The sequence below is a fragment of the Acomys minous genome (assembly GCF_964271855.1).
Source record: "Acomys minous genome assembly, chromosome: 7".
In the NCBI taxonomy this organism is placed as follows: Eukaryota; Metazoa; Chordata; class Mammalia; order Rodentia; family Muridae; genus Acomys; species Acomys minous.
The window spans coordinates 108,192,253-108,262,400 of NC_140488.1; the positions used below are offsets into that span (position 1 = coordinate 108,192,253).

Consider the following 70,148-nt stretch of genomic DNA (forward strand, 5'->3'; position numbering starts at 1 on the left):
ATTTCCCCAGCTCCACGTAGTGTTTGGCTATGGGCCTCTACATCTGCTCCCATCAGTTGCAGGATGAAGCCTCTCTGATGGGCTAGGTACCAATCTATAAATATATCAGAATATCAGTAGGAATTATTTCATTGACTTTTTTTTTTTGCCACCTGTGTTTGGATCTACCATGGGTCTCTTGGCCTGGAGTTCTGTGTTTAATCACCCTTTCAGGGTTGGAGAGCTGGTTCAGGGGTTAAGAGTACTTCTTGCTCTTGTAGAAGACCAGGGTTCAAGTCCCAAACCCCACATGGTGCTTCGCAACTATCTGTAACTCCAGGTCCAGAGGATCCTATGCCCTCTTCCTCTTCTGGCCTCTGCAGTCACCATGCATGCATGTGGTGCATAGACATGCATGCAGGCAAAACACCTATACAGTTAATTTTTAAAAATTATTTGGTCAGGTTTGGTGGAGCACACCTTTAATCATAGCACTCGGGAGGCACAGGCAGGTGGATCTCTGTGAGTTTGAGGCCAGCCTAGTCTACAGAGTGAGTCCAGGACAGCCAGGGCTGCACAGAGAAACCCTGTCTTGGAAAAAAAAAACAAAAATTTATTTCAAAAATGTAATACATACAGAAAAAGGTTTTGTTGTTGTTGTTATTTGTTTTTTGTTTTAGAGACAGGGTCTCTGTAATAGCCCTGGCTGTCCTGGACTCACTTTGTAGACCAGGTTGTCCTCAAACTCACAGCGCCTTCCTCTGCTTCCTGAGTGCTGGGATTAAAGATGTGCACCACCATGCCCAGCACAAAAAAGATTTTATCTGTTAGACACAGAGGTGTGAAAAAAAAATGGCTACTGAGGTGTGTTAAGATAACACAAAATAAATTGTAATTAGGTTCTGGACTTAGAACAGTCCAACTGCTCCACAGTGGTTAAAGTTCTAATCAGTTAATCAGCCTTGCAGCAGGAACAGGTGCCATTCCTTTTGGGGAATTTTTTAAAAAGATTTATTTGTTTATTATTATATATACAGTGTTCTGCCTGCAATGTACACCTGCAGGCCAGAAGAGGGCATTAGATCAGATTATAGATGGTTGTGAGCCACCATGTGGTTGCTGGGAATTGAACTCAGGACCTCTGGAAGAGCAGACAGTGCTCTTAACCACTGAGCCATCTCCCCAGACCCCAAGACCTTTATTTTTTTGGTTTTTCAAGACAGAGTTTCTCTGTGTAGCCTTGGCTGTCCTGGACTCGCTTTGTAGACCAGGCTGGCTTCAGGCGCACACCACCATGCTCAGCTCATTGAGGGAACTCTTGTCCACAGTTCTGTTAGCATCTGCTAGCCATTATGCTCTAGATCTGATTTTTTTTTAATTTTTAAAGATGTATTTTATTACTTTTAATCATGTGAGTTGTGTGTGTGTGTTCATCAGTGTGTGCTGGTGCCATTGGAGATCCCTTGGAGCTGGTTGTAAGCCACCTGACATGAGTGCTGGGAATTGAACTAGGATCCTCTGCAAGAGCAGTGTGCAGTGCTGCAGAGATTTCTCCGTGATTAAAAACACTGGGTTTGGGCTGGAGAGATGGCTCAGAGATTAAGAGCACTCTGCTCTTCCAGAGGTCCTGAGTTCAATTCCCAGCAACCACATGGTGGCTCACAGCCATCTACAATGTGACATTATGCCCCCTTCTGGCCTGCAGGTGGACACACAGGCAGAGCACTGTATAATAATAATAAATGAATCTTTTATTTAAATAAATATATCTTTAAAAAAATCAGCTGGGCAGTGGTGGCACATGCCTTTAATCCCAGCACTTGGGAGGCAGAGGGGTCTGATCTTTGTTTCTCATCAGTTATTGATATTTGGTACCAAAATAAAATGTAAAGGAATACTATATTGTTATCTAACTTCTTCCATAATGTGGCTTTCCACTTATTTTTCCAAACCAAATCTGGTATAATGCCAATATAATAAAACAGGCCAGTCAGTGTCCACATATAAGACCCATCATAACTTGGATACTGAGGATCTACCTTTCCCAGAATTAGAACTAGCTACTCCACAGACGGTATAGTTATAGAAACACTTAAGAGATTTGTATAAATTGGGCGTGGTGGCGCACACACTTTAATCCCAGCACGCGGGTAGCGGATCGCTGTGAGTTTGAGGCCAGCCTGGTCTACAAAGCGAGTCCAGGACAGCCAAGGCTACACAGGGAAACCCTGTCTCAGAAAAACAAAACAAAATTGAACTCAAGATCTCTGGAAGAGCAGTTAATGCCCTTAACCTCTGAGCTATCTCTCCAGCCCTGCTGTTGTGTTTCTGAATATGATATTTATGTTTGTGATTGTGTCAAGGCTATAAGTTCTCTTATCTGTGTTTGTGTATTCCAGGCCAGGAGGATTGTGCTTGGTATGAACTATTACAGTACTCAGGTTTCTGAGCTGTTGGTATGTGTTATGTCAGGGAGTGGGGGTTAGGGGGGGGTCTGAGGGTCTATAGCCCAGGCATTCAGACCTCTGGTCTGCTCGGGACGGATTCCAGCATGTGGACTATCTGAGTTGTGGTGGGAATTGAACCCAGGGGCTCACACATCCTCAGCAAGTCCTCTATCCCTCCAGGCCTTTATGGACTTCACCTTGGGTGTGTAGATTGTAGCATTTGAGATCTATCTATCTGCAGGTTTCACTGGTTTGTATGGGCTCTGATGTTTTCTGGAGGACATCCTATAAGGTGAGAGCCCTTGTCTGTTAGTTGATGTGGGACTCAGAGTGTAAGGTCCCTGATTTCTTTGTTGGGGAAAATGTCTGTGGACTCTTTGTGGCTGGGATCTGAAGTGGGCCTCCATCCCAAATGGGAACTCTTGGTCTTTGGTGATTAGTGGTGTGAATCTGATAGTTCCTGACATGTTGGAGCGTTCTCCCAGGCCGTGAGTTCTTTGCTCTGCTTCTGAAGCTGTCTCCCAGCTGTCTGTGGGTATGCATCTCAGACTCCAGAACCAGATCTATGACAGTCTAAATATGAAAGAATTTTACACGGGCTCATGTGTTAAATGCTTGGTCTCCAGTTGGAAGGAGCATTTTGAGGGGAAGGAGATGGAGACAGGAGGTGTGTCCTAGCTAGAATTAGTAGGTCACTGAGGGCATATTTTTTTTGTTTATGATTTGGAGTTTATGTTAGGGGGAGGGGTACCCGAGAGAGAAAGAGATAGACAGAGAGCAAGAGAGGAGAAAGGGAAGAGGGAAGACTGAGGGCATGCTTGAAAGGGACAAGTCTCCTTGGGCGTGGTGACGCACGCCTTTAATCCCAGCACTCAGGAGGCAGAGGCAGGCGGATCTCTGTGAGTTCGAGGCCAGCCTGGTCTACAGAGTGAGTCCAGGACAGCCAAGGCTACACTGTGAAACTTTGTCTGGAAAAACAAAACAAGGAAACAAAAACAAAAAGAAACAAAGAAAGAAAATAGAAAAAAAAGAAAGGAACAAGTCTCTGGTCATTTTCTTTCCCTTTGCTTCCTGTCAACCCTTAGCTAAATGCCATGTCATGCCCTCTTCACCATGGAAACCCTGCAAAATTCAATCCAAATAACTTTGGTTTTGTTTTTGTTTTTGTTTTCTAGACAGGGTTTCTCTGTGTAGCCTTGGCTGTCCTAGACTCCCTTGTAGACCAGGCTGGCCTGGAATTCACAGAGATCCACCTGCCTCTGCCTCCCGAGTGAGATTTTCATTTTTACGCTTGCATATGTGACAGTCTGAGAGGATTATTATTTGGTAAGACATGTATATCCAAGTTATGAGATTTTTGAGTTCTCTGTGTGTTTGGGTATCCCAGAATGAAGCCCATGATCTGTCTGCAACTATATTTCTGTGCTGGCTAGTTTTGTGTCAGGTTGACACAAGCAGGAGTCACTGAAGAGGAGGGAGCTCCTGTGAGGAAATGCTTCCAGAAGATCAAAATGTAAGTAACTCTACAGCACATTTTCTTTCTCTCCCTCTCCCTCCGCCCCTCTCCTTCCTTCCTTTTTTTTTTGACACAAGGTTCACAGGATTTCTTTGTTTTAGCCCCAGCTATCCTAGAACTCACTCTGTAGACCAGGCTGACCTCAAACTCAGAGATCTGCCTGCTTCTGCCTCCCGAGTGCTGGGATTAAAGGTGTGAGGCCCCACTCAACTCATTTTATTAATTAGTGGTTGAGGGGAGGGCCCAGCCTATTGTGGGTGGTGCCATCCCTGGGCGGGTGGTCCTGGGTTCTATAAGAAAGCAGGCTGTGCAAGCTGTGAGAAATAAGCCAGTAATCAATATACCTTCGTGGCCTCTGCATCAGCTTCTGCTTCTAGGTTTCTGCCCTGCTTGAGTTCCTGTCCTGACTTCCTTCAAGGATAAACAGTAAGGGCTGGAGACATGGCTCAGAGGTTAAGAGTACTGTCTTTTCTTCCAAAGGTCCTGAGTTCAATTCCCAGAAAGCACAAGGTGGCTCACAACCATCTACAATGAGAGCTGGTGTCCTCTTCTGGTCTGCAGGCATACATGCAGGCAGAACACTGTATATATAATAAATAAATAAAAATTCCTTAAAAAGGATAAACAGTGATATGGAAGTGTAAGCCAAATAACCCTTTCCTCCCCAACTTGCCTTTTTATGGTGTTTTATCACAGCAATAGTAACCTTAACTAAGACAGTATCCCAGGACTGGTGTACTCTTACCTCCTTGTGGGTATATTCCAACATTTTATGTTGCTTTAATTATCCTGTATATATCAAGATGTGAAGCATCTAATATGTTGTGGGAGTTTGCTTATGATAATGAGGTGTGTAATCTATTTGTGCCATAGTACTTGAGGCTTGTTCAACTTTTGGTGCTTTGAATAAAAATGCCCCCCATATCTAGGCGCACACCTTTAATCCCAGCACTCAGGAGGCAGAGGCAGGTGGATCTCTGTGAGTTCAAGGCCAGCCTGGTCTCAAACAACTAAAAAAAGTTGCTGTGGTCATAGTATCTTTTCATAGCAATAGAAACTCTTAGTAAGACAATCCCCAATACTATAAAACAAAACAAAATGTCCCCAGAAGACAAAAGGCCCCTCTGTTTGTTTTCTGAGGGCATGAACTCTGTTCTGTTTGCAGATACATGTCCCATATTGTGAGGCTGCACCTCATGATGCGAATGTGTCTGTTCGCTCTAGATGTACTTTCAGGGGGAAGGTTTCTCCTCCCTTTCTTGCTGGGAGACTCAGGAGAGGACCTGGAGCTCTTTCTGTTATATGTGCAGCATCTTAGGTCTCTGAGTTTTATGGAGGCATATGATATAAGATGCTATTGCGCATATACGTCTCTGCTCTACCAATATAAGGCTCCCTAAAATTGCCTATGTCCTGACTTAGACATTGAACTCAGCGTTGGTCTCTGCTGTTGGCAATTCTGGTGCCCAGCAGCAGCTGTAGCCAGGTCAGCCTTGGTGAATGGAAGTCCATGTTGTTGAGCCCATTATAACCCCCATCTCTGCCACCTTGGCCACTTTGTTCATGGGCCCACTGGGCAATGACAGGAATGGCTGGGGAGGGAGGCTGACTGTCCACAGAATGGGTCATCCTATCTATCTGCTTGATTACTGAACTCCTCCTCTGCTGAAGTCACCTTTTGAGGACCGCTCACACGAGACTCAAATGTCTTCGCATCTTTTGCCCATTTGGAGAGATCTCTCCATGTACTTCTTCCCCAGTTGTCTCTCTCACTAATTTTCCAATCGTGTTCTCTCTAAGTCCCTGACCATCCAGCCAATCCATTGGCTTCAACCTATGAATCAGTGAACCAGTCTTTCCCTGAAAAGTGTAGTAACATGTTCACTGACAAGTTCTGTCCACTGTGGAAACTCCTTTCTTCAGTGTCTAGGGTTGTTCCAGAAAGGGCTGCAATGCTACCTGTCTACTTCTGAGTAATACACGCATACTGCCCTGAAACAAACTTTTTTTTTTTAGTTTTCGAGACAGGGTCTCTGTGTAGCCTTAACGGTCCTGGACTCACTTTGTAGACCAGGCTGGCCTCGAACTCACAGCGATCCGCCTGCCTCTGCCTCCCAAGTGGTGGGATTAAAGGCGTGCGCCACCACCGCCCAGCTCTGAACCAAACTTTTAACAAATTATTTATTTTTCTTTTATGTGTGAGTGCTTGCATGTATGTATGTATGTGTTTGTTTGTTTATCTGTTTTTTTCAAGACAGGGTTTCTCTGTGTGGCCTTGGCTGTCCTGGAACTCTCTTTGTAGACCAGGCTGGCCTCGAACTCACAGCGATCTGCCTGACTCTGCCTCCTGAGTGCTGGGATTAAAGGCGTGCACCACCATGCTTGGCTTGTGTGTGTGTATGAACTAGGCCCAACTGGGCTCCCTGCCTGTCTTGCTGTTTCATGTCCTGTTTCTAGCAGCTTCCATGTCTGTGTTTATCTTGGTTGGCTAGTCGTGTTTACTGCTCTGAGAACGTGCCCCTCCTTTCCTCGAGACTTTTCCTCCTGTGTGCAATCACCTCTTGAGGGATTTCACCTGGGAGGGGGATTCCTGTTTTGCTGCCTATAAGAAGGCTCTTTGGAACTCTGAGAACAAACAAGAATAATAAACCCCTGCCGCGGCTGCTGCTGCGGCTGCTGCTCTCTTAGCACGAAGGACCCGCTGTGTTAGTGTGTGTATATGTGTGTGTGTGCGCGCGTGCGCGTGCACATACGTATGAGTTAAATCCGCAGTCCCTAGCTCTAGACTCAGTACCGCGGTGGCGCGGGCGCCACATGAGTGTATATGTATGTGTACTATGCGTATGTCTGGAGCCCTTTGATGTTAGAACTGGATACCGGGGTGGTTGTGATCTACCATGTGGGGTACTGGGAACTGAAGCCAGGTCCTCTGCAAGAACAGGGAATACTTTTAGCCTTTGAACCATCTCTCTGGCCCCCTTAGGACTAATATTTTTGTTGTTATTGTTTTGGTTTTGGTTTTTGTTTTTCGAGACAAGATTTCTCTGTGTAGCCTTGACTGTCCTGGACTCAAACTCAGAGTTCTGCCTCCCAAATGGTGGGATTAAATACATGCACCACCACTGCAAGGCAGGACTATTCTTTTTTTTTAAGATCTATTTTATTATGTACACAGCACTCTGCCTGCATGTACACTTGCAGGCCAGAAGAGGGCATCATATCACATCATAGATGGTTGTGAGCCACCATGTGGTGGCTGGGAGTTGAACTCAGGACCTCTGGAAAAGCAGACAGTGTTCTTAACCTCTAAGCCATCTCTCCAGCCCCGGCAGGGCTATTCTTAAACCAGGCCTTGGTCTTCTCTTTCTCAGTCAACTAATTTATAGGGCACACTTCATGAGGCCATAGGTACATACTTGAGGACAAAAAACATTATGATATGAGTAGAAACCATACTCATAGCCAGGTGGGTGGCACACACCTTTAATCCCAGTACTCTGAGGCAGATGGATCTCTGTGAGTTCAAGGCCAGCCTGGTCTACAAAGAGAGTTCCAGGACAGACAGCCAGGGCTACACAGAGAAACCCTGTCTTGAAAACACACACACACACACACACACACACACACACACACACACACACACAATCAACAACCCTGATTTGGGCAATTTCTTCATGTAACTTGCTTATGCCCTAGCTTGGGCCTGATCATGTGTTTATCTGTTTAATGATGGATTGCTTCTATAAACTATCCAACTTCATGGATTTGTGGGTCAGGTAATACCCAGTCCATAATGAGCAGCTCAGGTTACATGATATAACCTGGTACCATTGTTAATTTTTTCTTTCTGGTTTTTTTTTTTTGAGACAGGGTTTCTCTGTATAACCTTGGCTGTCCTGGAACTCACTCTGTAGACCAGGCTGGCCTCAAACTCATAGAGATCTGCCTGCCTCAGCCTCCTGGGTGCTGGGATTACAGGTGTGTGCCACCACTGCCTGGCTCATTGTCAAATGCTTAATTTCCACTAAGGCCTAAGAGCAGGCCAAGATCTGTCTCTCAAAGGGACACTCATTGTCTGCAGATGACAATAGGAGCTTGTCCAAAATCCCAAGGGCTTCCACTGTGATTCGCCTATAGATAGATGCCTGCCAGAGGCTCCTGCCATAGTAACTGCCTGTCAGTGGCAACTGATATTTGAAGTACCATGATAGCCCTAGCTCCACAGGTCAGGAAAGCAATGTGGGGATTCTACCAAATGCTAAGTATATCTATCCCAATTATTACTTTTAATACCGGAGAGATAACCACAGGATGAGTTTGGGGGCCCACTAGATGTGCTGTAAGTCACACTTGAGCTAAAACTCCATCACCTAACCGCCATAAACCCCTATTTTATTTATTTATCTATTTAGATTTTTTTTAAGGTAGAGTTTCACTAAATATTCTTGGCTGATCTGAAACTCGCAGAGATCTGCCTGCCTCTACCTCCCAAGTAAGCTTTTATCCCAAGGATTAAAGGTGTGTGCCACCAAGCCTGTGTAGTGGATATAAACATGTTTTTGTCTTGATCCCAAGTATGGGATGGGGAACAGACTTGTGAGAGAACAGGTGATGCTTATGCACTAAAAGACAAACCATCTCATGGGGTGGGGAGGGGGAGGCTTGGTTTTTGCCAGCTGAAGCATATCTTAGTACAGACTCTGATGCACAACAGAAGGCGGGGCTTTTTGAGTCTTCGTATTATTTGGCTGTTCATTGCTCCACTTTGAGACGCTCCTAGAGAGAACTGCTCCAGAGGATCCTTCAGGACTCTGGTTTCCAGCTGCTGTTCCAGGTTCCAGCAGCAGCTTTGGTGGAATTGCTAGTCTGCTGAAATCCTGCCGACTCCGCCAGGGGAATCGCTCCCAGGAACTGAGTCCAAAAAGGTCTGTTTCTCCTGTTCCCATAAACCTCCTTTCTCTCACATCTAGGGCAGGTGGGTTGGAAGGGAGGTATAAGCATTAAAGAACCCCAAATAAAGTAGGTTTGGAAAAGGTCGAAGTCTACAACAGTGCTTTGGGGAATCCCATGGAGTCAAGGTCAGTTCAGAGCCAGTAGCCAGTAGGCCATAGAAGGTCTGGCTAAGCCCAGGCCTTCACCTCGAAGACAATTAGCCTAGTAAAAAGGTCTCTGGGGAAGGACGGGGGAGAGGCTAACACTAAAGCTCTTCAGAAGTATTATAACACGATCCTTTCTCAAGGGGACCTGGCCTTCCCTTCATTCAAGGGGGTCTGAGCCAGGCCCAGTGGCACACACCTGTCATCCAGCACCCAGCACTCAGGAGGCAGAGGCAGGCGGGTCTCTGAGTTTGAGGCCAGGCTAGTCTACAAAGCGAGTTCCAGGACAGGCAAGGCTACACAGAGAAACCTTGTTTTGAAAAAAATAACCTCCCCCCAAAAAAACATTAAAAAACCCTAGAATCTGCTCATATCGATACTCAGCCTGATCCAGTTTAATGTTCTGCCCACCATTACCTATACTCTTGAAATCCCTTCCCACACATACTCCCCAGACTTCTGCTTGAATGAATTAGCATATTGTGTAGTGGTGTAATTAAAGAGAAAGCAGATCTCACTTTCTCTTTCACATCTAGGGGCCTTGCTTATCGTTGAGTCTGGTTAGAGGTCTAGAGGCAGTGGTGGGCAAGCACTGAAGGACACCTGCACTGTTTTCTGCCTTTTCCTGCAGGGAAAGTCACTCCTGGCTCCAGAGACAATTTAGGATTCATCCCTTCAAGCAAATATGGAGAGGGCAATGCTGCAGGGGTAGGAGAGGGGGAGGCCATGCATCCACTGCTACAGGTGGGAAGACTACCTCCTCAGGCTGGATGAATGAATCAATCCATCAGAAGCTGAGAGTTGGAGCCCGGTGAGGTGGTGCACACCTTTAATCCCAGCACTTGAGAGGCAGAGGCAGGGGGATTTCTGTGACTTTGAGGCCAGTCTGGTCTACAAAGTGAGTCCAGGACAGCCAAGTGTACACAGAGAAACCCTGTCTCAAAAGAAAAAAAGAAAGAAGGAAAAAAGAAAAGCTGCTGAGTTGGACGCCCTCTGTAGGGTCGGCATCTCATCCATCTCCATCCACTCTTTTCCTGTCTAGTCTCACTTTAACAGTGGGCACACGCGATTCTAAGGATTAAATTTGCATTGTAAATCAGCCATTCAGGTAGTGTCAGCTTCAGTTTGGTTTTCAGCAATTTGGGCTCTAATGGATGCTGGAGAGATTTTCTTCCAGGACACACTTTAGATTGTTTATGCGCATCTTGAATTGGCTGCTTTTACGGGGGGGGGGGGTGAGCTCATTCTTTTCCTCTGCATTTTATCTAGGGATGCCAGCATCTTTATTTTCTTCGCCTTTCTACAAATGGTCAAAAGCTTTAAAGCCCCCAAAATCCTGGCTCTTAGGACAAGAGGTCCACCTGGAGTATCAGATGCATTTGTTTTGCATAGTCTTTAAATAGTCCTCCCCATGGGGGTCTCAGGGTTCTTCAGTAATGGTTTTTTGAGTTGGAGAAGCAGCTAGAAATACAGGTATATACGCCCACTAGAGAAATTGGTCCTTACAATTCTGGTTCTCCAGAACCACTTCTGGTACTGAACGGGTTTCTCTAGGGAATGGAACCAACAGAATGAATATGTATTTGAAAAGGGATTGTCTTGATGGCTTTAATTGATATGGGAAGATGCTCCCCCAACACATTGGGTGGGGGCAGGGAGAGCAGCACCTTCTAGTGGTGGTAAAATGACTTAGAAGAGAGGCAAGCTTTTTGTGTGTGTTCCTTGACCTTCACTGTTTTTTAAAGAGATGGATTTATTTTTATACAGTATTCTGCCCACATGTGTGGATTCCAGCCAGAAGCGGGCATCAGATGGTTGTGAGCCACCATGTGCTTGCTGGGAATTGAACTCAGGACCCGTGGAAGAAAAGCCAGTGCTCTTAACCTCTGAGCCATCTCTCTGGCCCCTTGACCTTCACTTTTGTTGGATTATATAGCCTGTCTCTGCTGCTGCGGCTGACTGATGACAGTAGAGCCAGCCTTCTCAAGTTTCCTGTGTGGACTGAAGACCAGCAGCTCTCCAGGAATTGTCCAGGCCTCCAGTGCCAGCCTGGGACTGCTGAGACATGGAGCCTTGTGGACTAAGAAACTGCTGGACCCTCTGTCTCCAGTGGGAGACAGCCATTATTGGACCATATCGTAAGTCAATCTAATCTATCTCATTTTTTGTTGTTTTTTGGATAGGGTGTCTATATAGCCCTGGCTGTCCTCCAACTGGCTATGTACACCAGGCTAGCCTAGAACCTATAGAGATCTGCCTGCCTCCAACTCCTGACTAGCCTAATCAATTGTTTTAATGTATACTCATTTTGTTCCTGTAGAGAGCCCTGTGCACTCCATCCTCATGAATGCTATTTGCGGGGGGTGGTGGGTGGGGGGGTGTTCAAGATAGGGTTTTTGTGTGTGAAGTCTGTGGCTGTTTGTGTGTATGCACTTGGTGGTCAGAAAGCGGGACTCCACAGATGCCCACTTTCTAGTCCCTAGAACCAGAAGTTATACAGAATTACCAGGAAAGGAGGGTTTTGCAGGTATCATTAAATTAACCATCCAGGGAAGGGAAAATGATTCTAGATTATCTGGGTGGTCCAACATGAACACAAACGGTATAAGGGGAAGCTGTGAACGTGGGTATCAGGAGGAGGTCTGTGACTGAGTGAAAAAAGTTAAGCAGGGGTCATTGAAACAACTAAAGGTAGATAGAGGGCTGGGCAGTAGTAGTGCACACCTTTAATTCCAGCACTCTTTTTTGTTTTTTTTGGTTTTTTTTGTTTGTTTGTTTTCAAGATAGGGTTTCTCTGTGTAACAGCCCTGGCTGTCCTGGACTCGCTTTATAGACCAGGTTGGCCTCAAACTCAGAGATCCGAGTGCTGGGATTAAAAGCATGTGCCATGACGCCCGGCAATCCCAGCACTCTTGTTTGAGGCCAGCCTGGTCTGTAAAGTGAATCCAGGAGAGCCAAAGCTACACACAGAGAAACCCTGTGTCCCCCCCCTCTCTCTCTCTCACACACACACACACACACACACACACACACACACACACACACACACACACACACACAACACAAACAAACAAACAAAAAAAAACCGGGGGAGCAAAGGGGAAGAAGGGAGAGAAATCCAAAGATAAAGATGAATGTTGCTGTGTTTGAAGATAGACAGAGCCAAGGAATATGCACCTTTCTGAACCAAGAAGGTCAAGGAAAAACCCTCCCAGCAGGCCTTTGGGAGAAAGGAAGCCTGTTGATACTTTGATTTGGGCCCATTTTGCCTTCTGACTGTAGAAAAGTAAGGTAATTGCTGTTGTTCTGATTCTGAGACTGGGGCTTCTTGTTGCAGAAATAGTTTTTTGTTGTTGTTGTTGTTTTTGAGACAGAGTTTCTCTGTGTAGCCCTGGCTGTCCTGGACTCACTTTGTAGACCAGGCTGGCCTCCACAGAGATGCACCTGCCTCTGCCTCCCGAGTGCTGGGATTAAAGGCGTGTGCCACCATGTCTGGCTTCATTATTTTTTTCTCTGGCTATCCTGGACTTGTTCTGTAGACTAGCCTTGGCCTTGCACTCACAGAGTTCTGGGACTAAAGGCACACACCACGACACCCAGCAGAGAACAATTTTTACACAACATTGAGACCGGAGATTCTTCTATAGTAATGACCAAACCAGAATCTGTTAGCATTTAGGTCACTGCCCTTTTGAGCAATTAACAGTTGAATATACACAGCTGGGGTGGTGCATGCCTGTAATCCCACAACTGAGCTAGGCAGAAGCAGGCAGATCTCTGTTAGGAGGTCAGCTGGTCTACAGAGTGGGTTCCAGAACAGTCGGGGCTATACAGAGACACACCTTAATACAATGTGAATGAAGGTCACCTCTCCAGACATGTACATACCAGTATCTTAGAGATCACAAATTCTGGGATACCCACCAAACATTTAAAACCCTCCCACTCTGGTTCAAGTACATGCACCACAGAGCAAAGCTTCACCACTGAGAACATACAGAGGCATCACTGAGTACACATCTGGAGATGTATACTAGCAATCACGTGGAGAAGTTGAAACTTGGAACAGTGTATTCACAGAGAAACCCTGTCTTGAAGAAAAAAAAACCGAAACAAAAGAAAAATTGTTCTCCATCATTCCTTACTGGTTAATAAAGAGCCAAACAGCCAGAGGCTGGAGAGATGGCTCAGTGGTTAAGAGCAAAGACTTCTCTTCCAGAAGTCCTAAATTCAAACCCAGCAGCCACATGATGACTCACAGCCATCTACAGTAAGATCTGGAGCCCTCTTCTGGCTGCTGGTGCATATGCAGGCAAAGCTCTGTATACATAGTAAGAAATAAATAAATTAAAATAAATAGAGCTGAACAGCCTATAGCGGGCAGGAGAGTTAAGGCAGGACTGGCAATCCTAGGAGGAGGTTCTAGGTGGAGCAGAGGGGAGGGGGGGCGTTCACCATGAGGTGGCTGTTGGGACAAAGATGGAGCAGGAGCAGCCAGGACGAGACTAGATGTCAGGCATGTGGCTGGAAAATAGGCCAGGCTAGCATAGTCAGGTTAGAATAGATGAGAATCTGTCCAATTATAGTGCTTAAGGTCTTTGATGTAACAGGGATTAAAAGTGTGCGCCACACTTGCTCCTAAAGTTTTTTCCCCCCTTTGAGACAGGGTTTCTCTGTGTAGCCTTGGCTGTCCTGGACTCACTTTGAGACCAGGCTGGCCTCGAACTCACAGCAATCCACCTGCCTCTGCCTCCCAAGTGCTAGGATTAAAGGTGCGCACCACCACCGCCTGGCTAAGTTTTCCTTTTCAAACGTATCAGACAAATTGAAAACTTTCTAAGAACAGTAAGGGCTCATTTTGGATTTAGCAGCTATCTCCCTTGTATTTACAATTCTTTAGCTAGTTATTTTTATTTGTAGTGATTAGTCAATTTTGTATAAATTTTACAACTGGACTGTTTCTCTAAGTACATTTTAAAAATGGAAGTTAAAAAAAAAGGAAGTATGTAGCAAGTTTACTTTAGACCACCTTATAGGGGGCCCCAAATAGGAAGATTACAGTCAGGTGACTTAGCCTTTTAGGCCACAATCTAGGGCAGCCCCATCTCCTCGCCTCCCATTTCCTAGTTTTCATCAAGACCCCCAATTCTTCATAGCTCAGCTTATTGTCTCAACAATGCATTTATTGATGTGCACTCCAGGCTGGGGAGAGCTGAAGGGTTTACAAGAGAACCAGATTCAATTCATGCCTGAGCCTGGGGAGTATGGGCAGGATACACACACCTGGTATAGTCTTACATGGGCGCGCGCACACACACACACACCTGGTAGCAGGGTGTACACTCCAAATACAGAAATCAGGAAAAGCTTTCCTGGAGAAAATGGGGAGAGTAGGGAGCAAGGCAGCCATCAGAATCTTTGCCTTTTGTACATTTCTAGGCAGTTAAGTTTTGAGACAAGTGGACTCAGGTATAGACTTAGAGCTGGTAAGTAGAAGGGTGCTTGGCTCTCATAGAATATGGCTCTATATTGTAGCAAGTAAGCTCTCCTCAGCCACTTTTGGCCCGGACATTGCCTTCTGCCACACAGGCCTTTTCCTGGGCTCCACTTCTGTAGTTTTCAAGGCTTCCCTGAGACAATAGGTGCTGTGCCCCGTGCCTGGCACCTCATCAGCTTCTACTCAATGCACATTATGTCGTAAGTGTGATCTACAGACTACCTAGATCTTGGTACCAACTTCTAAGTAGTTCCAGTGGTCATCACATGCCAAGGCAGGGTTTCCAGCATATCCAGAACTCTACTCCCTGATGGTAAAACTCAGTCCTAACCCTCCCAAGAGGTATTTACTCCATTCCCATTCTGGTGACATTTGGGCAACTACTTTTCAGACTTCCAAATCTGGGACCTTATGGGTCTTAAGGTTAATACTAGCCAGCATCAAAAGCACAATGAGCAGAACCTGCCTTATCCTCTAGCTCTTTCCTGAGTATAAAGGCTCTGTGGTTGCTGCTCCAGCTTGATGTTACGCTGGTATCTGAGCTGATGTCTTTCTGCCGGGGGGTTGTTTCCTCATACCATTAGAGCAGTAAAGAGGCCTGTAACAGGTCAAACAGGCTCTAAGCAGACACACACACACACACAAAATCTTAGTTGGGTATACACCTATAATCTCAGCATGAACAAAGATCAAACAGGAGGATTAAGAGTCCAACACCAGCAACATAGAGCTGCAGAGATGCTGTCCAAAAAATTCTCTTTTGGGGGCTAAGTTGCTCGCCCCTTGAACCAACCTGACAATTCCAATTCTAGGGAATCCTGATATGAAAAATATGCTTCTGAATGGGTCTGGGAGTTAAGTGCAACGACTAATGGGCCTGGGGCAAGGGAAAGGAACAGAGATGGGGTAGCTAGAGTCAGTCCGCACCGTGGCCTGACCCTGGAACAGGTGGGGACAGGTTGGGACAGGTGAAAACAAGTGGAGGCAGACAAGGCTTTGATGGTCATTCTTGACAAGAGGGCAGCAGTAGAGAAGGTGGCTTCAGGCCCCTTCAGTTAGACTGGCCTCAGACTTCTCAGGACTAGAAGAGGTATTTTCGGCAAGCTGTTGTCCCACATTTGCATTCAATGCGGACCCGTTTCTTGGGGGAGCCGGGGAGGCCAGCCAGGCCAAAGTTGGAGTCCATTCGGGTACTCTCCATGTCCACGGGGTCCACTGTGAAGTCACAGCAGGGAAGGAGGGAGGGGGCATTTGTTAGAAGGCCTGCATGAATTGTCCTGCTACCCATTACTTATATCAGAAGACCCAGGGACCGTGGGGTTAGGAACAGGTCTGGGACTTGAGTTAGGAGAGGATCTTGGGAATGACGGGTTGGGGTTAGAACTTTAGCCCAACACTATAAGGGTTGTTCAGGAGCAGGTTTGAGGTACTTTGCGGGGGAAGAAGGCTAACAGGGAAACAGAAAGGTCATGTTCAGGAAGGGGAGGGCAACCTGGGCATCCAAAAGGCACTTGAACTCTCTTGCCCATTATTTACCAAGTATCTAAGAGATGATTAGTTTATCAAGAAGAGGACTGGCTGGAGACCCCAAGGGTATCCAGAGGCTCAGAACAAGGAAGGTGAAAGAGGAGGGGCAGGGGTAGTTCATTCAAGATGGAAGTGAGTATGCCTTAACTCTCCAGCTAAAAATCCTCTCCCACAAGTCTTGAGAGAAGGTCATATGAGTGTATCGGGTTGGGATTCAGGGAATACAAATATTAGAACCCACAAGCCATGGGCAGGGTCCAGGTAGGAGACTGGGAATTGGGAAGAACACTAAATGACCCATATGCCTTGGGGTGGGGTCCTCACAACCCATGTCACAATGTGCCCCTGCCCCTGGGGCCCTTGCCACCCCCACCTTGCATGTTGTAATCAAAGGTGAGCTCCTCGCCCGCCCAGATGGTTCTTGTGGCAAAGAATGCGATGCGGGGTAGTCGCTCATCAAGGTTGTCTATGAATACGTTGTACACCTGCAGGTTGGGATCACACTGGGCAAGAAAGAACAGTGGGAAGGTGAGGAGGGGCCCTGGCCTGGCCCTCCCAACCCCCTGCCCACTTGCTGGAGGCACCCACACTATGGTTGACAAAATGAGAGATGTTGCCGTAATAAGCGGCATCCACGGTATATACGTCTTCCACGTAGTCCAGGTCAAAGAGGTAGGTGGCGCCCTGGCGGTCGTAGATCTGGCCCCGCCGCTCTGCCTCCTCTGAGGTAATAATCTGAAGAAGGTGGGTAAGAGTGGTCATGAAGGTTCAGGAAAGCCAGCCCCAGCTAGACCCTGACCTGGCCCCTGGGAAGAGAAGAACAGTGAGCAGGAGCGATGCAGGGGGCCTGTCAGCTCTCAGAGGGCTATCCACCACCCACCCCTTCTCCAGTCTCTGGATGGCAGGAGCTGTCTTGCAATGGGGTAAGGGGAGGGGTGGCTGCAAGGTGTAGTTAGTAAAAGGAAGTGAGGACCTCCACTTTCTGTTCCCAGCGAGATGTCCCAGAGCCTCATGTATACTTGGGAGCAGAGCAAGATGGGACAGAGACACAGAGACAAACAGAAAGACCCAGAGAAGAGGCAAGAAAGTGAGCCAGGCGACAAAGAGAAACTGACTGACCCAGGGCAGGACAGCAAGAGACATGCACAAGGCAACAAGGGAGTGAGAACCAGAGCAGGCCATGCAGATGGCAAGGACATGGAGGACGTGGGAAATAAAGAGGCCCTGGACAATGGAGACAAGGGCTTGACAAGAGAGCTAGAGTCAACAACAAACACACAGAATCTTAGTATGAAAGATCCAGGTCAGAGAGAGAAGGCCAAGGCACAGATCCTCAAATCCTGAGATGACCAGAAAGAAGTTGAGGACAAAACCTAGCGATAACATGACACAGATAAAGGGAAAGTAAAAAGAGTATGAGAAAGGAGAGCAAAATTAGGGCCAAGAGAAGGCCCAAACACAACTCTGTGGTCCTAACATCTCAGGCTGGAAACAGTAGGCCACCCCAACCCTAGTAAACATGAAGCTGCCTCACCATCTCAGTTCTAATCTGCTCATGCATCCCAAATGCCATTGATGTTTTTTTTTTCCCCTGAGACAGAGTTTCTCTGTGTAGCCTTGATTGTACTGGACTCACTTTGTTGACCAGGCTGGACTGGAACTCACAGAGATCTGGGTGAGGATCTTACTGTACCTCAGCCCAGGGTACTTTCACTCCTGGGTTTCCTCCATCTGCCTACATTAAGTGCCCAAATAGAGCACAACTCCCAACAGATACATGCTGCTATTTTTCCTTCTTTTCTCTGGCTCAGAAAACCCTCTACCCAAGAGGCAGTCTTCTAGGTAGTTCCAATACCTACCTGTCTTCTTCCTTCCCTCTCTTCCTCAAAGACAATGTCCACATCCCTGATGACATCATACACAAACCTTCCTAGCACCTTATGCAGCTTATATTCTTCTGTGTTTCAAATCTAGCCCCCTCTGGGCAGGACTGCTCTGTGTTATCTAGCAAGGACAGCCTGTTTGCTACTTGCCTCTTCTGCCATCACCTATGTCCTGTGCCAAGTCCTGATCAACAGTTGCATCTATAAAACCTAGATTTACCTCCAGACCACATTTCATACCACCTACTCTAGCTCATCCTGAAGGACCTGGCTTCTCCATCTACAAATTGTTTCTTCATTCATACAGGTGTTTTGGGTGTGCCTGCCCCCCCCCTCCCTTCCTCCCTCTCTCTCCCTTCTCCCTCTCTCTCCCTGTAGCCTTGGCTGTCCTAGACTCCCTTTGTAGACCAGGCAAGCCTCAAACTCACAGCGATCTGCCTGTGAGTTTGCCTGTCTACAAAGCAAGTCCAAGGCTACACAGAAAAACCCTATCTCAAAAAAAGAAAAGAAAAAGAAAAAGAAAACAAAGCAAAACTAAACACAACAGAACACAACCTAAGGACCTGTAACTCAAGCTCAAGGTATCCAATACACCTCTCCTGGACTACATGAGTACCTGCACACACATGCACTTGAGAGCACACACACACTCAGGTAAGGTGAAATAAATCTCAAAAAAGGGGGATGGGGAGAGGGATAGGGGTCATAACAGGGTATTGCCACCATGAACAGTGAGGCAGGGTGCAACAAAAGCCACAAGAATATTCACCTAAGGCAAAATATGCTGAGGTAGGCCTCCCCGAGAACCATGTGAGTGCTTGGAGCCACTGGTTTCCCCTCAGAAGCCAGTCTCTCATTAAAGGCTGGGAACGAAGGAGTAGCCTCTCTACTCCCAGCCACCTTTCTAATTGGAGTCCCTTGAACCAGAAGGAATGCCTACATCCGCCCCCACTTCATCTTTCTGTCTGTTCTGCCCCTACCTGCTGCCCAAGCCTCACAGGGATGAGTCATATCCTCCAGGCCTCAACAGCCCTCCCTGTCTCTCTCCTGTAATGTCCCACTCTGAAAACTCATCCCTGTTTCCACCCTACTCTCTAGTAGTCCTCCTCACTGTCAAGGAAGACAGACAGACCAGGAGCTGGCAGCTTAACAGGCTATTGATTTGGGAAGCAGAGGCAGGCGGATCACTGTGAGTTCGAGGCTAGCCTAATCTATAAAGTGAGTCCAGGACAGCCAGGGCTACACAGAGAAACCCTGTCTTGAAAAACAAAACAAAACAAAAAGGCTATGAAACTGAGTCAGTGGCTACTCAGCCCCCTCCTGAATGTAAAATCCTGAATGTTTATTTCTCTGCGCCTGCTTTCTTGGGGGGGGCAGCAGGCTGCTAGAACAATAATAGCCATTTCCTACCTACCTCACTTTACTAGCTTTGTATGTATGACACCTAGCTTTGTTTGCATGACATCTCTTTGGGATTCTATTTTGTCATCTATAGAATGTGAATGTCAGTAGCAAAACCTCAACATAGATGTTGAAATCTAAGCTTCACCCCCTTTTTTATGTGCCCACTACCCAAGAAAAACTGCTAACAAATGCTCTCATTTAATGAATTAAAACTCACCTGCATTCCATAGATAAAATAAAAAAGAATGCATGTTTCAGTATTCTCTAGTATTTTCTGCCTGGTGAGGCTAGATACAGGAAAATCTGGAATATGGAAAGGTCCAAAGGAGCAGGAACTATTAGTACAAACTGTTAGTGACCCCAAATATTGGCATCTAAGACTGAGGATGATACTCTGAATTAATTACATACCACCTTGCAAGTTAGAATGTGGTTCAGAGCAGGCAAAGTGGCACAGGCCTTTAATCTCAACACTCAGGGAGGCAGAGGCAGGTGGATCTCTGAGAGTTGGAGGCCAGCCTGGTCTACAAAGTGAGTCTAGGACAGCCAAGGCTACACAGAAAGACCCTGTCTCGAAAATAACAGAAAAACAACAACAAAAACAAAACAAAAAAACCCGCCCAATCCTAAATGCCCACTGGGTCTTACTTTAGGTGGTACTTTCTGCTGCACACATGTGCTAGTTGCTCATCTGGACTCCCTTTTGTTTTACACCTAATCACAAAATTAAAGCACACCCCCACACAGATACACCTTCCCTGGCACTGAAGTAAGGCTTGTGACTCACTTCCAACCAATAGTAGATACTGGGCACAAGTAATGTGTATTGTTTCTAGGCCTGACTCATTAGTATCTCCCTCTTCATTCCCCTACTACAAAATGCTGAGAATCTGATGGTGACCCAAGGCCCTAAGACACAAGACAGGGGTAGAAATACTAGGGAGCCAGAGTCACTATATGAACAGGATATCTACTGAAACACCCACATCAGTGTTCACAGACCAGGCAAACCAACTCCTAGAATAGGCATGGTGGCATATGTTTGTAACCCCAGCATTCAGGATGGGGAACCAGGACAAATGTGAGCTCAAAACCAACCTGGGCTTCAAAGAGAGAGTCTGCTTAAAACAATGCAGACTAACTCCTAATGTGTTAAGCCACAAAGATCTCAAGATTGTTGATTACAAAAACTAGCCTGCTTTCCCCTAGCTTTTCCCCAGAATAACTTCAAAGTGTTCTCAAGCTTTCTAATGCTGTGACCCTTTAAAACAGTCCCCCAATCAGGCCGGATGTGGTGGCGCACACCTTTAATCCCAGCACTCGGGAGGCAGAGGCAGGCGGATCGCTGTGAGTTCGAGGCCAGCCTGGTCTACAAAGTGAGTCCAGGACAGCCAGGGTTACACAGAGAAACCCTGTCTCGAAAAACCAAAAAAAAAAAAAAAAAAAAAAAGAAAAAGAAAACAGTCCCCCAATCATAAAACTATTTGGGGGGTTTAAGACAGGGTTTCTCTGTGTCCTGGAACTCTATAGACCAAGGTAGCCTTGAACTCAGAGATCCACCTGCCTCGGCCTCCCCTCCTGAATGCTGGGATTAAAGGTGTACACCAACCCACCCAGCCATAAAAATTTTTGTTACTACTTCATAACTGTAATTTTGCTACTGTTATAAATCTTTTCTTAAAAGATTTATTATACATACAGCGCTCTGCCTGCATGTATACCCACAGGCCAGAAGAGAGCAATAGATTGTTGTGAGCCACCATGTGGTTGCTGGGAATTGAATTTAGGACCTTTGGAATATAGCACTTAGTGCGCTCACCTCTGAGCCATCTCTTCAGCCCATTTTGAATCTTAATGTGAATATCTGTGTTTTCCAATGGTCTTGGTCAATCCCTGTGAAAGTGTCATTCTGCCCTCCAAGGGGGTTGAGACCCACAGGTTGAGAACCACAGGCTTAGAGGCTATTGCCCAATGTCTATCCAAGACAAGCCTACATACTACTTTAGACACTCAGTCTGGCACACGCCTTTAATCCCAGCACTTGGGGGGCAGAGGCAGGTGGATCTCTGAGTTCAAGGCTACCTTGGTCTACAGAGTTCCAGGACAGAGTTCAAGGCCAGCCTGGTGTATCAAGAGAGTCCAGGACAGCCAGGGCTGTTACCCAGAGAAACCTGTCTTGAAAATAAAACATAAAAATATTTACTAGGCATAGTGGTGCATGCCTTTAATCCCAGCACTTGGGAGGCAGAGGCAGGTGGATCTCTGTAAGTTCGAGGCCAGCCTGGTCTAAAAAGCAAGTCCAGGACAGGCAAGGCTGTCTCAAAACAAAAACAAAACACTAGCACTCCCTACAATATTCAGACCAACAGCTTAGGCAGGAAAGCAAAAGAGTTTTAGGTACATGGTTTGGGGAACACATACTACAAACAGTGGGGAAAGCTGCACACATATCCAGACCCATCTCACCTCTCCCACATACTCCATAACAAAGCTATTTTTGCGAATCTTTTCCAGCGTGCGAACACCCCAGCCTCGGCCGTCATTAGTGCGGAAGATGCAGAGGTCATAGCGGATGCCTTTCTGGACCACACGGTTTGGGCAGTCATGGCCACAGCAACAGCGGGAGTTGCACTCATAGATGGGCTGCCCAGCTTTCAGTCGAACCTGGCCTTGGTCATTGTAGGCAAACTTGTGCATGGATGCTCCTGGGCAACAGCCTCCAGTGGGTGCCGACAGACAGTCTTGGCACTCACAGCCAACAGCTACCTGGTTGAGGGTGATGCCCTCACCAACACGATACTCATTGATATAAGCAAAGAACCTTGGAGGGCCATCCAGGTCTACCTCATTCTCTACAGTGATCCGCCCCAGGTGGTTGCGCTTGGCATTGAGCTCTTGTTCCCAGCGCTGTAGTGCACGCCTCTGCTTGGCCTTCTGCACCAGGTAGCTGGCTAAGTTTGCGTCCAGATGCCTGGGTGGCTTTGACCGGCGGTGGCGCCGGACAAGCTCTCTCTCCAAGTCCTTGTGGAACTGCTTAAGAATGCGCACACATTTCAGGTTCTGCCGTGGCTCCCAGGTGTTTTCTGAGTCAGGATACCCACGCCACTTAACCAGGTAATACTCCTGATCCTATTAGGCAAACAGAGACATGAGGGGTACCATGAATGTTGAGGCCGTTGTATAAGGGAGACTATTCACCCGACACCACTCTTTTTCTGAAATGATTCCATGCAGTGCCTCTGGAGTAAGGATTACTATTATTAACTTTCACCCTCCCCTTACTATCTAATGAAATTCCTACTTTTCCTTTTGTTTTTTCGAGACAGGGTTTCTCTGTGTAGCCTTGGCTGTCCTGGACTCACTTTGTAGACCAGGCTGGCCTGGAACTCACAGAGATCCGCCTGCCTCTGTCTTTCTGAGTGCTGGGATTAAAGGTGTGCACCACCACACTCCACACTCGGCTGAAATTCCTACTTTTCAACTCCCCAGACCACTTCCTCCTCTATCTTCCAATGATCTGTTCCCTCTTTCTAGCTGCTTAGGCCCAAACTCCTGTAGCTCTTCTTGGTTCCTCTTTTGCTCACACTCCCGACTAAACACATTAAGAATTTGAACCCTTCACATCAAAACATTGCCAAACTGGGCGCTGTGGCACACACCTTTAATCCCAACATTCAGGAAGGCAGAGGCAGGTGGATCACTGAGCCAGTTTGGTCTACAAGAAGAGTCCAGGACAGCCAAGGCTATATAGGGAAACTCTGCCTCAAAAAAAAAAAAAAATTAAAAAGCCACTATAACCACCCAGGCCTCTGGAAGGTCCTCTGTAGGTAGGTATACCACCCTGCTTCTAGCCTCATTTTCAAGCCGTTTTCTGCACGGGAGGGGGGGGCCTTAATTGCTGGGAGTCAGCTATAGGACAAAGTTTAAAATGTCACTCTCTGTAGCTCCTCGACTATGTTGCTTTAGGAAAGTTACTATAAACTATGCCTTCCCTGCTATCCCATCTGTAAAGAAGAAAATACAAGTGGGGAGAAAGGACCATCACTTAGTAAGCTGAGGCAGGATTCTGAGTTTGGGACCAGCCTTTGCAACACAGCAAGCCTCTGTCTAAAAATAAAGAGGAAAGAAAAAAACCAGCTAACTAGCCGGGCATAGTGGCGCACCCCTGTAATCCCAGATCTCAGAAGGCAGAGTCAGGCAGATATCCGAGTTCGAGGCCAGCCTGGTCTACAAAGTGAGTCCAGGACAGCCAGGGCTGCACAGAGAAACCCTGTCTCAAAAAACCCTAGCATTCACTACTCATCAGGTATTCTGAGCAATTGACACACCCTAGAGCTAATTCTCACAACTGCAGTCCCCAATATTTTCGGATAGGGGAAATGAAGGCTACATTTTAACTAAGCATGCTGCTGTCACTGGGCTCTTGTAACCTGCGACTACTTCTCTAATATTGGTAACTGCTGTCACTTCCTAGTGCATTTTTACAGTTAAAAGAGTTTCTGGTTAGGCCAGGTGTGGTGGCATTCGCCTTTAATCCCAGCACTGGGAGACAGAGGTAGGCAGATCTCTGTGAGTTCGAGGCCAGCCTGGTCTACAAAGCGAGTCCAGGACAGCCAAGGCTGCACAGAGAAATCCTGTCTTGAAAAACCAAGAAGAGTTTCTAGTGGGGATAGTGAGCAACTGCTGCCATCTTTACTTCCAGTCCTAGGTTCGAATCTCAATCTTGTTTTCCAAGACAGGGTTTCTCTGTGTTACCCTGGCTGTCCTAACTCACAGAGATCTGCCTGCCTCGGTCTCCTGACTGCTGGGGAGTCTCCATCTTTCTATGTCTAAACAATGTGTATTTCGGGTGGAAATGGCCATTCACTTGAGGATTCTGTGTTCCTCTTGTTCTCTGAGAAGCCACTTCATTTCTGTACCTGTAAAATGGAAATGAGAGGATAGATTCACCCCATCTCCCCCAGGAAGAATCGGAGGAGAAAACCCTCTTTGCAAACAGGTGTGTGGGGGTTGGGTGGAGAAAGGGTACCCTGTCTGGGTAATCTAACACAAACACACACAACCCCACCAGGCTTACACGAATCTTCTTATAATCACACAGATACTCCACTTCAAAGTCATAAAGATTCTTCTTAGAAATACCAAGGGCAGGACAAGAAAGCTTGGCCAGTCGGCACAGATCCTGTAGCTGATTCCATGAAGATTTGCAGCACACTCTGCATCCTGGAATGAGAAGGCCTAAGAATCACCAAAATTTTAATCTACATGCCTTACCCAAATCGAAGACCCTCCAAAACAGAAGAGCCAGTTCCTAGAACCGTAAGGCTCTATTCCCCGGGCAACTCCTGGAAAGCAGCCTGCCCACCATGAAGAGTTGCCCCACCAGTCTTTCCCTGCACATGTCCTGAGTCCAGTTCTCCTATCGGAGAGGACCCATGCCCTCTTTTGGGGAAATCTACTCCTAACCCTGCCCTCTAACTCTGGAACAGCAAGGCTAAATAAAGTAAAGCTTGTGTCTAAACTTCCTAGTCCTTAAAAGGCCAGCAAAACTTTCCTTAGGTTCAAGACCTAAAGGCTCCTCTTCCCATTTTGCAAAAGAAAGACAAAAACTTTCTATCTCGGTAGGGTGCATTGCCTGAGGTTGGAGTGGGCTAGAATGAAAATCCCCAAGGCACCAAACAGAGGGGTTACTGTAAAGTTCTATCACTTAGGTCAAAGTCCCGGGGCCACATATACTTCAGAATTCTAACATTTGGGAATTTTACAAATGTAATTTTAGACACATTCCCAGCAAGGTCTAGGTCATTTAAGCCATCTATAATCAAACACAGTATCAGCAAACACATCTAATACAAAAGCCGTAATATTCCACAATAAGTATCCTCACTGATCCCAATACGCAGGAGGCAGAGGCAGGTGAATCACTGTGAGTTGGAGGCCAGCCTGGTCTACAAAGCAATTTCAGGACAGGCAAGGCTACAGAGAAACCCTGTTTCCGAAAACAAACCAACAAAAATATCCTCACTAATAATGGCACTTTATAAAAAAAAAAATCTTTTGCCATGATTAGTGACAAATTTAAGAAAAAGATTTCTATTTCCAGAGTTTTTTAAAATTGTGGAATCATAAGGTTGTGGGAAGATGTGACCATTAAGCTTGGCATAGGGGTGATGCCTTTAGATTTAAGAGGCACAGGCAAGCAGACCTTAGATCTGTGAGTTAAGGCCAGCCTGGTTACATACTGAGTTCCAGGACAGCCATAGTAAGACCGGGTGGGGGTGTTACATTACTGGAAGCTTCCTTGACTTAGTCTAAACCACTTTATATACCCAGAGTCTAAATTTCCAGGCTGCATTATCCGTTGCTGTCTCATTCATTCCTTGTTTCTGTGAAAAGTACAACTCCAAAGGGATATGCTCTTAATTCAGGAACACGAACAATCTGTGTGGTAAGTCAAGTCCCTGACACTGACTCTTCAGGGTTTGGTTTGGTTTTTTTTTCTTCAAGACAGGGTTTCTCTGCAGCCTTAGCTGTCCTGTCACAGCGATCCACCTGCCTCGCCTCCCAAGCGCTGGGATTAAAGGCGTGAGCCACCACCGCCCGGCCTGACACTGCCTGTTTAGGGTCCCCAAAACTAAAGCATACACAGCTTTTGCATCAAAGCATAGCCTTCTTTAATAACGTGCTTTAGAAGCCATTTTTTCCCCCATCAAGTCATGTCAGAAAACACTTGCTGCTACGTGTATGTTGGCCGACAACTAATTCCATCTTCTTTTTTTTTTAATGTCCATAAATAATCTCCTATTCCTAGCACCCATCTCAACCCTAAAGCAATAAAATGCCCTAGATGACGGACATACATGCACTTTTCAAAATTACTGCGTGTACACCCATCTTTTTTACTCAAGGCCCCCGCGGAGACTAAGTCCTCCCCTCAGAGGCCTCTCTCCTCTCCCAAAGCCTTTTCTAACCTGCCGCTGAAAGCCCTCCCGAAGCGGCTTCAAATAATATCTCCAGCATCTGGCCGCGCACTGGCCGCCGCTGTACTACCCCGCGGCGCCCGGGGCTCACACTTGTGGAATCTAGTCTGTACTCACCTAGGCGCCCGCGGAACGCGCACAGTCACCTCTCTTTTCCTACACATGGAGGAGTCCTGGCCTCCTATCACCGAGCCGCGCCCCCGCCCCACCCCCACCCCGCCGACTCCCGCTTCTGCCGGGGGGGGGGGAAATCGTCTCCCCTAAACCTTGCTCCCCACACCCCAAGTCTCGGCGAAGACCTCCCCCCCCCCCGTCACTCTCCCACCTAGAGTCGCCAGCTCCCCCATTTTGACAGGGGACTCCGTTCCGGCGTCTCCCGTGAAAAGCGAAAGGTCACTGGGAGCCGCTTTTCCCGCGTGCGGCCGCAACCTTCTCCTCAGGACTCTGTGGCGCGCGTCTCGCCGGCGCGCCAGTCAGTGAGCCGCGCGCGGCCGAGAAACCCCGTGCGCAGCCTGCGCAGCCCCGTGCGCCCCCCGCCCCCCGCGGCCGAAGCACGCGCCCCCTCCCCTCAGCCCCGCCCAGCCCGCGCGACAGGCCCGCGCTCTCCAGCCCCATCTTTACCGCGCTGGCCTACTAGGTCCAGGCTCCGTGGCTCCGGACGCCTGGCCCGGAGCCTTCGACACCTTCCCTCCATTCTACACGGCCCGGCCAGTAGCCTGTTCCTCAAACACCACAGCTTCACCTTTTAAATTTTCCGCCATCTTTCTCCACAGCTAACGATATTCGGGCCTAGCAGGCCTCGCGAGAAGAGAGAGCGCGCGGGCGTGGCCGGGAACGCTCAGCCTATTGGCCGTCCCTCAGTGGCCGCAGCTCCCGCGCGGACCAACCGGCGGTCTGTGACAGGAGCCCCCCTCCCGTCACCACGAGCGGTCTTCCCGAAGCTCTCCCCTCGCTGCTCTTTCCCAGAGTGCGTCTGGGCAGTAAGCCGTGCTTGAAGTTTACTCGAAGCTCCGCCCCTTCAGACACAGCTAGCCAATCACGTTGCCAGCCCTTCATAAAGAGATTTTTTTTTTTTTTCGCCAGGCCCCCAGTTATGTCCGTCTTTTTCTTTTAACCTTAAGCAGGCATTTACTTCCAGGGTGGACGTAGCGCCATATATAGGTGCTTAGTCGGTCACCTGATTCAAATGAATTATCGCCGCAGTCAGATTGCATTCACATCGCTCGCTGCTTCATTCACGCTGTCAATAGAAGCAGCCATCTGTGCCCTCCAGTGCTCTGTGAGTGCGCACGAAGTGCAGCCCTGGTGCTGGTGGGCAGGCAACCTGCCATTCTCTTAAACTGTCGCCGGCACACTGTCAGCTGGTCAGCCTTTTTCTCCATTTATAGTCTACATGGGACCAGTGCGGAGCACTGTGAGTTCGAGGCCAGCCTGGTCTACAAAGTGAGTCCAGGACAGCCAGAGCTACACAGAGAAACCCTGTCTTAAAAAACCAAAAAAAAAAAAAAAAAAAAAGATGGGGCAAGACACAGTGGTGCATGCCTGTAATCCCAGCACTCAGGAGACAGAGGCAGACAGATCTCTGTGAATTCGAGGCCAGTCTGGTCCACAAAGTGAGTTCAGGACAGCCAGGGCTATTACACAGAGATACCCTGTCTCAAAAAAAAGATAATAATAATAATAATAATAACAACAACAAAACAATAAGGAGAAGAAGAAGATGGATGACGATCTTGGAAGATGCTCCACGTTGACCTCTAGCCTACATATGTGTATGCACACACATACACACACCAAATAAATGTAATAAACATTCAAAATAAAGTGGATAGTTAGCCGGGCGGTGGTGGCGCACGCCTTTAATCCCAGCAGAGGCAGGCGGATCACTGTGAGTTCAAGGCCAGCCTGGTCTACAAAGCGAGTCCAGGACAGAGACGCCCTGCCTCAACCTCTAGTCTACATATGTGTATGCACCTGGATACAGCCCACAGTAATATGAACATATACCAGAAGAGTCAGATAAGTCCAAGATTTCTCCAAGGAAAACTTATTACAGACTTACAGACTTAACTGTATCTCTAGCATCAGCAAGACAAGAAAAACTACACTGTACAGCAGGAGGGAAGGGGTTTAAATGCTACACAAAGTTGAGTGTGGCCCATCAATTGTTTTTCTATTTCATTAAATATCAGCTAAAAAAAAAAACCACAACAACAATTTGGCCATCGATAGTTATCATGAAATGCTGATTCAGCTTAGTGACTTTGTTTATCCTATAGGTTTGGACATGTGCTGAGGTCATATGCCTCACCACCAATAAAGTTATGACAAAAATGGCTGTGGTCATGTCAAGCCGGGTTCCGATAAATGAAGTCTATCATTTTCTTTTTCCCACTATGGGTCAAGCAGTCAATATCTTCTGATGATGTGTTGGGTCCCTCAGAGATACTTGGAATCTCTCGGGTCAGTCTGCAACCATATGTGCACGCTAGCAGTCGGGGAGTTTCGCCGACCTAGCTGTTAATCACATGACCTCGGACTCATCTTTGTTCCTCCTTTAATTGTGTTAGCGGATAACCAGGTAGTCAGTCTCAGTAGCCCACTGACCGTACTCCCTGTGAACATCCAGGCAGAATGCTCAGGAACATGGAATCCACCCCAGGTAGACAAGCAGCCACCAGAAAAAACAAAAAAACAAAAACCTGCCTAGCTGGAAGCTCCAAACGTGATGAGCCAGGCTAGAACTGCCAAGTCTCCCAGCGCTGTTAGAGCACCCACATTCATTTACTAGGCACCGGAAAAGGCCAGCAACTCAAAGACAGATTGGGAACAAAGGGGGGGGGGGGGAGAAGTATTTGGAAAGTCAGCAAACAAAGAAGGTAGGAGATTATGACCAACGGGAGACCATTTTGCTTAGGGGTCTGCAAGTTGTAAGGCGACCAAGGGATTTAGGCAAAGTTATCTTTGCAGTTTGAAGAGGCCTGGGAAGGTCATAAATTCCACAGTGGTCGGCTTTTCTGACTCGTAAGCAGTTACTGTCTGAAGGCTGTTTGGTGTTCTGGAGTCTGTACATCTAGAGAAAAGTTACTGATTAGCAAGTTTTCTGACTCATTTCTTTTTTTGTCAGGAAGTTACTTAACCTTATAACTTGAGATACCGATTGGGGCAGGGATCAGGGAGCACAAAGTGAGTTTGGCCAGAGAGCAAATTAAGTGAGTAAGCACCTCAGAGGCCTTAAAGTTAGTGGGAGACTAATAAATTCTTTGCCTGCATGACCTCCAAAAATAGGGATTTTTTTTTTCTGAAGCAAATAACACGGGACCCTTCGTATCGCCGAGTTAGTACCACGTCCAGACATTCTCTCGGGCCGGATGTGCTTCCTAGTAACAGGCAGCCGTCCGCAGCATCTCGCAGCCTGGTCAGCAGCAGGACCATGGATCATCAGTGAATCACACTGTAAAGCTATCCACCCCAACCCAGCACAGGCAGGCCTGTCACACAGTTGCATGGCCACTGCCTCCCCGCATCAGGAAACTGGAGTACCTCTTCCCCACACTCCCTTCTCGATGGCACTCCATGGGTTATAAAGTTCTGATGGGGGGGGCCCAGCAGCTGGGTTAGGATCCCCTGTGAGGGATTTTTTGTTTTCTTAATGAAAACATCTGAAGTAAGAGCCACTTTTAATTTGGGCCACACTGTCTGCTGGCAGACTATATGGAGGGCATGGAAGGAGGAAGGCTCTCTCTCTCTCTCTCTCTCTCTCTCTCTCTCTCTCTCTCTCTCTCTCTGCCTACTTGTTCTCGCTCTCGCTGGCAAGTCCATTTCTTCATCGGCATTAAAGCCTTCTTCTTCAGCATTCTGCCAGACAGTAAAGACCGGCCGAGACATCCAGCCTTGTGGGCTGAATATCTACTGGATTCTTGGATTAGTAGACTCTTACTGTTGGATTGGCAGGACCACCTCCTATAAGTCATTCTAGTAAATTCCATATATATAATGAAATATAGAAATTATAAAAATATATAAATATAAATATATAAATATATAAATTCGGTTTATCCAAACAGCCCTGACCAGTACAGATTTTGGTACCGGAAGTGGTTTTAGAGAAACAGAAGTGTAAGGATGATTGTTAAATGTCTAAAATAAGCTTTCCAATTTGCCAGCTACTCCAGTAACTGAAGCTTCTCCCCGTTACTGAAGCGTCTTGAAGAAGCTTGGAGGCTGCGGAAAGCCCAGAGTGTGAACGGTTTTACGAATGTGAGACAAATTGTGTTTGGTTTTCTTGATTCATCGATTGTGAGAGGCAACGGATTTGGTGACTCTGCATATAACACTTTGGACAATTTGTGGGAAAAAAAATCAGGAAAATGCGCCTGCTGGTCGGTTGCTCCTAGCACATCTGGATAAATTGCCATGGGAAAAGAATGTGCTCTCTGATAAGCATTAACCAGCTTCTAGCATCTCAGAATCCCGTGAAGGAAAACAATGAACTCAGAGATAAAACTGGCTCCAGATGCTCGTAAACAGTCTAAAGGTTTCTGAGTATATTCTGGGAATCTTCTCTCCAGCAGCCACAGAGCTTAAGTTGTGGAAAATCAACCCAAAGCCCTCACAATGAGATTGGCAGAATTACAGCGAAAACTCAAGGCCCAGCCTTGGAAGGTTTCAGCAGTTGAAATAAGGGCGTTAGTTGGTAAAGAACGGGCTTCCGTAACTTGGGATGAGGATGTGCGGGAGGACCCTACTGAAGCTGACAACTTTGAACCCTGGACTGTGCAGAAGTTTATCTTACCTGAGGAAGTAGTCAGCAGATGCTGTCCCCCGACTCACACCCGCTGCGATATGGCCCTCTCTGTGTTTGACTGAGGAAATTAATCCTTCCTTGTTTGCTAAACCAGCAGTGACTTTCTCTGAAGCAGATGCTGGGCAAGACAATACTGATGTCCCTCAGAGCCCACCAACAGGTGCCTCTGTCCCTGTAATCAGACTAAAGGCTGAGCAGGCTCCTAGAGAGGAGGTAGACAGCATAGTCAATGAGGAGTTACGCTCCAGTATTAAAGAGACTAACGAGTTTGCTAATGCATTCAAGCAGAAGTCTGGAGAATCTGTGTGGGGGTAGATTTTATTGGTGTGGGATAAAGGTAGGAGGGACACAAAATTGGATCAGGCTGAGTTTATTGATATGGGCCCACAGAGTGAAGATTCTAGGTCTAATATGACAGCTTACACAGTTAAAAAAAAAAAAAGGTGAGGCCGGGTGTGGTGGTGCACGTCTGTAATCCCAGCACTGAGGAGGCAGAGGCAGGTGGATCTCTGTGAGTTCGAGGCCAGCCTGGTCTACAAAGTGAGTCCAGGATAGCCAAGGCTAACACCGAAAAACCCTGATTCAAAAAAAAAAAAAAGTGTCCCTAGGCTGGTGGTACACACTTGTAATCCCAGCACTCAGGAAAGCAGAGGCAGACTTTGAGGCCAACCTGGTGTACAAAATGAGTCCAGGATAGCCAAGGCTACACAGAGAGACCCTGTCTCAAACTAAAGGAACAAACAAAGAAAACAAAAAAAGCGTGAAAGTTTGTTTGAGTGGCTGACTGAAGCCATAGACAAAGATGGCCTACTGAAAAGGGGTTGGGGCTGCCTGATAACCCATGGCTTGGTGTTGACGAAGGGACTTTAGGGCTCAGGGACATTGCAGTGCTAGACTGAATACGCTGTGTAAACCTAATCCTCCACAGGGGAAGGCCCAGAAGACAGGCCCTACACGAGTCCTGTAAGACACGTGTGGGGCACCAGCACATCTGAAGAGCTTCATTGTCACCTTTTCCTTTGTGTCAGATGCTGAGGTAGGAGACTCTGCTGCTCCATTAGATGAATTAAATGCAGCGGGTTTAATTGGGACCCGAGGTATCAGGAGCCAGTTGGCAGCACTGAATCGCCAAAGGCAGGGTGACTGTGGTTTATCATAGTGAGCAGCACAGACAAGGCAATGCCCATGATGGCCCGACCTGCAACCGGGCAGCATGGGCAAAGTGAATTTCATGGTGGCACAGCTCAACAGAAGCCACTGGAGTTGCATCTGCTGGGGAAAACAGTGAATCAGACAGTATTGTTTCCCTGGAGGAATTGCAGAAATCAGGGCCACCACCGTCAAGGACTTGAAAGATGCAGGGGTGGCATTTTCCACCACATCTCTCTTTACCTCTCCTATCTGGACAGTGCAGAAGACAGATTGGCAATGGGAAATGACAGTTTGCTATCAACAACTCAATCAGAGCCAGTGGGGTGGGGTTGGGGTGCCCACCTTTAATCTCAGCACTCTGAAAGGCAGGGGGCAGGCAGATCTCTGTGAGTTCAAGTCAAGCCTGGTCTACAAAAAGAGTTCCAGGATAGCTAGGGCTAAAGAAAGAAATCCTGTTTTGAAAAGCCAAAAATCCAAGCCGGGTGGTGGTGGTGCACACCTTTAATCCCAGCACTTGGGAGGCAGAGGCAGGTGGAGCTCTGTGAGTTCGAGGCCAGCCTGGTCTACAGAGCAACTCCAGGACAGCCAAGGCTACACAGAGAAACCCTGTCTCGAAAAAACAAAAAAAGAAAGAAAGAAAGAAAGAAAAAGAAAAACCAAAAATCTAGACCTGAGTGGTGGTGGCACATGCCTTTAATCCCAGCACTCTCAAGGCAGAGGCATGCAGATTGCTGAGTTCAAGGCCATCCTGGTCTACAAAGCGAGTCCAGGTCAGCCAAAGCTACATAGAGAGACCCTGTTTCAAAAAAAGAAAGAAAGAAAGAAAGAAAGAAAGAAAGAAAGAAATGAAAAGAAAAAGAAAAACCAAAATCCAGCTGGGCGAGGTGGTGCATACCTGTAATCCCAGCACTCAGGAGGCAGAGGCAGGTGGAGCTCTGTGAGTTCGAGGCCAGCCTGGTCTACAGAGCGAGTCCAGGACAGCCAAGGCTACAAAGAGAAACCCTGTCTCGGAAAAACAAAACAAAAACAAACAAAATTATCCCTGAAATCAACTTACATTTTCAAGTCCTGGTGAACAGTATTTGAAATGACAGCAGTTTTTCTCTCCTTTTCTTAGAGGTACAAAAAATAATGGCATATTTGATAACCAGTGTCAAGTCAACAAAATCTAAACAGCTTGCTTGCTCTCTCTCTCTCTCTCTCTCTCTCTCTCTCTCTCTCTCCCTCTCTCTCTGTTTTTTGTTTTGTTTTGTTTTTGTTTTTGAGAAAGGGTCTCTCTGTGTAGCCTTGACTATCCTGGACTCGCTTTGTAGACCAGGCTGGCCTCGAACTCACAGCGATCCGCCTGCCTCTGCCTCCTGAGTGCTGCGATTCAAGGCGTGCACTGCCACGCCCAGCTTCAACGGCTCTCATTTAGAGGTGTCTGCAAGCACCAGATACTTTGCGTACTTCACGTAATTGATTCCCCTCAAGGCCCCAATTACAAAAGCTGAGGAGGGCTGGAGAGATGGCTCAGAGATTGAGAGTACTGTTCAATTCCCAGAAACCACGTAGTGGCTCACAAATATCTATAATGTGATCTGGTGCCCTCTTCTGGCCTGTGGGTGTACATGCAGGCAGAGCACTGTATACATAATAATAAATAAATTTTTTTTTAAGTTGAGGGAATTGCCAGGCATGGTGGCCCACGTCTTTAATCCCAGCACTCAGGGAGGCAGAGGCAGGCAGATTTCTGAGTTCGAGGCCAGCCTGGTCTACAAAGTGAGTCCGTGGTAGCCAAGGCTACACAGAGAAACCTGTTTCAAAAAACCAAAAGGAAAAAAAAGAAAAGAAAACTGAAAAAACAGGTGAAACAATCTGCTTGGTCAATTTCTCTGTTCTATTTCTCCCCTTATCTTTCTCTTTCTCTGTGCTGACATCAAACTCAGGGCCTCACGCACACTAGACAAGCACTAAGCCACTGAGCTACTAGTTCCTAGATGAATTCTTTCACCCCAAGACTAGTTAGGCTCTCTGGAACTGAAAAACCGAGCTTTGGGAGGTCGGTTCATAGACAAAGCCTGCAGAAGGGGTCCCAACCCATCAGATTCTAAGGTTTGTGTGGACAGCTGAAAGAGGGACTAAGTGATACCGACCTGCATTTTTTAACCCATTGCCTACCTGCCTATCCCAAGACCTACCCAGGGCAAGGCTGAAGGAACATAAAAAAGACTTTAAGCACATGCCGTCTGCTGCCACGCATGCACACGCTTTAATCCCAGCACCCAGGAGACAGAGGCAGGCTGATCTCTGTGTTCGAAGCCAGCCCTGGTTTTCATAGTGGGTTCCAAGATGTGGAGGGCTACACGGAGAAACCATGTCTTAAAAAACAAAACAGCAGCTGGGTGTGGTGGCGCACGCCTATAATCCCGGCACTCGGGAGGCAGAGACAGGTGGGTCGCTGTGAGTTCGAGGCCAGCCTGGTCTACAAAGTGAGTGGAGGGCAGCCAAGGCTGTTACACAGAGAGACCCTGTCTCAAAAACAAACAAACAAACAAACCAAAATCAAACAAACAAACCAAAAACACCCAAGAGATTAGATAGCCCGCAGATTGCCTCTTTCTCCAGCCAGGAGGAGTTTCCCTTCCCCAAGCAGTTTCCTAAGGAGTGAGTTCAGGGCCCCCTCCCTGCGTTTCCCACCACTAGGCCCACTTTGGGTTTGTCTCTCCTGCCTCCCAGGCCTCTTTACCTCGCCTTCCATTCTATTCTTCCACTTCTCTTGCAGATTGACGAAATCTGCCATCTCTGGATTTCTCCTCCCAGCCAAAGTCTTTTACTTTTACTGGAGAAATGGACCGTGAGGAGCTTGGGCTGTGGCGGTGGGGGAGAAAGCTTGGCTAGCTTGGATGGCCTCCTATGTTTAACCTCCAGGCACACACACACAAACTGTTGACTGTGAGCAAGTCCCCTGACCTTTCTGGACTTGTTTTCTCAGCATTATCTTCGGGCCACCTCCTCTCTTCCTCCTTCTCAGGTAGGTAACCGAGATTTTTTTTTTTCCGAGACAGGGTTTCTCTGTGTAGCCTTGGCTGTCCTGGACTCACTTTGTAGACCAGGCTGGCCTCGAACTCACAGTGATCCGCCTGCCTCTGCCTCCCGAGTGCTGGGATTAAAGGCGTGCGCCACCACGCCCGGCTGAGATTTTTTTTTTAAATAATTTGTTTATTTTTATTTTATGTGCACTGGTGTTTAGCCTGCATGTATGTCTGTGTGAGGGTGTCAGCTCTTGGAGCTCCAGACAGTTGTGAGCTGCCATGTGCGTGCTGGGAATTGAACCCGGGTCCTCTAGAAGAGCAGACAGTGCTCTTAACCACTGAGCCATCTCTCCAGCCCCAGTAACCAAGATCTTCACTCTACCAGATTTCAGAAATGAGAAGGGGCAGGGACTTCAGTTCTAGGCTTTAACATGCAAACATCTCTAAGCACTCCGGTAGAAATAGTTTTAAACACTAGGGACCGGTCTGGAGTACAGTTCTGGATTACACTCCCCCCCACACTTTTCTTTATTTACATTTCATTAGTTTAAATCCGGGAAGGGTACAGCATCACACGGATTCTGTGTCCAGTGGCCTTCGCAGGAAGATTGCTTCGGGATTTGGCACGAACCACGCCACTGTTTCCGTGGGCCCGAGTTGCTTTTCCCCAGATCTGGTTTTGTTTGGTTTGCCTCCAGGAGTCACTGTGTTTTTTGGTTTGGTTTGGTTTTGTTTTGTTTTGTTTTTGCTTTATACACATAAGCACATCTCTTGCCTAAGTGGAATTCAGTCTCATTCCGGGCATAAACACCTTCAATTTTAAGAAGAGCTGTGTGCTCTCTTTGGTTCTGGAGACCTCGCTTGTAGCCAGCAAAAATGGCCTTGCACCACAGTCTTCCAGACACAGTTGCATTTTAGAAGTCCAGTTCCCAAGCAGGCCTCCACAGGCGCCAAGATGGCAGAAAGCTATTCTTCTCCTTCTTCTTTTTTTTTTTCTTTTTCTTTTTTTGTTGTTGTTGTTTTGAGACAGTGTTGTTTCACTGTGTAGCCTTGGCTGTCCTGGACTCGCTTTGTAGACCAGGCTGGCCTCGAACTCAAGCTACACTTATTTTCTTAATATTTTTTCGAGACAGAGTTTCTCTGTGTAGCCTTGGCTGTCCTGTCATGGCAATCCACCGGCTTCTGCATCCCGAGAGGCGGGTGTCACCACACCTGCCTACAGTTCTTTTTACTTTCTGGAAAAGGCCTGAAGTGGGGGCCAGTGGGATCTCAGCTGGTAACTTGTAATATTGTTATTTTCTCTCTTTCTTTCTTCTTTTCTTTTTCTTTCTTTCTTTTTTTTTTTCTGAGACAGAGTTTCTCTGTGTACCCTTGGCTGTCCTAGACTCACTTTGTAGACCAAGCTGGTCTTGAACTCACAGAGATCCACCTGCTTCTGCCTCCTGAGTGCTGGGATTAAAGGTGCATGCCACCACACCTGGCTATATTGCTATTTTCAATGCATAGGCTAGGAAGCAAGCTGGGGTGAGGCATTGTGCCTGGACCCTAGGGAAGGTGAAACTTCATGTGTCCTGGCAACTGGGCAGAGGTAAAATTCTCTGACTGAGAGGGTGGTACTGCCAGTCAGACTCAGAATCCTGCTGTGTATGTGTGGGGTGGGGGTGGGGGTGGGGTGGGGGGGTGACAGTACTCGTTGTGCACTTCATCTCATACTGTCATACTGGAAAGTAAAAGCCAGGCATGGTGGCATATACCTCTAATCCTAGCTAGCACTTGAGGCAGGACAATCAAGAGTTCAAGGCTGAAGTCGGGGTGATGGTACACGCCTTTAATCCCAGTACTTGGGAGGCGGAGGCAGGTGGATATCTGTGAGCTGTGAGTTCGAGCCCCAGCCTGGTCTACCAAGAGAGTTCCAGGACAGTCAGGGCTATTACACAGAGAAATACTGTCTCAAAGAACAAAAGGAGGAGGAGGAGGAGGAGAAGGAGGAGGAGGAAGAGGAGAAGAAGAAGAAGAGTTCAAGGCTGAGCTGACCTGTATAGCGAGCCCAAGAAGCTCCAGACCAGGACATGAAACCCTCTCTCAAAACAGCAAGGACATGGATGGGGGAGGGGAGAATTATGAGTATAACTAAAGGACTTTCCTACTCATTAGGCATGCATCCTCATGCCAAGCTTCTTATGGTAGGAGGTAGGACCTTTTTTTTTTTTTTCCTTCCCCTCATTGGCTTTGGTTTCGGTTTTTTTCAAGACAGTGTTTCTCTGTCCTGGGCTCGCTTTGTAGATCAGGCTGGCCTTGCTGGGATTACAGGCAGGCGCCACCATGCCTGGCTGCGTTAAGACTTTTGCTTGAACTGCTCCTCCACTTGGAATGCTTTGTCCCCAAGACACTTGCCCTTATCTTCTCTTCCTTCAGATCTAGCCCATCTGTCACCCGCTGCAAACTGGTCTTCCCATCCTGCAGCAGCAGAATGCTGACTTTTATCTCTGCCTCAGCACTCCACAGCAGGGAGCACTATCAGTAAATATCTTTCTTGTTCCTTGTCTCTCATCTCCTGGGCCTGTAGTCATAGCTGGCCATTAAGGCTTGTTTAAAGAAAAAAGCCAGAAGGAAATAAATACAGGCTAGTGGCTTTGACGGTAAAGGGCTTGCCATACAAACCTGAAGGCCTGACTTGGAGCCAAGCACCCAGGTAAAAAGCCAGGTTCATAATTCCTTGTTTAGAGATGGGGCCCTGTGCAACTACCCCCTTCCATGATACCATGTCTATTGATATTATTGCTATTGTTCAGGTCTTGTTTAGACAGCTAAACAATATTGGTAAAATATCTTTTTTTCTGGGGCTGGAGAGATGGCTCGGTGGTTAAGAGCACTGCCTGCTCTTCCAAAGGACCCGGGTTCAATTCCTAGCACCCACATGGCAGATCACAACTGTCTGTAACCCCAAGATCTGACACCCCTACACCAATGCACATAAACTAAAATTAAATAAAATATTTTAAAATATATATCTTTTTTCTTTTCTTTCTTTCTGGTTTTTTCTTTTTTGTTTGTTGGTTTGTTTTTGTTCTTTGAGATAGGCTTTCCCTGTGTAATAGCCCTGGCTGTCCTAGAACTCTCTTTGTAGACCAGGCTGGACCACAGCCATCAAGAGGACCTTCCATGTAGACTCTCCAGATGAGAGAGAAGAGTGGATGCAGGCTATCCAGATGCTCACCAACAGCCTGAAGCAGCGGAGCCCAGGGGAGGATGCCATGGAGTACAAGTGTGGCTCCCCCAGTGACTCTTCCACATCTGAGTTGATGGAGGTGGCTGTCAACAAGGCACAACCAAAGGGACCATGAACGACTTTGATGATCTCCAACTCCTTGGCAAGGGCACCTTTGGCAAAGTCATCCTGGTGCGGGAGAAGGCCACTGGCCGCTATCATGCCATGAAAATCCTGCAGAAGGAGGTCATCATAGCCAAGGATGAAGTTGTCCACACAGTCACTGAGAGCCGGGTCCTGCAGAATACCGGGCACCCCTTCCTTACTGCACTGAAGTATGCTTTCCAGACCCACGATTGCCTCTGCTTTGTGAGGGAGGATGCCAACGGGGATGAGCTCTTCTTTCACCTCTCCCGGGAGCAGTCTTCACGGAGGATCAGGCACACTTTTATGGCGAAGAGACAGTATTGGCTCTTGAGTATTTGCACTCAAGGGATGTAGTGTACCGTGACATCAAGCTGGAAAACCTTATGCTTGGGCAAAGATGGCCACATCAAGATCATTGACTTTGGCTTGTGCAAAGAAGGCATGAGTGATGGGGCTACCATGAAAACCTTCTGTGGTACCCCGGAATGCTTGGCGCCTGAGGTGCTGGAGGACAATGACTGTGTGTGGTGGACTGGTGGGGGCTGAGTGTGGTCATGTACGAGATGATGTGCAGTCGCCTGCCCTTCTACAACCAAGACCTTTTCAACCTCATCCTCATGGAGGTGATCCGACTCCCACGTTCACTTGGACCACAAGCCAAGTCTCTGCTTGCTGGGCTGCTGAAGATGGACCCTAAGCAGAGGCTCAGAGGAGGTCCCAGAGATGCGAAGGAGGTCATGGAGCACAGGTTCTTCCTCAGCCATCAACTGGCCGGATGTGGTTCAGAAAAAGCTCCTGCCACCCTTCAAACCTCGGGTCACTTCTGAAGCGGACACGAGGTACTTCGATGACGAGTTCACTGCTCAGTCTATCACAATCACACCCCCAGACGGCTATGACATCCTGGCCTCGCTGGAACTGGACCAGCGAACGCACGTCCCCTAGTTCTCCTACTCGGCCAGCATCCAAGAGGGAGCAGCCCTCTGCCACCACGGGACACAAGCATGGCCGTCATGAAAGACAACTTTATTTTGCCTTTTGGTTTGTGTCCCTTTCCCTGTTCCCCTCATCCTGCATCCAGTTTTTTTCAGTTCTTGCCCAGACTTAGGGGTCCTAGCAGCCCTCTCCTGTGGCCTCTCCTCTGTTCCCCGATGAGTGTTGGGAGGACTGAGAGTGAGGTCGTTAAACACCAGCCTCCAAAGAAGGTGAAGTGGAGAGCCATGGAGTCACCTGAATTTGGGAGCAAGTCAGCAGAGGCCACATCTGGAAGAAGTCCCCACCCCACCCCCGGCACCCCAGCTGCCTTCTATAGTGTCATCTGGGCAGTCTGTTTGCTGCCACCCTGCCTAGGACAGAAAAGCAATATTGTCTAGCGACAGGCAGAGGCCTTTGGAAGCTGAGGGAAGCTGCCTGGAGCAGAGGGAAGCCAACGTTGGCTGTTAACACATCTCACACCAAGACAGTATTGGGCCTCTTGGGCTTGACTGGGGTCTGAGAGGGGACAGAGATGGGGACAGGTATCTCTGGTACACATTGGGGTGGGGGCAGCCTCATCTCCAGGCCCCTGTTTTGGAGCCTTAAAGTGAATATGTGAGTGAGGTTTTGTGTCAGTGCTGTGGGTACCAGCATGCACCCTGCTCTAGCAGTGAGCATCTCAGGTTCCTGGGATGCAGGTGCCCATGGCTGTATGTAGCATGTGTGTGAGTGGGCTCAGGACTCAACCCCAGCCTGAGCATTTCATCCCATGGGGTGCAGCGGGTGCAGAGGATGCACCTGCTGCTCTGGCCATGTCTCCCCCTCCACAGTATCTCTGGATGTTTGGAATTCAGTTTTCTGGTTTTACTCTCCCACAGCAACCCCTCAGACTAGGCTAATTTCAGAAAGACAGTAAGGTGAGGTGGTCGGGGATGGTATGGGGTCATCAATCAGTTTTCTTCTTTTTATGTGTCTATGTTTACCTGACAGTTCTCTCCCATCCCTACTGGCCTTTCCTTACTCCTCATATTTGTACGGTACAAGCAATAAAGACAGTCATTTCAGACCGGGGGAAGGGGCGGGGGAAATAAACGAATCCAGATACGGTGGCACTTGGGAGACAGACAGATGTCTGTGAGTTCAAGCCTAGTTGGTCTACATAGCAAGTTCTGGGGCAGCCAGAGCTACATAGAGAGACTGTCTCAAACAAAATAAAAATAAAACAATCTTACAATTGAGCAATTGAGAGATAGAACTGTCTTAATTCAGGTTTCTATTACAGCACCAACAAAACACCATGACCAAAAAGCAACTTGGGGGAAACGGGGTTTATTCAGCTTACACTTCCACATTGCTGTTCCATCACCAAAGGAAGTCAGGACAGGAACTCAACAGGGCAGGAACCTGGAGGCAGGAGCTGATACAGAGGCCATGGAGGGGTGCTGCTTACTGGCTTGCTCTCCATGGCTTGCTCAGCCTGCTTTCTTATAACCCAGGACAACCAGCTCAAGGATGGCATCACCCACCTTAGGGTGGGCCTTCCCCCATTGATCACTAATTGAAAACATGCCGTCTACCATTAAATCTTTTGGAGCCAGTTCCACAACTGAGGTCCCTTCCTCTCTGATGACTCTAAATTGTGTCAAGTTGACACAAAACCAGCCTGGACAATATCCAATAACAACCTTTGGCCTATGCACATACTACACAGACACAAACTGCTTTCTCGTTCATGTGGGCGCACACGTACATGCGTGTGCACACATGTACATGCATATACATACCAGCTCTTAGCAGGCTGAAGCAGGAGGATTGCTTAAGCCCCGTGTGTGGGGAGGACAGCCTAGGGATCACAATACTGTCAAAGTCTGTTTTCCTTAAATCATAATAAATGTTCATGCCTCTTTAAAAGGGAGGGGAGGGAAAGAAATATAGGCTTCCTGACTGAAAGCTTAAAGGAATAAGTGAACATACACATGAAAGGCTCAGTAAGCAAAATAAGATCAATGTACAAAAGGAACTGTGGGGGAAAGAAACCCAAATCACATTTTGGTTTTGTTTTGTTTTTCGAGACAGGGTTTCTGTGTGTAGCTCTGCCTATCCTGGACTCTTTTGTAGAACAGGCTGGCCTCGAATTCTGCCTTTGTCTTCCCAAGAGTGCTGGGATTGAAGGGTGTGCGCCACCATGCCCCGCCCAGATCACTCATTTAGGACTCGAATGAGTGCACTCTCAGAGACACAAAAATGTATTACCTTCTTTTTAATCCCTGAGTGGTGAGAACTTAAGTTTATTGTTTGAGATTGGATGCCGGGTTTAGAGTAGGTGTGAGGTTCAAACACAGATGAACTGGGAAGCTCGTAGTGGAGGGGGATCAGGTCAGCAGAGGGAGGACGGAGTGAGCAGGACTACCAGACTACAGGAAGGAACAAGGGTTTAGTCATCCCATTCATCATCCTCTTCATCTTCACCCATCTGACTCTCCCCTTCATCTGGAGGAAGAAAGGGTCAGAGTGTGACTCAGGGTAGGTTCAAAAGGCCCCAGACAGCTCCTATGGCCTATTAGGTAAAGACAGCCATGGGGGGCTGAAGTTTTCTGCTACGGGCAAAATAGAGATGATTGGGAGGGGGGCTTTAGCTGGAATTCAAGTCATGCAGTATTTTTTTTTTAATGGCACAGTAGTATGGTGGCATGTGCCTCTAACTCCCAGCACTCAGGAGGCAGAGGCAGGTGGATCGCTGTGAGTTCTATGCCAGCCTGGTCTACAAAGTGAGTCGAGGACAGCCAAGGCTACACAGAGAAACCTTGTCTTGAAAAACCAAAAAAAACAAAAAAAGAGAAAAGCCAAAACAAACAAACAGCCAACATTCATGGAGCTGCACACATATAACTTCAGTACTCAAGAGGTTGAGGCAGGAGGATCATGAATTTGAGACCAGGCTAGCTTATACATAGTTGAGTTCTAGGCTAGCCTGGGCTACATAGCCAGATCCTGTATTTATTTATTTATTTATTTATTTATTTATTGGTTTTTCGAGACAGGGTTTCTCTGTGTAGCCTTGGCTGTCCTGGACTCCCTTATTTATTTATTTATTTATTTATTTATTTGTTTGTTTGTTTGTTTTTCGAGACAGGGTTTCTCTGTGTAGCCTTGGCTGTCCTGGACTCCCTTTGTAAACCAGGCTGGCCTTGAACTCACAGCAATCTGCTTGCCTCTGCCTCCCACAGTGCTGGAATTACAGCCCTGTGCCACCACACTCAGCCTCAGACCCTGTCTTTTAAAAAACTCTAAATAAAGGCACCTGCTTCTGAGCCTAAACAACCTTAGCTTTGTCCCTGGGACTCATAAGGTGGAAGGGGAGAACTGATTCCTACACATGTGTGGTCCTCAGATAGCCACATGTGTACCGGCATACATACACACACATGTACACAAAAGAAATAAGTGCAAAAATATGCACGGCTATGGATGTGGCTCAGGCGGTAGACAATTCATCCAGCACTCAAGAAATAAAGCACTGGGCTTGATTCCTAGCACCACATAAACTTGGAGTAGTGGTGCACACCCAGCCCTGGGGAGGTGGAGGCAGAAGACCAGATGCTCAGTATCATGTAGCCCTTTGATACTTAATATGACAAGTTTCTTTCTTTCTTTCTTTCTTTTTTTTTTTCAAGACAGGGTTTCTCTGTGTTAGCCTTGGTTGTCCTGGACTCGCTTTGTAGACCAGGCTGGCCTCGAACTCACAGCAATCTGCCTGCCTTTGCCTCCCGAGTGCTGGGATTAAAGGCGTGCGCCACCACGCCCAGCGGACAAGTTTCAATGTTAGCGAAAGTGGGGTGATTTATTATGGTTTCTTGGTGAATTAATGCTAATATTATTGATTCAGAGGGAAGCCTAATGAGAATATTGTCAAACGATGACATTTGTTAAGATGTTACATAATGAGCTGGGCGCAGTGGCACACACCTTTAATCCCAGCACTTGGGAGGCAGAAGCAGGTGGATCTCTATGAGTTCGAGGGCAGCCTGGTCTACAAAGCGAGCCCAGGACAGCTAAGGCTACACAGAGAAACTCTGTCTTGAAAAAAACAAAACAAAGCAAAAACAAAGACAAAAAAAGGTATTACATAATGGATTCACATTAGGCTTGTGAAAATACTTAGATTAGGGGATGGAGAGATGGCTCAGTGGTTAAGAGCGCTGCCGGCTCTTCCAAAGGTCCTGAGTTCAATTCCCAGCAACCACATGGTGGCTCACAATCATCTACAGTGAGATCTGGTGCCCTCTTCTGGTGGACAGGCATAATACATGAAGGTGAAACGCCGTATACTTAAATAAATAAATCTTAAAAAAAAAAAAACAACAACAACAAAAAAAGAAAATACTTAGATTAATATTATGAAGTCAACCGGGAGTGGTGGCGCATGCCTTTAATGCCAGCACTCGGGAGGTAGAGGTGGGTGGATCTTTGTGAGTTCGAGGCCAGCCTGGTCTACAAAGGAAGTCCAGGACAGCCAAGGCTACACAGAGAGACCCTGTCTCGGAAAACAAACAAACAAATATATATAGTGAAGTCAAAGTTAATGACATTATCGTTAACCTGTTCTAAATTTATTGGAAACAGGCCAAGATTAGTATTACTCTCACATACTGGGTTAATGACCGTATAATTGGCACATTTGGTTCTTAACATTGTAGAAAGGTTAGGTTAGTGCTGGACAGTACATACAGAGCATATGGAATGACACAGAGAAGATTAGCATGTACAATGACGTGAAACTTCATGAAGCATCATTCCATATTTTTGACAAAAAGGCTATATTTTATTATCACATGTTCTCTCTCTCTCTCTCTCTCTCTCTCTCTCTCTCTCTCTCATTTATTTATTGATTGTTTTATTTTTCAAGACAGAGTTTCTCTGTGAAGCCTTGGCTGTCCTAGACTCACTCTGTAGACCAGGCTGGCCTCGAACTCTCAGTGATCCACCTGCCTCTGCCTCCCAGAGTGCTGGGATTACAGTCGTGCGCCACCACGCCCGGTTTGAGCTCATATTTTTCTGAAGTTTATTATTTTATGTATGAGTGTGTGCCTGCATCTACATTTGTGCATCAAATATGAGTCTGGGGTCTGTGGAGGCCTGAGGACGCTGGATCCCCTGGAGTTAGAGTTATAGATAGTTGTGAGGGGCCATCTGGGCAGCCAGCACTCTTAACCAAAGATGGAGTTCTTTATAATAGGAGATTTAACTATTCCATTTCCTTAAGCCAGAAGGTAAACAATTCAAAACAGCTTCAGGAGTCTCTGAAACTGACCAGATTCAACAGGCCCCTTCCTGTTGCAAAGATAAAATGAGTCACTCTCCCACTGGCCATGCACAGAGAAGACTCACACCAGGCCAGCTGCCTGGGAGATGTTTAGATCAAATGAGTCACTTGGAAATGACACTCTCCAGCCTTTCGAGCTGCCTGCAGGCTGTGCAGTGTGTTCTGGGTTCCCAGCTTTCATGATCCGTCACTCAGCAGGGGTGGGCTTTGGTGATGCAGCTGTCCCCTGAGTCATGTCTGCTCCCAGAACCCTTTACCCCTATTCCAGTAAGCAGCCCCAATAAAACTCATTGGTTCACGTAGTACCTCGCTCTGTCTGGGGCTCCTTATCTAGGGTGAGTAGATGGTGTGTGATTTGTCTCCCCAGGGAAAGTCTTGTCACACACTGAATGTTCGTGTCACTGACCATATGTGGTTAATGTTCATATTGTGGACACACCCGGACATACGTTAATATTAATTTCAAGGATACACTTAATTATTACTGTTGCCTGATTACTTGATGCTAACACACTGAGGAAGGCACCAGCCTTGCTGTGGCTTGCAAAAGGAAATTTTATGCTAATACCATTTTTTTCATTGCTAGGAATGGAACCTAAGGCTTTGAGCATGCTAGCCAAATGCTTTCTTTCTCCCTCCCTCTCCCTCTGCCACTCAGCCATTTCTCCAGCTTCTACTGTCAATAGTTGGTTTTTGGTTTTTGGTTTTTGGTTTCTGATGGGCTGGCCTGGAATTCAAGATCCTCCTTCCTCAGCCGGGCACAGTGGCACCCGCCTGTAATCCCTGCACTCAGGGAGGCAGAGGCATGCAGATCGCTGTGAGTTCAGGGCCAGCCTGGTTTACAAAGTTAGTCCTGTCTCTGGAAAACCAAAAACAAAAAAACAAAACAAAACAAAACAAAAACCCAATCCTCCTTCCTCACTGGGATTACAGGCATATACCACCACGTGGGCCTCCAGCGTCACCGTTAAGAGTGACACATGAGGCTGGTTTCAAGCCAGTTCTAGCTAGGCCTGGGAGTCAGGTCATGATCCTGGCGTCGTGGGCTCACCTGAGGAATGGATGACTTTACTCCTCTTCTGCATCACATGCATCAGGGCACCCACGAGGCCCTCTGACCTTTGAGCCAGTGGTTGCTGTACTGAGCTCTCTACAGCTCCAGGAGTCTGCAGTAAGAGATTGGAGCACAGAGGGCTCAGGGCTGTGAGAACATTTCTAACTGCCCTTTCTTCATTTCTTCTCTCACACACACCCTTTCAAGGGACCACACCACTCTCCAATTTATCAAGGGACTCCCCCCAATGCCTGGTACTTTTTTTGGGGAGGGGACAGGGTTTCTCTGTGTTAGCCTTGGCTGTACGGGACTTGCTTTGTAGACTAGGCTGGCCTCGAACTCACAGAGATCCCCCTGCCTCTGCCTCCCCAGTGCTGGGATCAAAGGCGTGCGCCACCATGCCCTGCAGCATCACCTGAGACTTTAATTATGTCCTGACTTACACAGACCCCTAATTATCTAGCCTGCCCATCTTTACCTTGTTCAGTTGAATTCCCTGCCGAATTTGATCCAAAAGCGCGCCCCGGCCCCCACTAGGTGCTGGGCATCCCCCAGACACCGGAGAAGAAGGAAGCGGGGGAGGGGCTGGCCCATTCCCAGTGCAGGGTGGAGGAGGTGGTGGGGGGGGTGGGGGCGGGGGCGGCGGCACTGCTGATCCCCCAGCTCCAGGTAGTGGAGGAGGTGGTGGTCCAGATCTTCCAGTGGCTGGAGGGGGTGGTGGTGGAGGGCCCCCTCGGCCTGGGGGTGGGGGCCCCCGGGGTGTTGGTGGAGGTGGGGCACCCCCTGTGGGTACAGGGGGCAGTGGACCACAGCGACCCTTATTACTCCCCACAATAGGAGGTCGCTGGGGCTGGCTCCCTCCTCCTCCTCCTCCTCCTCCTCCTCCTCCTCCTCCTCCTCCTCCTCCTCCTCCTCCTCCTCCTCCTCCTCCTCGGCATGGCGGTGGTGGTGGTGGGAGTGGTTCTACACAGGGGGAAAGAACACATTTTTACTGGGTATTTTTTTAGCTTCTTTTTTTTCTTATTTGTAAACTAAGTACCCCTACGATACACTCTTAATTCTTTTCCATGAAAAACTGAGTGACTCAAATGTATTTTGCGGGGAGGGGGGTTTCGAGACATGGTCTCTCTCTGTGTGTGTAGTCTTGGCTGTCCTGGACTTGCTTTGTAGACCAGGCTGGCCTCGAACTCACAGCGATCCGCCTGCCTCTGCCTCTCAAGTGCTGGGATTAAAGGCGTGCGCCACCACACCCTGCCTTCAAGTGTATTTCTGGGGTAAGAACCCCCAGGACCAGAGAAAAAGATAGCTCACCCTGGCGCCTCATCTCCTGCCGGACAGCCTCCAGCCCGCCCTGATCTTCAATGAAGTCATAGATAAGCTTGGAGGTCTCTGCATCAGTGAGCTGGGCCTCGCTGATTCCCGCCCTGGAGAAAAGGCTCCGCAGATCCGGATCTAGGTTGTTGACCTGCTCCAGTGGAGAAAGGGCAGAACGGGGTTGAAAGAATAAAGTGCATGAAGAAGGGGCACAGATTATCACCGTATCCATCGCAAGGGGATATCCAAGAAGGCTGTGGGAAGGCCTAGGTCTGGGTGTGGGGTCTGAGCCTTGGTCTATGTGGAAGCTGGGTGGAGGCCAGGGGTCTCTGGAGCTACTCACGTCAAATCCATTCTGAGGGTCCCAGCCCACATGGCTGACATGTCTAGGGAAGGGAAGGGGGTGTCAGTGAAGGCCCAGAGTCTTCTCTCACCTCTTTCCCCACCCCCCCTTTTCGTTTTTCTGGACAGAGTTTATCTATGTAGCCTTAGCCGTCCTGGACCTGCCTGCCTCTGCCTCCCACTGTCACTATCTCCGATACACCCCCGCCCTCCCCTCCCCGTATCAAACCTCTAACTTTCTAAGTTAGTTGAAGCTGGCTTTGAACCCTTGGCTTTAATGCTTCTGTCTCAGAAGAGCTGCGTTTACAGGAGTGCCCTACCATGCTTGGCAATCCTTTGCATTTTTACATTTGATCTCCACGTGTGTTCCCTTATCATAAACTATCCACTGATCCACTTGACTATTTCTCTATCCCCATCCACTCTGTCTGTGAGCCAACCAGTCTGCATATCTGTCTGTACCCTCATCCACTCACCCATCCATCTACCTGCCCACTTACCCTTGACGCCTCTGTTCCTTCAACCAATCACCTACCCCTTCATTCTTCAGCCTACTAATTCACTCATCCATTCATCTGCCCATCCTTCCGTTGGCTCAGCTGTCCACCTGTTGTTATATGCTTCCCCACCCACAGGGCTCTTTGGGCTCACAAAGGGAGAAGTTCTCACTTGAATCCACTTGGTGCACCAATATCCGATTTGCTGATCTTCTTTTTCCCTGAGCGCTTCTTATCAGTTGGGCCGGGGCCAGGCGCAGGGAGGCCACGATATCGTGAGCTTGTGATGTCAGGGTTCTGAATGTCGACTGTCACAAGTCCTAGCGATAGTGGACCCCCTGATGGGCCTGTGGAAAAAACAATGTGAGCAAACAAACCACTGACCAGTTCACCAACGACTAGCCAAAGCACGGGGGGCAAGAAAGACTGCTGGAGAAGTTTGCTGGCTATGGAGGAAACGAATGGCAGGGGTCTAAGCAAGGCCTGTGGGTCAGTGGATGGATTCCCAAAACACACCCACGGTCACGGATTCATGTATCCATCCTTAGCCTTCAAGTACTGACTCATTTATTCTCTGGCTGGCCAGCTAAGTGGCTTATTAAGTTATTCGTGCTGGGCGTGGTGGCGCAGGCCTCTAATCCCAGTACTCGGGAGGCAGAGGCAGGGGGATCGCTGTGAGTTTGAGCCCCAGCCTGGTCTACAGAGTGAGTCCAGGACAGCCAGGGCTATTACACAAAGAAACCCTGTCTTGAAAAACAAAAACAAACAAACAAACAAACACAGTTATTCCTTTGTTTAGTCATTTAATCTTCCCTGGGTAGAATATTATGTCACTGGTCTCAGTTTTGTGACTTAGCTCTTTCAAATTTATTATTGTGTATGAGTATATGCTCATGCGCACACACGTATGTGTGTGTGTGTGTGTGTGTGTGTACCTGCATGCAAGACACATGTGTGGAGGTCAGAGGACGTTGTAGAGTTGGTTCTGTCCTGTCTCTGTGGATTCTGCAGGATAGACTGCAGTCTCTAGGCTTGTAGCAAGGGCCAAACCATCTCACCAGCTCTCGTTTGTTTCCTTTCTATTTTTTTTCTTTTTTTGGTTTTTTGAGACAAGGTTTCTCTGTGTTAGCGACCAGGCTGGCCTGGAACTCACAGCGATCCGCCTGCCTCTGCCTCCTGAGTGCTGGGATTACAGGCGTGCGCCACCACGCCCGGCTTGTTTCCTTTCTTTCTTTCTTTCTCTTTCTTTTTTTTTTTTTTTTTACAATTTTTTAAAAGATTTATTATTTATTTATTATCATGTATACAGTGCTCTGCCTGCATATACACCTGCAGGCCAGAAGAGGGCGTCAGATCACATTATATAGATGGTTGTGAGCCACCATGTGGTTGCTGGGAATTGAACTCAGGACCTCTGGAGGAGCAGTCGGTGCCCTTAACCTCTGAGCCATCTCTCCAGCCCTTGTTTCTTTTCTTAACCAAGTTTTTGTTTGTTTGTTTGTTTTTCAAGACAGAGTTTCTTGGTGTAGCCTTGGCTGTCCTCAACTCATTCTGTACACCAGGCTGGCCTTGAACTCACAGCGATCCACCTGCCTCTGCCTCCCAGAGTGTTAGGATTCCAGATATGCACCACCACGTCTGGCTTCTCATGTATGTCTTTATTCACTATTCATCTTTTTACATGCCCATTCTTGTGTTCACTGAACCATCTATGTATTACTTGAATACAAGTATGTATTCATCCATTTCTCCCAATACTAACATATATATATATATATATATATATATGTACATAATCATCAGTTGCCCTCCCAATTTAGTCATCTATCTGTCACCAATCTGTCAACATGCTCATCTCTCCATTCATCCACCCATCCACCCATCCACCCATCCACCTCTCGACACATTTGCAGATTCACCCAACTACTGGTTCACCTACAGCCTCCCCACCATCTCTCCAGAGACACGAGAGTCACCACTCACCGCCCTGGTCTCCACCTGGATGTGGGGGAAGAGGCGGGAGCCCTCCTCTTCTCTCTGGAAAAATGGAATGCGTTCAAATCTGTCACAATCGGGCCACAGGTTTCTGGGTTAGTCCTGTATAATGTCTACTTGAGGTAGAGGACTGACCTTCATTGGTTGGGGCTGGTGGTGGTGGTAGCTGGCGTCTTTCTGTGGTTAAATAGGTGGAGTGAGAGCCAAAACCAGGAGAGGAGCTTTTCTAGCCTCACACCCACGCACCCACTTCTGTCTGACCCATCTCCCCAACCATCACCAAAGCCTCCTTACCCCCACTTTGCCTCTGATTTCTTTTTTGTATCTTCTCCTGCACCAAGGACCGGAAGGCCTGGGCTTCATTCTCGTCCGCAAAGTTCAGTCCTACTTGGCAGTCCTATATATATATATCTTGGGGTCAGCAAACTTCTAGCATCCCGCCCACTTTCTCTTCTCTTCCCTACACCCCAACTACAGCCCAAGGGGGCTGGCTGTTCACTTACATCTCCGGCAAAGGTGTGGAAGAAGGGGGTCGGAGTGAAGTAAACCAGCTGGGAATACAGCTCCTGTTCCCAGAGCAGCCGACCAGCCTGGAGGGGGTGGGGGAAGACACTAGCATGCAGGCACCCTGGGTAGCAGACCTTTGTTTTCTGGCCAGGGAGCACGGAGTCCAGATTTGGTACCCCAGGGCCTTACTTGGAGATCTTCAGCTCACTATGAGAGTCTGATGTGGAGGATTGGGGTTCAGTCTGAGAATCAGACACTGATGTGAGAAATTTAGATTTGGGGTTCAAGGCCTATATGTAGGAATTGAGGGCTCCAAACTGAATTTAAGATTCTAGTCCTAAGACTTTCTGTTTGGGACTGGGCGTGGTGGCCAGGCCCACACCTTTAATCCCAGCACTTGGGAGGAAGAGGCAGGCCGATTGCTGTGAGTTTGATGCCAACCTGGTCTACAAAGTGAGTCTAGGACAGCCAGGGCTACATTTGTTGGTTGGTTTTGATTTTTTTTTTGAGACCAGGGTTTCTCTGTGTAGCCTTGGCTGTCCTGGACTCACTTTGTAGACCAGGCTGGCCTCGAACTCACAGAGATCCACCTGCCTCTCAGTCTCCCTGCGTGCTGGGATTAAAGTCATGGGCCACCACCTCCCAGCAAGACCCAGGCAGAAGTGGTAGGCTGGTGTGTGTGTGTGTGTGTGTGTGTGTGTGTGTGTGTGTGTGTGTGTGTGTGTGTGTGTTTAGCCCTAAGACTCTTCAACATGTTGGATTTAGAACAGATCTGAGGCTGAGGGTCAGGTATAGTACTTTGGGGAAGTCTGTGGAGCAGATGACGATCTTAATACGGACTTTCTAAAGTCGGCCAGCTCAGACTCAGAATGAGAAAACACAACTCGGGATCTGTATTGGTCTTCAGTACTGAAGCTCGGGGGTTCACTGATATGAACAAGGGATTGGGGGCTATGAACAAAAACTGAGTTTGCAGGTTGGGAACTAGCTTTCCTGGCGGGGGTGGGGAGGTGAGGTGGCGGGTGGGGGTGGGGAGGCAGGGAGGATGGAGTCACCTGAAGGCCATAAAGACGGATGAAGTAGGACTTTTGAGGGTTATCCTTCACGAAGCACACAGCCCCACAGTGTTCCATGGTCCAGTGCTCGGCGCCAGGGGGCAGTGCCAGGTACAGCTGAACAACTGCAGTGGCCAGTGTCTAGGAGGGGAGAGCAGCTGCTCAGTGAGGTCTGTCGTGGGGGACAGGCCTGGTCCTGGCCTGTCTGCAGCTGTCATGAGCTTAGGGAAAGAGCTATAGCCAGAAGGAAGATGTGTAGATACCAAGATAATTCCGGGATCCACAAACTATGGTGAGTGAATCCTGGGAGAGGAGATAAAGGGGAAAAAGGAGGGGGGGGGGAGACGAGGGGAAGAAGAAGGAGCAGGGAAGAACGGGTACGGGCAGGAGGCAAAAGGAGGAAGAAGAGGTAGAGAGGAAGAGGAGGACAGAGAAGGCGACCGGGAGGACCAAGAGACCCCCAACTCACCCAGCATTTTCGGCCAAGCAGCTCAAAGAGTCGCTGGTTCTCATGGTCCTGGAGAAGGTTCGAAGGAATATTCTGCTGAACCGCTGCTCCCCCTCGGCCTCCAGGCCGGCCTCCTGCAGGGCCACCACTCATGGTGGCCTTCTGCCCTAGTCCTCTCCAACTAAGCTCTGGGTGCAGGGTAAGAAGAGGAACTTCCGCAGTGAGCAAGGGAACAGGAAGTGCAATAAACCACAAGGGAAGCAAGTCCTCCAGGGCCCCCCAGAGGGCCTGTCCTCCTCTCTAGGACTGGTTTGGGCCCTCCTCTATTTGCCTGGCTAGTTCCATGCTTATATAGAGCTCAGGGCTTGTTTTTGTTTGGTTTGGTTTGGTTTTCGAGATAGGGTTTCTCTCTGTAGCCCTGGCTGTCCTGGACTCCCATTGTAGACCAGGTTGGCCTCGAATTCAGAGATCCGCCTGCCTCTGCCTCCCAAAGTGCTGAGATCAGGGCTTCTTTCTTTCTGCCTTTCTCTCTCCTCCTTCCTTCCTTCCTTCCTTCCTCTCTCTTTCTTTCTTTCTTTCATTTCTTTCTTCCTTTCTCTGTGAGGCCCTTTCCTTCTGGCAGGCTCAGATCTACCTTGCTCTAATTGGTCCTGAGAGAGAGAGAGAGAGAGAGAGAGAGAGAGAGAGAGAGGGGAGAGAGAGAGAGAGAGAGAGAGAGAGAGAGAGAGCGAGCGAGCGCGCTAAGCCACCTGGAGCACTTATACAGGGTGGCTGTCCAGAGAATAGTCACAAATCTGTGTAGCCCCCTTCCTCCCAAAAGCACCAAGTTGGCTTGGGGCTGAGTCCAAGGCTCCAGGTAATGAAGGGTCATTCTATTTACAGCTTTTCCTTGTATTGAACAGTGAACCCATCTCCAGCTTTGGGCATTGCCAGTGATACAGAAGCCTATCCTTTACTCTTGCCTCCTGTGGCTCACCAGTTACTTTCTTCCTATCAACCCCATTCTGGAAGGACTTCACAGGATAAAGAAATACTAAAACAACATCTTGGCTGATTATCATTATGTTAGGACTTTTTGAAAGTGTGTAACCTTTTGGGTTTTTTTTTTTTTTTGCTTTGTTTTGTTTTTTTTTCCAGACAGTTTTTCTGTATAGCCTGGGCTGTCCTGGACTCACTTTGTAGACCAGGCTGGCCTCGAACTCACAGAGATCCATCCTGCCTCTGCCTCCCTGAGTGCTGGGATTACAGGCCTGTGCCTATGGTTTTTTGAGGCAGGGTTTTCCTGTGTAGCCTTGGTTGTCCTGGACTTACCTTGTAGATCAGGCTGTCCTCACAATCACATAGATCTGCCTGCCTCTGCCTCCCCCAGTGCTGGGATTACAGTCATGTACTGCGCCTGGTTGAAAATATGTAACCTTAAAAAAAAATTTTTTTTTTATAAACATTGGTGTTTTGCCTGTCTCTGTGTGAGGGTGTCAAATACCTTAGAACTGGAGTTACAGACAGTTGTGAGCTGCCATGTGGGTGCTGGGGTTTGAACTCAGGTCCTCTGGAAGGGCAGTCAATGCCCGTAACCTCTGAGCCATCTCTCCAGCCCCAAATATGTAGCCTTTGAAGGCTTGATTTTTCTCTGCTTTTGGTGATACAGATGGGATACAGGACCTTTTCCATGCTACGTACATGTTGTCCCACTGAGCTGTGCCCTCATGCCCTCTAATGACATTGCCTCGTGGATGAGGCTGGCCATTTGTATGTGGGGCGGGGCGGTGGTGGCGTCGTCTCAGGTGTAGGGACAACATTCTGAGATCTCAAATGTGGGTAAAATCTCTGAATTGGAGGTCCCCAGGCCTGCCTGGAAATCTCTTGCCTCTCCGTCTCTACAGGTACAAGGTGTCAGCTCCCGAACTCAGCCTCCAAAAGCCTTGTCAGATAGTTCTCCAACCTCCTCCAGCCTTTCACCTCTTCTCCAAACAGTTTCTGGTGCCCACAACACACAGAGCTATTGGCTTCTCCAGACCTGAAGCACCTTACAACCTGGTTTGTTTTGGTTTGGGTTTGTTTGTTTGTTTGTTTGTTATTTTTTGGGTTTTTTGAGACACAGTTTTTGAGGCAGAGGCAGGTGGGTCTCTGTGAGTTTGAGGCCAGCCTGGTTTACAGAGTGAGTTCCAGAACAGCCAAGGCTACACAGAGAAACCCTGTCTCCATAAACCAAAATAAAATAAAATGTGTTGAAAGAATAAACGGGAGGATTAATAATGTTTTTGTTGCAGGGCAGTGGTGGCGCACTCCTTTAATCCCAGCACTCAGGGAGGCAGAGGCAGAAGGATCTCTGTGAGTTCGAGGCCAGCCTGGTCTACAAAGTGAGTCCTGGACAGCCAGGGCTACACAGAGAAACCCTGTCTCGAAAAACAAAACAACAACAACAACCAGAAACCTTAATCCAACTTCTCTGGTTGTTTTGGACTGGACAGCTGGTGTACTCCAAGTTAGTCATCAGAGCTGGAAGCAGAATGTGTTTACTTCACAACAGGAACCCCCAAGACCTGAATATACAATCTGGTGCTCCAGGATCTCCTCCCCCTCCCATCCCCCTAGGGCCTGCAGGTGGAGAACTGCTTCCTGTTTTGATTTCACTTGGGTTATGTATCTATGTTTATTTTTCGAGACAGGGTCTCTCTGTGTAGCCTTGGCTGTCCTGGACTCGCTTTGCTGATCAGGCTGACTTCGAACTCACATTGATCGGCCTGCCTCTGCCTCCCTGAGTGCTAGGATTAAAGCTGTGCGCCAACCACCGCCTGAGTGGATTTTGCTGTTAATGTTTTGTTTTTGTAATAGTCTTAGTGTATAGCTCAAGTCGGCCTCAAACTGACCATGCTCCTCAGCCTCCCAAGGGCTCTGATCACAGAAGCGTGACATATTGCCCAGCTTGTTTCCTCTTTATAGTAAAGGGTTATACTTAGTTTGCTTTACAATTGGCCTTCCATATCTGTGAATTTAATCAAGGACTTCAAATATGCGAAAGATAAAGTAAATGAAAAACAAAACAAAACCCTGCTTCCGTATTAAACCCATGTAAGTGAAAACTAAAATGAAGCTGTGAATGTAAAGTCGACTTGACTGGCCAAAACTGAGGAGGTGGGTATTACCTTATCTTGAGCTGGTTCTAGTTCTTGGGACAGCTAGCCATTTCTTGCCCGCCTTGATGTCAGAACTATCACTCTGTGATTAAAGATTTAAAAAAAATTATTAAAAAAAAACCTTTCCAATCTATTAACATAGCAGAGTGCTAATTTCAACCAACCTAAAGGCTAGGGATGCCATCCAATAGTATCTTGAGCCTATAGAAAGGCTACTCCCACTCCACTGTACCACCAAAAACCAAGCTGGCTGTGGTGGCACACGCCTTTAATCCCAGTACTCGGGAGGCAGAGGCAGGCGGATCTCTGTGAGTTCAAGGCCAGCCTGGTCTACAAATCGAGTCCAGGTCAGCCAAGGATACACAGAGAAACCCTATCTGGGAGCAAGGGGAGGACCACCTGAGGCTGACATAACAAACTATTACTGAGGCATTTCCTGAGGCCAGGAGCAAGTGGGTGTTTTAGAAGCCATTAGCCCTGGTGGGGTGAGTGGGGACTGGGTGTGCACAGAAAACCTCTGTAGAGTTCAGAATGACTTGTGCTAGACTATGAACGTAAGTCAGTGCTTGGGAGCTAATGGGCTAGAAGCAAAATTTGGGGCCATCCAACTTGGTTCTTCCAACCTGATTTCTAGTTTGGGCTCTGGCTCCTGTCATTATTGTCCCCTAGTTCCCTGTCCACAGGAAAGAAAATAATGGTGGCGGAAGTCACTGAGATGAATGAAACCATTGGTGTAATGTGATGAAGATGCAGGCAAAGTCTGGCAGGTTATAATTTTAAAAATAATGATAATTATATTATTATATAATTATACGTCATCATCATTATTTGAGGCAGTCTTAAGTAGCCCAGACTGGCTTCAAACTTGTTACGTCGTCAAGGATGACCGTCTCCGGAGTGCTGGGATCACAGTGCGTCGGTAACCAAGTCTGGGTTATTATTATTATTGGTTCAAGACAGGGTTTCTCTGTGTAGCCCTGACAGTCCTGGAACTCACTCTGTAGACAAGGCTGCCTCTGCCTCCTGAGTGCTGAGATTAAAGGAGTGCGCCATCGCCTCCCCCCCCCCCGGCCCTGGGTGGGCTATTATTTGTTATTTTTATGGAACATCTGAGTAACGTCCAGTACTCCCCGAAGACCCTTCCCACCCCCGTCGGGCCCCACTGTAAGCCCAGCGCTCAGCAGGTCAGGCGGGAGGATCTCCCTGACTTTTAGGCCAATCAGGCCAGTGCAGTATGTTCGAAACCAGCCTGGACCCTGTCTCAAAACTAAGAACCAGGTCGCCACACTAAGTCTTCCCTCTCACGCAGCTTTGTGGTCTCGGGACCTGTCCACGGTAAGAATTTGTGCATCCATTCGCAAACCTGCGACGCCAGCACCGCCCACACCACCGCGCGGGACCTGAGGGGGGGCGGGCTGGGAGCGGCGCGGCGGCCCTGACGGAACCACGTGGTGTTGGGGGGGGGGATCGGGAGCGGAGCCGCCGCCCGGGCTCGCGCCACCATCTTGGGCGGTCCCACTTGCCCACGGCGGAGGGGTGAGGAAAACGGCGAAGCGGCTTCTGTCCCCAAACGGCCACCGTCCCCAGACCCCGTGCTGGCCCGCCCTAGAATACCAGCCTCTGGCGGATGGCAGGGTGGAGTCGCCGGAAGCCCCCTTCCCTCCCACCACGTCCGCCCGCTTCCCGACCCCTCTAATCCTCCCGTGTGGAACCGGCTCCCACGGCTGTCGCGCTCGCCATTGGCTGAGGAGCTGCACCGGTGGCTCTGATTGGCCCCTGGCCGGGTCCCTTCCTTTCCGGGGCTGCGGGGCCCTGGGAACAACGTGGCTCCGCCTCCACCCTTGCGCCAGGCCCCGCTTCGAGGCATGCGCAGTGCTCGTAGCTAGTGACTGGGCGGGTTGCCAAAGCCAGGCTTTAGGGACTTTGGGTCGTGGGTTCAAATACCTCCCCGGTCTGTAAAATTTGGTCGTGGGTAAAAGGTCAGCAGAGGGTATTTGTTTACTGTCTGAGATTAGTAGATCGGACATCAGGGCTTAAAACTTCTGTGATGACTAGTACATCCCTAAAGGTTCGCTCTCTAAACCTGTTAGGGCAGTTGAACTCACTGCCTGCCTGGGAACTGCAAGTCGACTTCCTTAAAAAAAAAAAAAAAAAAAAGAGTTGCGTGTTGTTTGCTTCTTCTGAGAACAGGGCTCATTCAAACATTACAAACCTTTCAGTGAGCCCTGATCATGCGTAAGACGTGTGGCAGGAGCCTGGCACTGTTGATACAGGCAAATGGATCTGAATTCAAAGCCATCCTGGTCTACAGAGTGAGTTCCAGGATCCCAGGACACTCAAGGCTGAACAGAGAGACCACGTCTTGAAATAAATAAAACCCAAACAAATCACATGCCGCAGAAGAGTGAAACTTCAAGGTAAGAGCAGAAGTTTCCTCTTAGCACCAAAGTCCAAACCTGCACACTCCTACAAACAAAGTCACCTGAAGACACCAAAGAGGGACTCCAGGCTCTGCAGATCTCAGTTATGATATGTCTAGTTCCAAAGGTCCAGCTTGGTGTTCAGAACACCTGTATCCGGACAGTCAACACTCATGTGCCCCTAAAGGCATGGGAGCACACAACTAACAAACACTTCTCTCCTCCCCCCGCCTCTCTCTCTTTTGGTTTTTCGAGACAGGGTTTCTCTGTGTAATCCTGGATGTCCTGGACTCACTTTGTAGACCAGGCTGGCCTCGAACTCGCAGCGATCTGCCTGCCTCTGCCTCCTGAGTGCTGGGATTACAGGCGTGGGCCACCACCGCTCCGCAAAGAAATACTTGTCAATACTAAAAATGCTGCTTAGTCAGGATATAGCTAAAGAGAATTGAATTGTTGAATTGTGGACCTCAGAAATGTCTTCTCTGTGGACTCTGAAAATAACAATTGTCAGCCAGGCATGGATAGAGGCAGGTGGATCTCTGTGAGTTTGAGGCCAGCCTGGTCTACAAAGCAAGTCCAGGTCAGCCAAGGCTTCACAGAAGAACACTGTCTCGAAACAAACAAACAAACAAAAATAATTGGTACAATTTCTGAATCTAAAATTAGCAAACAACGGGCCTGGAGAGATGGCTCAGAGGTTAAAAGCACTGTCTGCTCTTCCAGAGGTCCTGAGTTTAATTCCCAACAACCACATGGGGGCTCACAACCATCTATAAGGTGATCTGGTGCACTCTTCTGGCCTGTGGGTGTACATGCAGACATACATAAAAATAAATATTTGTTTTGTTTTGTTTTTTAAAGATAAATATTAAAAAAATAAAATTAGCAAACTTTTTCCTTCAAAAACTTTAATTAAAAATAAAAGTATTTTCTTTAAAAAGCTGTAAAATCTTACTTATTGCCAACAATTGTCTTCTATTATAGCTGACACAATTTTGGGGTTTTTTGGTTTGTTTTTGGAGACAGGTATTCTCTAGTCCTGGGTGGTCTGGAACTGGCTATGTAAACTAAGATGACCTTTGTTTTGTTTTTTGTTTTTCTTTTTTTTTAAATATTTATTTATTTTGCCTGCATATACACCTGCACACCAGAAGGGGGCACCAGATCTCATTATAGATGGTTATGAGCCACCATGTGGTTGCTGGGAATTGAACTCAGGACCTCTGGAAGAACAGCCAGTGATCTCAACCTCTGAGCCATCTCTCCAGCCCTGTTTTTTGTTTTTCAAAACAGGGTTTCTCTGTATAGCCTGGCTGTTCTGGACTCACTTTGTAGACCAGGCTGGCCTTGACCTCACAGAGATCCACTTGCCTCTGCCTCACAAGTGCTGGGATTAAAGATGTGCACAACCACTGCCAGGCCCAAGATGACCTTTAATTCGAAAATCCACCTGTTTCTGTCTACCATGCTGAGTTTAAAAGTGCGTGCCACCACAGCTGTCAACACATAACAATTGAATTAATTTCACTTGTATATTTTCTTTGATTTACAAGTGAAAATACTAGTTTTTTGTTTTGTTTTGTTTTGTTATACTAGAGATTGAACCTAGGACCTCATACATGCTGTGAAAGTGGCCTACCATCCAGGTATATCCTTTGTCCTATTTTTTTTGTTTTTGTTTTTGTTTTTTTTGGTTTTTTAAGACAGGGTTTCTCTGTGTTAGCCTTGGCTGTCCTGGACTCACTTTGTAGACCAGGCTGGCCTCGAACTCACAGCAATCCGCCCGCCTCTGCCTCCTGAGTGCTGGGATTAAAGGCGTGTGCCACCATGCCCAGCCCTTTGTCCTATTTTTATCTTTTTGTTTTGTTTTGTTTTTGTTTTTTGAGACAGGGTTTCTTTGTTTAAGAGTGCTTGCTGTCCTGGAATTTGTAGGCAAGGCTGGGCTGAGACTCAGAGATCTGCTTGTTTCTTCCTCTGGAGTGCTGAGGCACAGGGCTGGGCTGTAAAATTCTTTTTTAATTTTTTCCCCCCCGAGATGTGGGGTTTCTGTATAGCCCTGTCTGTAGAACTAGCACTGTAGACTGGGCTGGCCTCGAACTCACAGAGATCTGTGTGCCTCTGCCTCCCAAGTGCTGGGATTATAGGCATGTGCTGCTACGCCTGGTAGCTGTTTGTGCTTTTTTTAAAAAAATTTGCTTTTTAAAAAAGATTTGTTTATTTATTATTATTATTATGTATACAGTGCTCTGCCTGCATATACACCGGCAGAACAGAAGAGGGCATGTATCTGATCACATCATAGATGCTTGTGAGCCACCATGTGGTTGCTGGGAATTGAACTCAGGACCTTTGAAAGAGCTCTTAACTTCTGAGCCATCTCTCCAGCCCAATGTTTGACTTTTCAAGACAAGGTTTCTCTATGTAATAGCGCTGGCTGTCCTGGAACTCAAAGAGATCCACGTAGCTCTGAGTGCTGAGGTCAAAGGCCTGTGTCACCACCACCAGGTTATGGATAACTTTTCTAGGGAAAAAAGAAGACACTATATTTTAATTTTTGCTTTTGTTTTTTTTTTGTTTGTTTGTTTTTTTGTTTTGTTTTAGTGTTTGTTTCGTTTTGGTTTTTTTGAGACAGGGTTTCTCTGCGTAGCCCTGGCTGTCCTGGAACTCACAGCAATCCACCTGCCTCTGCCTCCCCAGTGCTGGGATTAAAGGTGTGCAACAACAGAAAACTATTTAATGATAGGAGAACGGGCATTCTTTCCAATGCCTGGTGACAAAACTGTCTGGTCCCATTGGACTGCATATGCACGACGTAGGCACAGGCAGGTGTGGGGATGAAGCTCACACAGGCACAGGAACTCCCGCTTGTCATGGCGGCGTGCCCTCCATGTGAACAGCATTTATGTAGTGAACTGATGGGCCCTAGGGGAGGATTTGGGCTTATCTTGAGTGTACCTGTGCCAGCATCAGGATCTTCAAACTAAGTCATCAGAGTCCCTTGGGGGAATCAGTGACCGTCTATTTAGAAGGCAGGAGCTAAAGTCTGAGAAATTGTGTAGAAAATGTCCCGAATGCAGATGCAACCTATGGCCATGCATCATCGAATAGCGGTGGACACCAAATAGTGTGTTGGAAGGTGTGGAGGCCCGGGGCCTTGTGGCTAAGATGGCCAGTGAGAAGCCTGGAGGTTCTAATGTGTGGTCTTTTGCACTGAGGCTAGCCTCATTAATGAGACCACCTGATAACCAGGATGGCTACTGAGCTCTAATAAAGGGCCGTGCAATTCTACAAAATTCATCCTCAGAGGATCTGCAGCTTGGATCTGTATAGATTTCCAGTTTAATCGAACAAAGCTGCTACCCACGGAAACTGCCTGCCCTCCTAATGCCAGGCAGCCTTTCTCCCAACCCTCAACCTTCCCTGCTTCCCTAGCATTTTTTTTTTTTCAGACCCGGAGGGTGGGAAGAGAGAACGTCAATTTGAGGAGTGGCGGAAAAAAGGATTGCAAAGGTTTTCTCGTTTCTAGGGCAACACTGCCACCAAGCGTAATCTGTGAGGCATCTCAAGCAGAGAGCCAAGCAGCGATGTGCTGGCAAGCATTTCTGGAACCCTGAAAAGGAGCCAAAGACAAGGAAAAGGGATGCAGATGCCACAGGGGAAAAATCAAGCTGGGAGTAGTGGCTGGTGCCTGTAATCTCAGCCACTCGAGATGAGACAGGAGGATTGCTTGTGTCCAGGAGTCAGAAGGAAGTCTGGATTACCTGGTGAGATTTTTTTTTTTTTTTAAGGAAAGAAGTCCAGGAGGCAGAGGTTCACTGCGAGTTCAAGGCCAGCCTGGTCTACAGAGTGAGTTTAGGACAGCCAGGGCTACAGAGAATTTGCACTGTAGACCAAACTGGCCTTGAACTCACAGAGATGCACCTGCCTCTGCCTCCCGAGTGCAAAAAGAATTTTTCTTTTCTTTTTTTTTTTTTTTTTTTTTTTTTTTTGGTGGCTGGAGAGAGCTGTGGGTGCTGGGAACCGAACTCTTATATTAAGAAAAAAAATTTAAAGGTAGGATTTTGGCTGTAATCCCAGCACTCAGGAAATTGATGCAGGAGGATTGAGTTGGAAGCCAACCTGGGCTCCATGGTAATAACCCCCCCCCAAAAAAAACCCAACCAACCAACAACAAAATCAAATCAAAACAAACAAACCAAGTGAAACACACAAAGGTACAATTTGATTGGTACTGGATCAAATAGGTTCCAGTCGCAATTCTGTCACTTATTTATTATCTGGCCTCAGGCAAATTATTAAAGCTCTCTGAACACGAGGGTTCTTCATCTATAAAAATAGAGATAAGCAAAAAAATAAAAAATAAAAAAATAAAAAATAGAGATAAGCACTACATTACCTACTCTATGGGTGCTCTGGAGGATTCAAGAACATGTGGGAAATATTCAGAACATCTGCTTGTTTCTGGCTTCAGAAATGCCCATTCCCCCTTAAATGACCTGGAGCTAGGAATGCGGAGATACTGTCAAAAAAGTTCACATAAAGACATAGTGCATTTATGCTTTATTTTTAAATTTTTTTTTAGAAAAAAACACACAGATAATTTAACTGGGCCAGAAAATAAAACACTGAGCATAGTTTCCTGTGTGCCCTGACTCAGGCTTTTATGGTCTTTCTCTGCAAAACAATAACTTCTGAGTCATTAGTGGCCATTACCTCCTGGCAGCCAATAGATAATGCATGTTGTAATGACATAACTCCCAATAAATAAAAGATACAAGGGACCCACAGAGGCAAGAAGAGCTATAGTTTTCGAGTACAAACACTGCAGGAAGCAACTGTACTAACCGGGTGGTGGTGGCGCACGCCTTTAATCCCAGCACTCGGGAGGCAGAGGCAGGCGCATCGCTGTGAGTTCGAGGCCAGCCTGGTCTACAAAGTAAGTCCAGGACAGCCAAGACTACACAGAGAAACCCTGTCTAAAAAAAAAAAAAAAGAAGAAGAAGCAGCAGCTGTACTGCTATATGCTTGTGGAAAGATGTGTAAAGTTAGCCAGGAAATACAGCCCTTGGGAACTGGGCATGGTGACACATGGCTATAATTCCAGACACTTGGGAGCTAAGGCAGCAGGATCACATGAACAGAAAAGTTTGAGGCATGGGGCCTGGAGAGATAGCTCAATGGTAAAGAGCCCCGGCTGCTCTTCCAGAGGTCCAGAGTTCAATTCCTAGCAACAACATGGTGGTTCACAACCATCTATGAGATCTGGTGCCCTCTTCTGGCACATGCAGGCAGAGCACTGTATATATAATAAACCTGAAAGAAAGGAAAGAGGGGAGGAAGGAAGGAAGGAAAAAAGAAAGCAACCAACCAATCAGCCTGGACGATTCAGTAAGGCTCTGTTTCAAAAACAACCAACTGCTAGGTGAGGATGTGCATGCCTTTAATCCCAGTGTTCTGGGAGGCAGAGGCAGGAGGATGTCTGTGAGTTCGAGGCCAACCTGGTCTACAAAGTGAGTCCAAAAGAAAACAAAAAACAAAAAACAAAACACAGAATGGATTGCGTTGGTGGAAGGGAAGAGGTTGAATGATGTAATGTAGAGGTAGGCGGATCCCTGTGAGTTCGAGGCCAGCCTAGTCTACAAAGTGAGTCCAGGACAGCCAAGGCTACACAGAGAAACCCTGTCTCAAAAAAAAAAAAAAAAAGTCCAGCCACCAAAAGCCCCTTTGAGTCACCTAATTAACAGGTGTAATTAAAATTAAACACCTCATCCTAACACAGGGTTTCCACCTTTACCTTTATAAACTGCCATTTGTCCCTTGGCCGTCTGTCTCCTCTCTGTCCAGAGGTGGTCCTTTGTTCTGCTTCAGGACAAATATCCCTGCCCCCCTCCTTGTTCCGCTCCCCTTCTCCCTCCTTCTCTATCTCTTGTCTTTGTCTTCAATCCCTGCCCTTTGTCCCTCTGAGGCAAATCAATCTTTGTGCTGACAATTTGGTCTTGGGCCCTGAGCTGACACTTCTCTCAGAGAACACATCTGATGTCAACTCTGGCTTGCACATGCATTTGCACATAGGTGAACGAATATATATATATATATATATATATATATATATATATATATATATATACACACACACACACACACACACATACAACACACACACGCGCACACGCACACGCACACACACACAGAGTCTATGTTACCCTGTCAGAACAGCCACATGAGAAAAAGAGAGCCTGGAGGATAAATGCCAGATATATACACACATATATACAATTTAAACCTACATACTGCATATGAGAGATAAGATGTGAAGTCTGGTTTATTTTATTTAATATGATAATCTTTTTTTTTTAGTTTTTCGAGACAGGGTCTCTCTGTGTAGCCTTGACTGTCCTGGACCTGCTTTGTAGACCAGGCTGGCCTCGAACTCACAGCTATGAGCCTGCCTCTGCCTCCCGAGTGCTGGGATTAAAGGCGTGTGCCACCACGCCCGGCTTAATATGATAATCTTTTAGCTCCTTCAAATGACATGATTTCATTCTTCTTTCTGGTTGGAAAAAACTCAACTCCACTACTGACTTTTATGTTGATTTTATATCCTATTTTTCCTTAGTTTATACACACACACACACACACACACACACACACACACACACACTATAAGCTTAACTCTGCATTCCAGCTAGACTTGGAGGTGAATAATAGAAATATGGACCCCCCCAAAGCTGCAGTTAAAGCCCAAAGATTATATGATATTGTGAGATGGGGTGAAGGTGCTCTCCTGAGCTAGGGAAGGAATTTTCTGGTGGGATGAGACGCTTACAACCCAAAAGCATTGCAGGTGTCCACGGTTGGCAGTGCTGAGCTTCTTGGAGGTCTTGCAGTTCCTGGACCCAAAGTGCCCCCCCCCATGGCTTTCACATGCCTTCTTTCATCTTTCCAGTGACTGCGTGTTTGACGTCGGAAACAATCATTCTCCAGACTGTAGAATCAAAACCACAAGCCACAGAGTTGATGCTTTTGAAGTGTCTTGCCTTTCCTACCATTTCGGTTGGCAGCAAGTCTATCTTGGGTAAGTATCAATGTCTGACAGCTCTTTAGGAGCTTCCGTCTTGTGCAGAGCAAGAGCCTCTAATGGCCACACTTAGCTTTGCAGCCTGTGGACCGGACAGGTTCTCTCTCAGTCCAGAGACCTCCCTGTTTGTCCAGCTCGGAATGGCTAATACTGTAGCCAGGAGGTTATGCAGTTATGCTAAGGTGACGGGGTCTGCCTGAGCCCAGCCACCTGCTATCCAATTTTTTGGGTTTTTTTTTTTTTTGGTTTTTTTGAGACAGAGTTTCTCTGTGCAGCCTTGGCTGTCCTGGACTCACTTTGTACACCAGGCTGGCCTCGAACTCACAGCAATCCGATCCACCTGCCTCTGCCTCCCAAGTGCTGGGATTAAAGGCATGCGCCACCACGCCCGGCTCTGCTATCCAATTTTAAAAAATATTTATTTATACAGTATTCAGAGGGCACCAGATCTCATTACAAATGGTTATGAACCACCATGTGGTTGCTGGGAATTGAACTCAGGACCTTTGGAAGAACAGCCAAGTGCTCTTAACCTCTGAGCCATCTCTCCAGCCCCCCAATTTTTTTTTAAAGATTTATTTTATTGTTTTAAGAGAGGTGTGCGTGCACGTGTGCTCACACACATGAGTACTTGTGGCCTTGGAAGCCAGAGGCGTAAGATCCCCTGGGAACAGACATTATAGGTTGTAGGTGTTGATATAGGTGCTAGAAACCAAACTTGGGTCCTCTGAAAGACCAGCGTGCACTCTAAGATCACTGAGTTAGGTAGGGAGACTCTCTTGTGTCGTGTGTGGAAATGTCACTTGTCAGTAACAAGCTGATGCCCTATTAGCTGAGGCAGGAAACAGGAGGTGGGAGTTCCGGTAGAAAGAGATAAACTGGACTAGAGTCCAAGGGAGATTCGCCCGGACTCCGTGGAAGACAGACACAGGGGACTGATGTCAGGTAACCAGCCTTGTGGCACACATAGACTAAAATAAATGGGTAAAAAGAAGTTATGAGCTAGTCGAGGAATGAGCCAAAGCTTATGGCCTAGGCTTTTGTTCGTAAATAATGAAGTCTCGGGGTCGTTATTTCAGGAACTGGGGCGCAGGTAGGACAACTTGCCATGACGGAGCCGTCTTTCCAGTGTTACTATCTGAACTTTTGAGGCAAGCCCGAGTGTTATCTGTCCATGATTAACTTTCACAGCTGCCCCCACCCAAGGACTGGCGCTTCCTGTCTTGTGATCGGTCCTCGTTATCTGGTCCCCCAGTAGCTCAGTCTTAAACAATAGGCTGCCTCTGGAGACGGGCACCTGGCTACAGCCCTCCTCCGGGTTATGACAAAGGATCAAGCGGACCTCCGCTCAAATATTGACCATCGTCTCATGCAGGAAGTGTCCCTATGGCTCCAAATCCTCCATCTGGGGCCTTTCAAGAGTGCAGGCTCATCTTTTGGGTAGGACTACAAGGCTTGTTTTCACCAGAACCCACCAGAACTTGCTTATCTCCCAGTTTAGACTCATTTCCCCTTCCAGTGGCCGGAGCTACAGCTGGGGTGCTGCCGGCTCCTTCCCACACTGCTTTGCTTTGTAGCTGTCCTAGCACTACTTTTATGATTGTCACATCATGTAGTCTTTGGAATAGAGTCTATTCTTTATCATTCGGATTCCTTATATTCACCGCATCACAGGGAAGCGATTTTTTTTTTTTCCGAGACAAGGTCTCTCAATGTTGTCCCGGCTGGCCTGGAACTCACTATGTAGACCAGGGTGGCCTCAAATTCAAAGAAATTTGCATGCTTTTACCTCCTAAATTCTGGGATTAAAAGGCCTATGCCAACATACTTGGCCAGGAAAGCAACTTTTTTTTTTTTTGAGACAGGATTTGGTTTCTCTGTGTAGCCTTGGCTGTCCTGGAATTCACTATGTAAACCAGGCCGGCCTTGAAGTGCTGGGACCAAAAGAGTCCAACGCTGCAGCCACAGTCACCGCTGTCACCACCGCCCAGGTAGGAAGAAACTTCTCATTTGCTATCTTCTCTAGTTTTCATCTCTCTCTATTTTTTTTAGGCTAGGATGTATTTAATCAGCCTATAGCACAATGCTGTGCAGTAATTACTGCATCCTAAACCTCCGTGCCAGTACAGTTTCCTCCCATTCAGATTTCCCACATTATACTAGTTAGGATTCGGCTTCAGTCAGCCTACCTGTGATGTCATTGCCTGCCTGCCATGGGGACATGGCCCTGCCCAGGGCTATGTAAAAGGCCAGACCCACCTAGCCCCTCTCTCTTACCCTCTTTTACCCCCTTTCTCTCTTCCTCTGTCTCTGTCTCTGTCTCTCTGTCTCTCTCTGGGGTACCTGTTCCCATGCTCATTTAATAAATCTCATATAACCTAATATCTTCTGCCTGGTATATTACTATCTTATTCTCTCTCTCTCTCTCTCTCTCTCTCTCTCTCTCTCTCTCTCTCTCCTCTCTCTCTCTCCATATATGTGTGTGTGTTTTATTTATTTTTATTTATTTATTTTTTTGGTTTTTCGAGACAGGGTTTCTCTGTGTAGCCTTGGCTGTCCTGGACTCACTTTGTAGACCAGGCTGGCCTTGAACTCACAGCGATCCGCCTGCCTCTGCCTCCCGAGTGCTGGGATTAAAGGCGTGCGCCACCATGCCCGGCTTGTATTACTGGAATTTTAACTAGTTAGCAATAGTCATGTTTTGAATAAGCCAATGAGATGCCGGTGTTGGTGTTGGACTGGTAGGTACAGCTTTGCATTCAAATTTAAGAAAAGAGTAGTTAGCAGACCATGGCTTGGGGACAGACCACAGGAGAAAGGGTAGAGATGGTTGAATAAATAGTTGGGTGTAAGTGAGGTTAATCGAGAGGAATAGATCCTGGAGTAGGAAACAGCCTGGAGTTGGAATTGGTGTGAGAATTGAGAACAACGTGCCTGGCACACGGGCTCACACACCTGTAATCCCTGTACTCAGAAGGTAAAGGTAGAAGGCCCATCATAACTTCTATGCCACTCTGAGCTGTAGCACAAGATTAAAAAGAAAAAAGAAATGATAACTGCGAAAGTCCAACAACAGGCCTTCAGGGCACCACTGATTAAAAAAAAAAAAGTAAGCCAGGCATGGTGGTGCACGCCTTTAATCCCAGCACTCGGGAGGCAGAGGCGGGCGGATCGCTGTGAGTTCGAGGCCAGCCTGGTCTACAAAATGAGTCCAGGACAGCCAAGGCTAACACAGAGAGACCCTGTCTCAAAAAACCAAAAAAAAAAAAAAAAAAAAAAAAAAAAAAAGTAATCCTAGATTCCACTTACGAGTCCAAACCAGAAATGGTTTAAGTACAAGCGTGGAGTAGAAGCACTTTAGAAGAGTTAAATTGCCGATTTAGCTTACTAGACAAGCCCGTTGAATCTACAAGTCCTGGCTAAGAATCAGCACAAAGGGCTGGAGAGATGGCTCAGTGGTTAAGAGCACTGTCTGAACTTCCAGAGGTCCTGAGTTCAACCACATGCTGGCTCACAGCCATCTATAATGAGGCCTGGTGCCCTCTTCTGGTGTGTAGCCATACATGCATATAGAGCACTCATATAAAATAAGTAAATAATAGATATTAAAAAAAAAAACAGGGGCTGGAGAGATGGCTCAGAGGTTAAGAGCTCTGATTGTTCTTCCAGAGGTCGTGAGTTCAATTCCCAGCAACCACATGTTGGCTCACAACCATCTATACTGTGATCTGGTGCCCTCTCCTGGCCTGCAGGTGTGCAAGCAGACAGAGTACTGTATACATAATAATAAATAAATATAAAAAAAAAAACAATCTACCTGGCGTGGTGGCACATGCCTTTAATCCTAGCACTCGGAAGCAGAGGCAGGTGGATCACTGTGAGTTCGAGGCCAGCCTGGTCTACAAAGCGAGTCCAGGACAGCCAAGGTTACACAGAGAGACCCTGTCTCAAAAAGCCAAACTGTCAGCCAGACATGTTGGCCCATACCTTTAATCCCAGCACTTGGGAGGCAGAGGCAGGTGGATCGCTGTGAGTTCGTGGCCAGCCTGGTCTACAAAGTGAGTCCAGGACAGCCAAGGCTACACAGAGAGACCCTGTCTCAAAAAACCAAAAAGAAAAGAGAAAAAAAGAATTAGCATAAAGAGTAAGAACACCGCCGATTAGGTACCAAAATAATATTAATGGTGAAATGATTTTTAAATAAGAGCCCTAGTGTGAGATCGGGCTGAGTGTGTTGATGCTATAATAAACTAGACTTCAAGGTCAGGTCTGAGGGTCTTTGTTTGGGGTTTTTTAAAGATTTTATTATTGCCGGGCATGGTAGCGCACGCCTTTATTCCCAGCACTCGGGAGGAAGAGGCAGGTGGATCGCTGTGAGTTGGAGGCCAGCCTGGTCTACAAAGAGAGTCCAGGACGGCCAAGATAATGTAGAGAAACCCTGTCTCAAAAAACAAAAAAACAAACAAACAAAAAAGATTTTATTATGTTCTGCCTGCACATACACATGATCACCAGAAGAGGGCACCAGATCACATTATAGATGGCTGTGAGCCACCATGTGGTTTCTGGGAATCGAATTAAAGGAGCACACCTTTAATCCCAGCACTTTGGAAGCAGAGGCAGGCGGATCGCTGTGAGTTTGAGGCCAGCCTGGTTTACAAAAGTGAGTCCAGGACAGCCAGGGCTACATCTGTCTCGAAAAACAAAACAAAACAAAAAACAAACCAACAAAAAGAAACCAGTGTTGCTAACCTCTGAGCCATCTCTCCAGTCCCCTGTTGTTGTTAATTTAATTTTATCAGTTTCACGTGTACGGATGTTTTCTCTGCATGTGTCTGTGCACCGTGTGCATGCGCTGTGCCTGTAGAGGTCAGAGGAGGAGGTTGGAATACTGGGAAGTGGAGTTACAGGCAGTTGTGAGCTGCCTTGTGGTTGCTGGCAATTGAACCTGGGTCCTCCGGAAGAGCAGCCAATGCTCATAACCACTGAGCCATCTCCCCAGTGCCCCCCCCTTTTGGGAGGTGGGAGAGGGGCTTGGGCACAGGTTCTCACCATGTAATCCTGGCTGGCCTGAAACTCGCTGTGTAGACAAGGCTGGCCTGAAACCCAGCTAGCCATTTATCCACCTGTCTTGGCCTTCCAATTCCTGGGATTAAAAGTTATGTGCCAAAACACCCAGCAATGTGGTCTGTGTTCCAAATCAAACACTTAAAATGGCCAAGATACAGAGAACCCTGAAGGTTGAATAGTTCAAAAGAGGCCTAGGTGGTGGTGCCCCCTAGTGCTTAGGATGGGAAGTCATGAAGAGCAGCTTCGCCTACATGAAGCTGCTTTTAGCCTCTCTCT

At 47.5% G+C, this 70,148-nt stretch overlaps 2 protein-coding genes and 2 pseudogenes across 6 annotated transcripts; 1 reads left to right on the forward strand and 3 right to left on the reverse strand.

Annotated features, from left to right (window-relative positions):
- Positions 1-15,184: 15,184 nt before the first annotated feature.
- SUV39H1 (SUV39H1 histone lysine methyltransferase) lies at positions 15,185-27,286 on the reverse strand. Of its 3 annotated transcripts, none has more exons than XM_084790769.1 (6): positions 27,072-27,286; positions 24,427-24,572; positions 21,816-22,478; positions 16,651-16,797; positions 16,436-16,565; positions 15,185-15,750 (listed from the first exon to the last, which is right to left on the reverse strand). In XM_084790769.1, the coding sequence occupies exons 1-6, from the start codon at positions 27,088-27,090 to the stop codon at positions 15,617-15,619; spliced, it is 1,239 nt and encodes a 412-aa protein (XP_084646895.1). In that variant the 5' UTR covers positions 27,091-27,286; the 3' UTR covers positions 15,185-15,616. The 3 variants fall into 3 exon arrangements, with proteins under 3 accessions (XP_084646895.1, XP_084646893.1, XP_084646894.1); XM_084790767.1 differs by having other exon boundaries at positions 26,951-27,286; XM_084790768.1 differs by lacking the exon at positions 27,072-27,286 and adding an exon at positions 26,655-26,808.
- An 8,563-nt stretch (positions 27,287-35,849) lies between these two features.
- Positions 35,850-36,216, reverse strand: LOC311602045 (large ribosomal subunit protein eL33-like; annotated as a pseudogene). Its single transcript has one exon. The product of its transcript is annotated as a large ribosomal subunit protein eL33-like (transcript).
- A 1,242-nt stretch (positions 36,217-37,458) lies between these two features.
- Positions 37,459-39,630, forward strand: LOC311602046 (RAC-beta serine/threonine-protein kinase-like; annotated as a pseudogene). The gene is made up of 2 exons: positions 37,459-37,492; positions 38,435-39,630. The product of its transcript is annotated as an RAC-beta serine/threonine-protein kinase-like (transcript).
- Positions 39,631-41,904: 2,274 nt separating this feature from the next.
- Positions 41,905-52,373, reverse strand: WAS (WASP actin nucleation promoting factor). Its single transcript, XM_084790619.1, has 12 exons — positions 52,189-52,373; positions 51,720-51,860; positions 50,661-50,747; positions 50,452-50,554; positions 50,293-50,334; positions 50,146-50,199; positions 48,335-48,509; positions 47,667-47,709; positions 47,321-47,474; positions 46,488-46,972; positions 46,007-46,121; positions 41,905-42,122 (listed from the first exon to the last, which is right to left on the reverse strand). Exons 1-12 carry the CDS (start codon positions 52,318-52,320, stop codon positions 42,067-42,069), a joined length of 1,587 nt encoding a protein of 528 aa, XP_084646745.1. The 5' UTR covers positions 52,321-52,373; the 3' UTR covers positions 41,905-42,066.
- Positions 52,374-70,148: the final 17,775 nt, after the last annotated feature.

Bases quoted from the DNA above. Each gene is read 5' to 3' on its own strand.
- SUV39H1 (XM_084790767.1), bottom strand. From the start codon at position 27,023: ATGGAGGGAAGGTGTCGAAGGCTCCGGGCCAGGCGTCCGGAGCCACGG. The intron at 24,573-26,950 runs GTAAAGATGGGG...TTCTCATTCCAG, and splicing joins GGACCTAGTAGGCCAGCGCG to GATGCAGAGTGTGCTGCAAA. The intron at 16,798-21,815 runs GTGAGATGGGTC...CACCTTCTTCAG, and splicing joins TTATGGAGTATGTGGGAGAG to ATTATTACCTCAGAGGAGGC.
- WAS (XM_084790619.1), bottom strand. From the start codon at position 52,320: ATGAGTGGTGGCCCTGCAGGAGGCCGGCCTGGAGGCCGAGGGGGAGCA. The intron at 48,510-50,145 runs GTGAGTGGTGAC...TTTTTTCCACAG, and splicing joins TCCAGGTGGAGACCAGGGCG to GCCCATCAGGGGGTCCACTA. The intron at 47,710-48,334 runs GTGAGAACTTCT...TCCCTTCCCTAG, and splicing joins GGTGCACCAAGTGGATTCAA to ACATGTCAGCCATGTGGGCT.